The sequence below is a fragment of the Trematomus bernacchii genome, unplaced genomic scaffold, assembly GCF_902827165.1.
Source record: "Trematomus bernacchii unplaced genomic scaffold, fTreBer1.1, whole genome shotgun sequence".
In the NCBI taxonomy this organism is placed as follows: Eukaryota; Metazoa; Chordata; class Actinopteri; order Perciformes; family Nototheniidae; genus Trematomus; species Trematomus bernacchii.
The window spans coordinates 1-72,089 of NW_022987572.1; the positions used below are offsets into that span (position 1 = coordinate 1).

Genomic DNA, 72,089 nt, shown 5'->3' on the forward strand with positions numbered 1-72,089 from the left:
AGTTGTCCACCAGAGGACGATATAATTTAAAATAAAATGTTTTAATATGGTATTCTAATCCAGGGTTATTGTGCATACATTACACATTAGTATTTTTAGAGCTAAGGATTATTCATTATTATGGTATTTATGTTCAAATGTGCAATTTTATATTGTATAATTGTTTATTTTCTATTCTTTTTATTTCTATGTGAAATACTTTGTTTTAAATGCTACTGCAAGAATATATGATCTTAGAAGGGCTAAAATAATAACCGGGTTAAAATGTCTCTGTTTTTCAGTTTATTTGTTGTAAATGTTGATTTGTTTGTTTGGTTCAGAAAGTCGCCCTCAGGTTGTTTCTGGTGTTTCTGATGTCTAGCTCCAGCTGAGAGATCCTCACCTGTACAGGTACAACAAAACATAACTATGTTAAAATCAACTCTGAGATGTCGCTCATAGTGCTCGACAAATAATGCAAAAACAAGTGAATTAAAGAATGGGAAACAGACAACAATAGATGCTCAAAAGAGGAAATGAAGAACTTGGACCATGAAAGATGATAATTTGAGGATGAATTAGACTCAAAAACCAACCTTACGTTTCTGTACGATAACTTTTTGGGCCTTTTTGATGCTTATCATTTCACTGAAAATAACCTATTTTGTCCCCAAGGCTCCAAACACTTCAATAAGACAATTTTTTAAATTATTTTAGAGAATAACACATACTTTTTAGCCTCCTTCTGTGTCCTTACTCACATCTTTCTCGTTCAGTTTGTCCCTCAGGCCTCTGATCTCGTCCTGCTGTCTGTAGAAAGCTTGCAGGAGCTGAAAGAATGAAACACTTTTCTTAGCAGGAAGATGAAACATTTTGCACGCCGGATATTCTCCTGTTTTCTGATGTGTTCCCACCTCGTTCTCGGTGTTTGGCGGCGGTTTCTCTGCAGGCTCGCAGCAGTGCGGCGTGAAGAAGTTCGTCAACAGCGTCTCGTCTGGTTGCCAACCCGACAAATCGCTCACTTTTCGGGGATATTTGGCGTCCTGATAGGAGAGCTGCTCCTCCAGGAAGGCCTCAAAGAAGAGATCAGGACAAACGCTGACTTAGTGACAGAATAACGGCCATTTTCCTTCATATTCAAGCTCAAATCGGCTGTAAATATATATGACATTTTAAAGGAATTGTCAGGTTTCGTTAACACAGCTTCTAAAGTTGATCACAGCCCAATATTGCTAAAAGTGAACTACCTGTGCTGCATGATCAATCATTATAAAACATATCATATTGTTCTGAAATGCAGCAATCTGCACAATGAATACTTTTACTGACGGTACTTTAACTATATTTTGATGATAATACTTTTCTACTTTTACTTGAGGAACATTTTGAATGCAGAGTATTCCTACACTCTGGTACTTCTACTTGTTTTACACTTACACACACACACACACACACACACACACACTGCACTTTGATCATGTTCATAACACACCATTATGAAAGGTTTCATAACCACAGGGAGCGTCTGAAGTCAGGTGTTTGTGTTGCAGCAAATATAAATATATTTTGACCTCTCTGTGAGCTCGGAAAAATGCAAATATGTTTTTAGCTTTTAGATTTAGTCAGGGGGGGCAAAACATATTTATTTAAAAATATCGAACAACGCAAGGCTGTAGTTATGCTCAACAAAAAACAAAACTGGAGGTCAATCTGAGAGCAACGACCTCCATCAAGGCCGTCTACAAGGTTTAAAACATGTGTTGTGTAATGCAGAGGTGAAGTAACTAAGTACTTTACTGTACTGTACTCTGACCAATCTGCACAATGACTACTTTTACTTTTGGTACTTTACGTATATTTTGATGATAATACTTTTATACTTTTACTTTAGTAACATTTTGAATGCAGGACTTTTACTGAAACAGAGTATTCCTACACTCTGGTACTTCTACTTTTAAGTACAAGATCTGAGTACTTCTACTTTTAAGTACAAGATCTGAGTACTTCTACTTTTAAGTACAAGATCTGAGTACTTCTACTTTTACTCAAGAACAAGATCTGAGTACTTCTACTTTTACTCAAGTACAAGATCTGAGTACTTCTACTTTTACTCAAGTACAAGATCTGAGTACTTCTACTTTTACTCAAGTACAAGATCTGAGTACTTCTACTTTTACTCAAGTACAAGATCAGAGTACTTATTTTTTTACTACAAGACCTGAGTACTTCTACTTTTACTCAAGTACAAGATCTGAGTACTTCTACTTTTACTCAAGTCCAAGATCTGAGTACTTATCTTTTTACTACAAGACCTGAGTACTTCTACTTTTACTCAAGTACAAGATCAGAGTACTTCTCCCACTTCTGGGGTTTTGTCTACTTCTACTACGAATGATATCTTCCATGTCAGTCAAATGATGCCATTTTGCCCCAAAAACACTTATTTTTAGATAATTCAACGCTAAACCCTTCTCTAAACTATTGTTTCATTGATTGATTTCGACTACCTCTTCCATAAAGTCCAGGTTATTCTCAGTTCTCTCTGGAGCCATCTTCTCTGCAGGGGTTTCTGGGTAAGGGTTGGACACTCCTATCCCCGGTTTCAGGGACATCAGCACTGGACCTAAAGCGAGAGAAACAAGAGGTGAGTGATCATGTATGTCAGCCATTTTGGCTCCAAAGGGATGAGTTACTGACTTCTGTTGATCCCCGACAGCCACTCCTGAGCCGTCATGGAAGCCTGGTTTCCTGCCGTCATCGGGTACAGATCCGCTTGGAAAATACCAGACTGGAACAGAGGTGGGAAGGAGTGGAGTACAAATACTTCGTTACTGTACTTAAGTACATGTTTCTGGTATCAGTACTTTACTCTACTATTTCCTGACTACTTTTTACTTTGACTTCTTACATGTTGAATACAAATACCTGTACTTTCTACTTCTTACATGTTGAACCCAAATACCTGAACTTTCTACTTCTTACATGTTGAACACAAATACCTGAACTTTCTACTTCTTACATGTTGAACACAAATACCTGTACTTTCTACTTCTTACATGTTGAACACAAATACCTGTACTTTCTACTTCTCACATTTTGAACACAAATACCTGTACTTTCTACTTCTTACATGTTGAACCCAAATACCTGTACTTTCTACTTCTTACATGTTGAACACAAATACCTGTACTTTCTACTTCTTACATGTTGAACACAAATACCTGTACTTTCTACTTCTTACATGTTGAACTCAAATACCTGTACTTTCTACTTCTTACATGATGAACCCAAATACCTGTACTTTCTACTTCTTACATGTTGAACCCAAATACCTGTACTTTCTACTTCTTACATGTTGAACACAAATACCTGTACTTTCTACTTCTTACATGTTGAACTCAAATACCTGTACTTTCTACTTCTTACATGATGAACCCAAATACCTGTACTTTCTACTTCTTACATGTTGAACACAAATACCTGTACTTTCTACTTCTTACATGTTGAACACAAATACCTGTACTTTCTACTTCTTACATGTTGAACACAAATACCTGTACTTTCTACTTCTTACATGATGAACCCAAATACCTGTACTTTCTACTTCTTACATGTTGAACCCAAATACCTGTACTTTCTACTTCTTACATGATGAACACAAATACCTGTACTTTCTACTTCTTACATGTTGAACACAAATACCTGTACTTTCTACTTCTTACATGATGAACCCAAATACCTGTACTTTCTACTTCTTACATGATGAACCCAAATACCTGTACTTTCTACTTCTTACATGTTGAACCCAAATACCTGTACTTTCTACTTCTTACATGATGAACCCAAATACCTGTACTTTCTACTTCTTACATGTTGAACACAAATACCTGTACTTTCTACTTCTTACATGATGAACCCAAATACCTGTACTTTCTACTTCTTACATGTTGAACCCAAATACCTGTACTTTCTACTTCTTACATGATGAACACAAATACCTGTACTTTCTACTTCTTACATGTTGAACACAAATACCTGTACTTTCTACTTCTTACATGTTGAACACAAATACCTGTACTTTCTACTTCTTACATGTTGAACACAAATACCTGTACTTTCTACTTCTTACATGATGAACCCAAATACCTGTACTTTCTACTTCTTACATGATGAACCCAAATACCTGTACTTTCTACTTCTTACATGTTGAACACAAATACCTGTACTTTCTACTTCTTACATGATGAACCCAAATACCTGTACTTTCTACTTCTTACATGTTGAACACAAATACCTGTACTTTCTACTTCTTACATGATGAACCCAAATACCTGTACTTTCTACTTCTTACATGTTGAACCCAAATACCTGTACTTTCTACTTCTTACATGTTGAACACAAATACCTGTACTTTCTACTCTTACATGTTGAACACAAATACCTGTACTTTCTACTTCTTACATGATGAACCCAAATACCTGTACTTTCTACTTCTTACATGTTTGAACCCAAATACCTGTACTTTCTACTTCTTACATGTTGAACACAAAGACCTGTACTTTCTACTTCTTATATGTTGAACTCAAATACCTGTACTTTCTACTTCTTACATGTTGAACACAAATACCTGAACTTTCTACTTCTTACATGTTGAACACAAATACCTGAACTTTCTACTTCTTACATGTTGAACACAAATACCTGTACTTTCTACTTCTTACATGTTGAACACAAATACCTGAACTTTCTACTTCTTACATGTTGAACCCAAATACCTGAACTTTCTACTTCTTACATGTTGAACACAAATACCTGTACTTTCTACTTCTTACATGTTGAACACAAATACCTGTACTTTCTACTTCTTACATGTTGAACACAAATACCTGTACTTTCTACTTCTTACATGATGAACCCAAATACCTGTACTTTCTACTTCTTACATGATGAACCCAAATACCTGTACTTTCTACTTCTTACATGTTGAACACAAATACCTGTACTTTCTACTTCTTACATGTTGAACACAAATACCTGAACTTTCTACTTCTTACATGTTGAACACAAATACCTGTACTTTCTACTTCTTACATGTTGAACACAAAGACCTGTACTTTCTACTTCTTACATTTTGAACCCAAATACCTGTACTTTCTACTTCTTACATGTTGAACACAAATACCTGTACTTTCTACTTCTCCATTTCCCAAACAGGCTGGTTCCTTTAGTTTGAATGTGTGTTTGGTGGCGTGATCATTATTCTTTAGAGTCATTGCGTGCCTATTGATTTGAACACGATCCGTGTATCCATCATTTCCTGGTCTTCTCTAAAGAAGAGGGACCAATGAAAACGTTGTCATGTTGCCGTTGTTCAGCATGGAAACATTCATTAGCTAACAATGACATTATTGTTCTATTAATATAAAGGGAGGTCAGGTACTCTTTAAAACAGCTGCTAGTTATGGGTACTTTTTACTGAAGTACATTTCAAAGCCTCTTTACTTTGACTTGAGTAAAGAAGTTTAGTCAGTACTTCTACTTTGACCAGAGTACTTTTAAACACGAGTATCTGTACTTCTACTTGAGTAAAGGATGTGTGTACTCTTGCCCTCTCTGGACTGGAAGGATAGACGGAAATAAAAAACCAAGTAGCTTCTTTGTCTAAATGGTCAGTAAATACCTAGTAAACGTTTGATGCTAACCTCTTTCCTCGGTACGATCATGGAAAGTGGCTCCACCAAGTCTTTGATGGAGATCAGACGGTAAAATCTGAAAACTTCGCAGGCGCTAACGTCCAGTCCGCGCTTTGGCATCACGCCTATAGTGACAGTTGATCGTTAAACATCGGGAAACAGCTAGCATACGAAAGCTAGCTAAAGGTATTTATTGTATAAGTAACAAGTTGAACATGGTGATCTTGATAACATTCAGTGTTGGTATAGATAACTAAGTTAGACTGCCCAAAATGTGTGTCTTCGTTAACCGTTTAGGTTCGTTTTAAATGCACGTTTCAGCTATCTTTATTGCTAATTTTCTTAGAAATGGGTTTGTACAGTTGGCTTTTTCTACAGAATAAGTCCAGGGAAACTCGCTAAGTTGGTTAATTTCCAAACTAAGTGTTTGTGCTGCTGCTTTACTTGGTATTTTATTCTGAATACCATATTCTACAGCTAGCTAATGTCGTGTTTTGGAAAAATATATCTTGTAAAGCTAACTATATTGGTCTTTTCCTCAAATAAGTTTGGCCAAAAGTAAAGTTGTAAAGCTAGCTAAGACATGGTGGAGAGTGTTTTTACAAAATAAGAGTGTATGTTTTTCCTGCATTATCATGTACGATTGGGCGCTAACTGGTAGGGTAAGGTTTAAGTTTTAGGCTGCAAATATATGTTAAAAAGCAACAAAACACTACACTTTTGAATGGGTTTGTTGACCTCACCGAGTCCTTTCTGTGGCAGCAGAGACCGATACTCTGTCAGGAAGCTGATGTAAGGTTTCTCCGTGCTCAGCTCGTAGTACCGGATGTTCCCGTCACCCTGAATAAAGGTATTTAAATTCCCTTTAGGTTCAATTTCCTAACAACCAGACTGGAACACCATCAATATGCAAGGAGTTCTGGGTAATCTGTGTGTTTTGTAAGACCTTTCCAGCCAGGTAGAGCATGTGTGTGTCCGGATCGTAGAACGGGAAGAGGACTCCTGCAGATCCGTCCAGAACTTCTTCGTACAGCGGCTCAGATAAGTCGTCCTAGAAACAAATAAACCTTAATTTAAAGGTCTCCTATCATACAAAATGCACTTTTTTATGTCTTTTTTACATAAATATGTGTCTCCGGTGTGTCCGGAGACTCACAAAGTGTCAGAAAACCTCTCCGTACCCACATCTCTAAAAACGGGGGTACAACGGAGCTGATCCAGATTTGTGTCCGATATGACGTAATATCTGAAATGTAGGCGGGCTTTACACCCACGGGCCTATCAGAAACGTTGCTGTATCAGAAACAATGCCTGACGTGTTCTGGAAGTAATATGGTCTTTGTTTACATTAGCAAGCATCGCTAACACTCAGAGCTAACCTGTAGTGGAGAGAGAGAAGGCAAGAGAAAGCATTTGAGCTATAATATATGTCTAAAAATAGTATAATTGGAGACCTTTAACTAATGAAGCATTGAATTAGAAGGTAAAGTGTGTGTTTGAGTCTCACGGGGTCCCAGAGGACGATCTGTCGGTGGTTCCAGATCGAACTGCCGGTGGAGAGAAGCATCTTCAGTCCTCCGATGAACAACACCTTACTCGCTCTGTGGGAAATACTCCGGGACACCTAAAGGTTGGAGAAAAGTTATCAATATAACCCAGAGGTGGGAAGTAACTAAGTACATTTACTCATGTACTTAAGTACAATTGTGAGGTACTTTTCTTGTGTATTTTCATTTTATGCTACTTTATACGTCTACTCCAGTACATTTAAAAGATAAATTATGTAATATTAACTCGTGGACTTTAGTCAGAAAAGAGCAAAACTATTGAAATATTTGACAAAAAGTCAACCAGGACTTTGTTTGTCTACAGCAGTAAAATGTGATAAAACAATATTAGAAATGTCACATAATGTAATGATATACACATAAAGGCAATTTTATGCACAATGAGTACTTTGTGGAACTGTTGTTCTACATAGTTTATCGTATAAATAATCACCCAAATCTGTTTTACATCTTTTAAGTCAACTTTATTCTGACTTATTACAACACATTTGACTCTTTATGGTCAATAGACTTCATTTACACAAAATTAAACCTAATTTCTGAGTTAGAAAAGGCATAAATGTTGACTATATTGGTACTTTTACTCAAGTAAAGCATCTGAATACTTCTACCACTGGTATTACCACACAATGAGCATTTCTAAAACACACCTGAGCAGAGATGGCAACACATCCTTTACTCAACCAGAAGTACAGATACTCGTGTTTAAAAATACTCTGGTAAAAGTAGAAGTACTGACTAAACTTCTTTACTCAAGTAAAAGTAAAGAGGCTTTGAAATGTACTTAAAGGGGACCTATCATGCAAAATGCACTTGTGTACGTCTTTTATACATGAATATGTGTCCCCGGTGTTCCAGGGAACTCACCAAGTGTCAGAAAACACAACCCTCTCTATTTTCCTCCATACCCAAATCTCTAAAAAAGGGGCTGCAACGGATCTGATAAAAACTGATCCAGATTTGAACACTGTCCTGACATCAGGAAAGTGGCGCTACGGCTATTGGGCCAACTCCACCAATCAGGACGAGACAGCCACGGCCATTGCCGTTCGAAAGCGCTGGAGACGATGTAGTACATATGCCAGGCCTGTAGGTGGTGCTGTTCTCACTGAATCAGCCCTTGCAAAAACAGAGCTAAAACATTTCAAATTGAGCAAAATGAGGCATGGCTAAAATGCATGATCTGTTTGATATTTTGAAAAAAAAAAGTATAAATATGCCTACACTATATTATTATAATATAGCATGATACGTCCACTTGAAGTAAAAAGTACCCATAACTAGCAGCTGTTTTAAAGAGTACCTGACCTCCCTTTATATTAATAGAACAATAATGTCATTGTTAGCTAATGAATGTTTCCATGCTGAACAACGGCAACATGACAACGTTTTCATTGGTCCCTCTTCTTTAGAGAAGACCAGAAAATGATGGATACACGGATCGTGTTCAAATCAATAGGCACGCAATGACTCTAAATAATAATGATCACGCCACCAAACACACATTCAAACTAAAGGAACCAGCCCTGTTTGGAAAATGTAAGAAGTAGAAAGTTCAGGTATTTGTGTTCAACATGTAAGAAGTAGAAAGTACAGGTATTTGTGTTCAAAATGTAAGAAGTAGAAAGTACAGGTATTTGTGTTCAAAATGTAAGAAGTAGAAAGTACAGGTATTTGTGTTCAACATGTAAGAAGTAGAAAGTACAGGTATTTGTGTTCAACATGTAAGAAGTAGAAAGTACAGGTATTTGTGTTCAACATGTAAGAAGTAGAAAGTACAGGTATTTGTGTTCAACATGTAAGAAGTAGAAAGTACAGGTATTTGTGTTCAACATGTAAGAAGTAGAAAGTACAGGTATTTGGGTTCAACATGTAAGAAGTAGAAAGTACAGGTATTTGTGTTCAACATGTAAGAAGTCAAAGTAAAAAGTCTGAGTAAAGTACTGATACCAGAAAAATGTACTTAAGTACAGTAACGAAGTATTTGCACTCCACTACTTCCCACCATGCGTACCTGTAAGATCTTTCCTGTTCGAGGGTCCAGGACTCTAACCCGTCGGTCTTTGGATGTGACGGCCAGCCGGCTGCCGTCAGAGTTGAAGCTGACGGACAGCAGCAGAGCGTCAGACGGGTATCGATGGTGAACCGGAGACAGAACCACCCGGACCGGACACCTGAGGACCGAACCCGCCTGGGAAACATCCCAGAGGAGGACCTGGGGAAACAGAGGCAAAATCAGGGCTGTTTGGTCCTAAAAATACCCAATTTGTAAGTGTTTAAAGGTTTCATATCATGCAAAATGCACTTTTTGATGTATGTTATACATTATGTGTCCCCGGTGTGTCAGGGAACTCACAAAGTGTCAGAAAATAAAACCCTCTCTCTTTTCCTCCGTACCCACATCTCTAAAAACGGGGGAACAACGGAGCTGATCCAGATCTGCATCCGATATGACATAATATCTGAAATGTGGGCGGGCTTTACACCCACGGCCCAATCAGAAACGTTGCTATCAGAAACAATGCGCAAAGTTTTGGACGTAATATGGGCTTTGTTTACATTAGCAAGCATCGCTAACACTTAGTGCTAACCTGTACTGGAGAGAGCATGTGTAAAGAAGCAGGAAATAAAAAGGAACTCACCTTGTGGTAAACCTGAGAGACAAAAAGAGTTTGAGCTCCATACTGTTTCAGAAATAATCCTTGATGTGGTTTGGAACATAATATGGCGGTTAATCATGGCAGCATTTAGTTGAGTTTCTGCTGGCAGCTTTTTTTTAAAGCTTTAGACCCAGAATCATGACTTTAGTAACAGGGCTGAAATAGAGGGGTTTGAGGCTAGAATTATCTGTTTGGTATTTTGAGCAAAACACTTCATAGACATGTTATTTATATATCTAAGACCTATAATATATGCCTACAAATAGTATAATAGGAGACCTTTTATATTTTCTAATTTGTAAGATTAACCTTGGTTTATAATTCGGCAAATCCGGATCCTGACCTTGTAGTCGTAGGCGGAGCTTAGCAGCAGGTTCTCAGCTATTGGATGCCACTCGATAAGCCCCACCCTCCTGGAGTGACCAATCAGAGTCTTCCTGGCCGTGGTGAGGTTCTGCTGGACGCCGCACACCGGGACGTCCCAGATCTTCACCTGAACACACAGTACTCTTGCTAAAGTTGTTGGGAAAATACTGAATGTCCTCTTCCAGTATCAGAGTAACATGATAACAAGTGATATTTTTCAAACAAAAGTACTGCATAAAAGTACAGTTTTGAGGTACTTGTATGTCTGTAAACACATGCATGTAAACACACAGGTGCTTACGGTGCCGTCCTCCGAACACGAGGCGATGCAGTGATCGTTGAACGGGTTCCACTTCACGTCCAGAACCCGTCCTCTGTGGCCACAGACCCTCGGGTGCTGAGGGTCCACCCGGCCCGTCTGAGAGCAGGGAAACAAAAGAGTAACGCCGGAATGTATAATAATAATAATAATTCATTACATTTTTTATTAGAGCGCCTTTTCAAGTGCTCAAAGCGCTTTACATGACATATTTCACATATTGGACATGTAACAGTCAATACTGTGGACAATACCATGTTCATGATGTTCTGTGTGTGTTCTGGTTTGTATCAACAAATATTTGTACTTCTTTTTGTCTAATATTTTATATTTTCAACAGAATTCTCACGTGGTGGAGGGGCAGCACCAGGAAAGCCCCGCCCCCTTCGCACTCCGTCACCACGGCGATGAAGCAGGGATGGCTTGCTGAGCAGTAGTGGTTGTCATGGACACCGCGTGTGATTGGCACCCCGTCGTAGCTGTGCTCCTTATTGGACGGCTTCCCGAAAACGTGACGAAACTTTGAGCATCGGAAAGACGAGCGCCACGACATCTGGAGGGGGAGAGGTTTGGAAAACTTTAGAGTGTGTGTGTGTGTGTGTGTGTGTGTGGTGTGGTGGTGGGTGTGTTGTGTGTGTGTGTGTGTGTGTGTGTGTGTGTGTGTGTGTGTGTGTGTGTGTGTGTGTGTGTGTGTGTGTGTGTGTGTGTAACTTGGACAGTTTTATTATCTGGTCTCATGGATAATCCAATCAGCTGTCTTTCATAACCTTATCAATAATGAATCAATTTCTTCAATAACTTCTTAATCATTCGCGCACACACACGCACACACACACACACACACACACACACACACACACACACACACACTGTTAAATCCTGCGTTGAGAACAGTTTGTCCGTGTTATTAAATATTTATCCGTACATACACACTTTACTGTCGTTACAAAGTCCTCCTGACTTTTGACCTTTACAAGAGATCAGCTTACTGCGGTGGAAAAAAACACACATTTCCACTTTGAAAACCCTCCGAAATGATGAAATATAACACAGAAAACCACTAAATACCTGCTTTGATGTCCACAGTTAGTTCAGCATCAAATTCACGGACTTGTTTAAAGTATGTTATGTTTTATTTCCCTGCCTTTAACACCGGATCTTATGGCGCTTTTCCACTGCAGGACCTAGCACGGCTTAGCACAGTATGGTTAGGCCTTGAGACATGTCCCAGTAGAGACACTAAATACAAAATACATCATAAAATCCCCTCAGAAACTTTAAAGCTACATGGAAATGTCATTTTGTTGATTTGAATTATTTTATCATTTCAAAAACGCAGCTGTTTGTATGTGTTAGAATAAAGTTCAAATGTCAAAAATTAAGTTGAATTTAAAATGTAAAATGTGGGGAATAAAGTACAAATATTGAGTAAAAGTCAAGAATCAATGTGAATTGCGGAGAATAGAGTCAGAGACATTTTGAGAATAAATGGAGTAGAAATGTTAAAGATGAATGTGAGAATTGTTCACAGGGAATGACTTAGAAATCTACCATAAAGTTGAAGTGTTGAGATAACATTTTCACTGCAAAACTTTGCTAACTGTCAACATGTAAACATCGTTTTTTCCGACCTTCTTATATAAATAAATAAAATACAGATGAATATAAATAACAGAATGTCGACTTACCTCAGATACAGTCATGTAGGACTCACTGACTTCTCCTCCTGCAGACAAACCGCTAATATATTTTCAAGATGGTAGTGAAAGAGCGACGGCTGAGTCCTGACTTCTGACAGCAGTAAGTGTGTGTGTGTGTGTGTGTGTGTGTGTGTGTGTGTGTGGTGTGTGTGGTGTGTGTGTGTGTGTGTGTGTGTGTGGTGTGTGTGTGTGTGTGTGTGTGGTGTGTGTGTTTGGTGTGTGTGTGTGTGTGTGTGGTTTGTGTGTGTGTGTGTGTGTGTGGTTTGTTTGTGTGTGTGTGTGTGTGTGTGTGTGAGATCCTTGACATCTCGCCTCAACTTCCAAATTAGCTGAGCTGTTTATGCACGGCTGCACGCGCACAAACAAAACTTTACATCCGATACTGCTGCACACACACACACACACACACACACACACACACACACACACACACACACACACACACCACACACACACACACACACACACACACACACACACACACACAGTATTCCACTTCAAATTACCATCACAATTCCTTTACAATACTAACTTGATTTTTGTCCTCAATACAGATAAAAAGTAGTTCTTAATGAACAGAACTCTTTGATTTTTATGCATTTAATTGTAAGATTTGCCATTTTCTGCCACTAGGGGGCTCTCAATCCAACATTAACAAAAGACAGAGATTGCTGTGTGGTGAGGTAGCGTTGGATCATGGGAGTTGTAGTCTTTAGCTTCTTGCCTCTGATTAAAGGTAACATCAGGAAATAAAGCAGTCTCAAGTTAAATATATTTCGATGACTAAGACGTCCTGTAGAGTGTGATGGGCCGGTTGATCAACATAAAGAGCCTTGGTAGCGGTGATCTATAATATTTCTATTTTTTGCAGTTTTGTGCCATTGATTTGACTAAAATGACTAAATAATTAGACATTCTCCATCTCCCTCTTAATATATGCAAAGCACACCTTTTCTTTAAAGCTATGATTAGCAAAATTGAATTGACCAAATAAATCTAAAACAATTCGGATTTGTATTGATTTTATTTTTCCACTAGATGTCGGAAGTAGAGATTTTAACCTGTTATGCCCTGAGCCTGTTTTTCAGGTCTCAGGCCTGAAAATGACATTCCCAGAACAAATGACCATATCTTCCCTTCTAAAAGGGTTAAATGAATAATCTTTGTTCTCAAAGTAATGATAAACCTGTGAGTTGGATGTACAAAAGTCATAACAATATAGACATTTTTTATTTTAAAGAAAATTCAGATTGAACATTGTAAATTATAGTGTCCGTCCAAAAATTCTTTTTTACTTATAGTGAAAACTACCCTTGGATGATGGTAAGGTAGACTAAAAGCTTTAGGGATCCAAAGTACAACATATAATAACCCTGTATCAAGATTGATGCAAAACAAGTGACATTTGACCTTTTTAGAGAGGGTTAGCCAAAAACACTCCACCTTTGAGGTGATTTGGGTGGAAATGTTTTTTTTTTCATATCTCTGGAACCCTTTGGTCGATTTTGATGGTTGACACCTCTTTCTGACCGTTAGAGCCAATAGAATGGAAAGGGGAGTCCCCCACACACACTCATTGTGAAACAAAAAGGTGGGGGCTTTGCACATGTAATGTTGCATTAGAGTGAAGCTACACTCTAGCTCTGACATCTAGAAACGGAAAAGCATGGATTATCCGTTTTATTTCTCATGGATTATCAGAAATTATTTCAAAGGGACACATACACATTGGATTAACCTATGGATTAACTTCAGCAGCGTTTTTTTTTCGTTTTAATGCCATTGAAGACCACTTTGGAGAGACTACAGAGCCAAGGTAAGAATGTTACAATTTTTAGCTAACTAGCGTCACCTCTTTTGATGTCTGTTTTTGTTTATAACGTCGCAAATTCGTATAATTCAGTGATAATGAGGGTACCCATCGATTCTGTGTGACCTCACGATGTGAATCGATGTCATGGATGTGGGAGAAAAGATAAATTATAAGGTTTTGTGAGTGATTTTCGGTGCAGTAATCTGTTAGCATTTTTCGCTCGTTGCTAATTCAGAGGCTCAGTGTTAGCATTGTGGGTTTTCTTTTGAAAAATAAATAAAAATGATCAGTTAGATCTCTCGGGCTTAACAGGTTAAAGCTCTCTGAGATGCATTTGAAAAAGAAAGGAGATTTTTACATGATTTCATTCATATTGTCGGGTTACAATTCTTTCAAACATTACATTTAATTACAACATATTAGATGGCTAGATTTTCAAATACATATTTAATGTGATTTCAACATGTGGCATCCAATTGATTTAACCATGGTCGGGTTAAGGCATGGCCCCCACCCCTACGTCCACCTCCACCACCAACTGACCAGCAGGGTCTGGTACTTGTAGGATAGGAGCTGACGTAAACCGGCCCTTGAGGTCCTGAAAAGACCGTCTGTAAAAGTTAGCGAATCCAAGGAAATGCTGCAGCTCCTTCCGGGAATCAGGAACCCGCCTCGAGCTAACCGCTGAAACTTTGGAGGGATCCATCTCCACACTTCCTTGACCCACGATGTAGCCTAGAAAGGCGACCGAAGAAGTGTGAAACTTGCACTTCTCCGTCTTGACGAACAGCGAGTTCTCCAGAAGTCTCTGAAGAACTGTCTGGACGTGGTGGATGTGTTCCTTGAGATTCTTTGAAAAAATCTAAATATCGTCCAGATAAACAAAAACATAACGATCCAACATGTCCCGGAGTACGTCGCTCACCAACGCTTGGAAAACCGCAGGGGCGTTGGTAAGTCCAAATGGCATCACCAGGTACTCATAATGTCCCGAAGAGGTGTTGAAGGTGGTCTTCCACTCGTCCCCCTCTCGGATTCGTACCAGGTGATAAGCGTTCCGTAAATCCAGTTTAGTGAAGATTGTAGCCCCTTGTAGTAACTCGAACGCTGACGAGATGAGTGGCAAAGGATATCAATTATTCATAGTGACGTCGTTCAGGCCCCGATAGTCAATGCAGGGCCTCAGGCTCAGCTGAGAACCAAAATGCAACACACGGGAAACCAGGGATAGTCGGTAACCAGCTTTATTATAGGCAAAGGGCTGGTCGGGGACAAACCGGCAGACAGTAGGCAAAGGGCTGGTCGGGGACAGGCGAGGGTTCCAGGAGTAAGCAAGACGGGAGACGCAGGTACAGGCAGGGTCAGGGAGCAGACAAGGCAGAATAATCCAGGGGCAGACAGGGTCGAAACCGGGTCAGCAATATGGAAGGTAATGCGGGAAAGACTGGCATGCGGCAAAGTACGATCTGGCACTGAGGTGAGAGTGAAGTGGGCCTATATACTAATGGAGCTGATGGGTGTAACAGAGTGAGAGAGAGAAACAGGGTGTGACTACCAGGTGACTAAGGAATGTTAATGCAGAAAATAGGTGAGTGAGGGAGCAGACTGTGACACAGGCAGCCCTAAATAATAACAAGTAACCATCATGTGTGGTGCTATCTGTAGTTGTCTGTCTTATTTTTGTTGATTTCATATTGTTTTCACAGTGTTGTGAAAATGAATTTCCCCCTGGGGACAATAAATCTAATCTAAACTAATTTAATATTCAATCCCACACTTGGCGAATGAGAACATAAATTCGTAATTTACCTCGTTTAAAGCACTTTTGTTGTAATACTATGGATTTAGTTGACACTACTAGCCGAGTTTCTTTTATCCAATATTTCGTGGGCAGGTACATGGAATTAGAAGAAGACGAAGAAGAGAGGTAGAAGAAGAAGTAGAAGAAGAAGAAATATGCTAACGCTACAAACAGGCACAACACTGTTACTCTGTTTTTACTGACATGTAACATTTTATTTCACCTTGCTCTATGTTTTTTAACGCACATTCAAAAATGGGAACATTTTCGGGAGTTTCAACAACTCAGCATTGGCCGATTGGCCATTTTGCAAGTTTCTAATAAGTAAAATGGGGCTAAACTAAGATCAAAGTCACAAATCCCCCATTCTTTAACAACTTTAGTAATCAAAACTAAATGAAAAATAGTCAAAATGATTCCAATCAGGATCTCTTGTATTGACTGGGATGAAGCATTCTCAGAGGTAAAGCTCTGTCTCTCCATTACGTACTGTCACTGTCTCAGGTCCAGAGAGTAGTGAGAGTATGTAAAGGCGGGGGTGCTGATCTCTAACTCGGAGCTGCATGTCAAACCACATCAACATCCGGTGCTTAGCCTGCAGCAAGGAGGAGAGGCAAAAGAGGAGAAATCTCCCTCTCAGCAGTTTTGAACATTTTCTTTATAATTGTTTTCTTAAGCAGCTTTTATGGATAAAGGCTTTTAGCAAAGTTGGGAGAGTAGAAATCATGTTGATCCCCCTGAACAACAGGACTCTCCCTCCCTAAATGTCTTCGTTTGTTTAACTCCCTTGTTTTGTTAACCCATGACCCAAAAAGAAACATGTACATTTTAAGATTAGCCTTAGCAGTTTAATGGCCAGCCAAATCATCTTAAAGGTGAATTTTATCAGGAACACAAATAATGTTGTCATGTACAGTAGTGCTTGTTGAAGCAGTCCAAATCTGAACAAAACACCTGAAACTATTGCGACAGCTAGAATAATAAGAAAAGCCAAAAGTCTCCACTTAGCTTTATTGAAAGCATCGACAATTTTTAGCCGTAAATCATTCACAAATGTCTTCTTCATTTCCCCCCAAAACAGAATGCATTGGATCCTATATTGAACTAGCAGACAAAACTGCTCTGAACAGAAAAAGTCCCAGATGGGACTCGCAGGTCCTTCATTTCTCCCCATCTTACGTGCAATGACAGCTAGATATGCTGCCTGAGGTGGCCAATGGCCATCTATCAGCCTCGGCTGATGCTCCAAAGAGCAGTCTCTGCACAGTAACACTTTGCCTCCCTCTCTTTCCGAGACGAGGCAATCCAGTGGAGGATTCAAAGACGGCCCATTAGGGAGCCGTGCCATCTTACCATGGCAGTAACAACTCTACCAATTACACATTCACCGGGAACATAAGGTCCCCACTCCAAAGGCTCCAGTCTCTCTTCAAGAAGGTATCCTTGCTTGGCCATATTGGCACCCAGTAGGGCTTTCCCCACTAGATGAGAACACACACCCCGTCCCTGGACCAGGTTACCAGCCCCCCGAATGTATTCGCTAGTGCAGTCTGTGGCAGGGCCATTATTTGACTTTCTTATCTGTGTGCAGTGTACTTAAGCAAAATGTGTCAAGCTCAACATTATTATTTTTTAGCCCTACGGGGTCTTCTCCCTCAGTTTTAATATGAATAATAATACATTTAATTTCTTAGCGCTTTTTAAGCAACACCATTAGTTTCAGGTTTATAAGAGACGGACTAGATTTGTGTGACACCGCGTGATTCTAACAAATCTTGAACATTAAAGTTCTTTAAATGTTTTCCATTATCTATTCTTAATGATTCAATATCTGGAAAATTGATGAACAGTTCTGCCAATCTTGTAGAAATAGTCTTCCCTGTTGCAACTCTCAGGAGATAAACTCTCTTAGCACTTGAGCCATTGTCCCTCTTAGGTGCCTTACAAACAATGGACGTCCGCTCTCGGGAGCGTCGGAGTGGTGCGGTCACCCTAAGTGACAGACCTAAAGTATCCGGGATTCAGGCATCTTCCCTGGCTTGTACATTTTTGGTGATGCGCCCTGGAGGTATCAGACTATTTTAAACAACTTTTCCCCGCCTTTCAAACACTTATTCCGGGGTTTTAGCCAGTCATTTTGCACGAAATCATTTAACATTCACGGTCTCCTGAAAAAGCACATATTCTGTGCATTTTCAGGAAAGCGTCAATGTTAAATGATTTCGTGCAAAATGACTGTCTAAAACTCTCTTCCAGACATTTAAAAATACTTTCCCCGACCATTTAAACATTATTTCTGGCTTGTAAAGTGCAGTTATGCGCCCTGGAGATATTATACTATTTCAAACAACTTTTCCCCGCGTTTCAAAGACTTATTCTGGGTACAAGTGTTATATTTCTTCCCCCTGGGTGTGTGTGAGACAAGTGAAGTGAGTCAGCCTGCCAACAAGCAGCAGTGTGCTGTCATTTGAAACATGTTACCCCACTGTTTGACACATCTTTACCCACGTTTCGAGGACTTTTCCTGGGTCAATGTGTGCTCCAATGTGCCCTTTTCCCCCTGGGTGTGTGTGAGACAAGTGAAGTGAGTCAGCCTGCCAACAAGCAGCAGTGTGCTGTCATTTGAAACATGTTACCCCACTGTTTGACACAGCTTTACCCACGTTTTGAGGACTCTTTCCTGGGTCAATGTGTCCTCTTTCCCCCCCTGGGTGTGTGGAGACAAGTGAACTGAGCCAGCCTGCTAACAACCACCAGTCTGCTGTCATTTGAAACATGTTCCCCGACCTTTTAACACACTTTTTACCCATGTTATGCGTCCTGGAGGTATCAGCCTATTTTAAACAACTTTTCCCCGCTTTCAAACACTTATTCCGGGGTTTTAGTCAGTCATTTTGCGCGATATCATTTAACATTGACAGTCTCCTGAAAAAGCACATATTCTGTGCATTTTCAGGAAAGCGTCAATGTTAAATGATTTCGTGCAAAATGACTGTCTAAAACTCTCTTCCAGACATTTCAAAATACTTTCCCAGACCATTTAAACATTATTTCTGGCTTGTAAAGTGCAGTTATGCGCCCTGGAGATATTATACTATTTCAAACAACTTTTCCCCGCCTTTCAAACACTTATTCCTGGGTACAAGTGTTATCTTTCCCCCCCTGGGTGTGTGTGAGACAAGTGAACTGAGTCAGCCTGCCAACAAGCAGCACCGTGCTGTCATTTGAAACATGTTACCCCACAGTTTAACACACCTTTACCCACGTTTCAAGCACTTACTGCTGGGTCAATGTGTGCTCCAATGTGTCCTCTTTCACCCCCCTGGGTGTGTGTGAGACAAGTGAAGTGAGTGCAAGGTTATGGAAGTCCCACTGTTGGGGACTGCTGCTGGAGGTCTCTAGTCCGTCCTTGGGGGCTCTGTGAGCGGGCAGAGAGAGGTGATTTCCCCCTGGTCTCTGCTGGAGGTGCAGAGTCCCACTGTTAGGGAGTGCTGCTGGAGGTCTCTAGTCCGTCCTTGGGGGCTCTGTGAGCGGGCTAGAAAGGTGACCTCTCTGGGTGATTTAGTCAGTTTATGGAGCTTAGCCCACAAATCCTGGATGATCCAGGCCGAATTTGGGTGCTCATAGGCGGACATCGAAGCACCATAAAAACCACCCCCCTTGTAGAGTCACCCGGGGCACGAGAATACCCTCCACAGAAGGGGTGGTGGTGGCGTCAAGAAGGCCGAATATGGATGGATGGGCGGACATCGAAGCACCATAAAAACCACCCCCCTTGTAGAGTCACCAGGGGCACGAGAATACCCTCCACAGAAGGGGTGGTGGTGCCGTCAAGAAGGCCGAATATGGATGCTGATGGGCGGACATCGAAGCACCATAAAAACCACCCCCCTTGTAGAGTCACCAGGGGCACGAGAATACCCTCCACAGAAGGGGTCGTGGTTCCGTGAAGAAGGCCGAATTTGGGTGCTCATAGGCAGCCTGCTGCAGAGTCATTTTCAGGCTCCTCTCCACAATTGTCCCCCTAAAATGATTTAAAATCATTATTTTTTGCATTTAAATGCATTTATTCTATCATTTATATGGTTCCCCAACACAATGCACATAGTCTGGAGCTCACTGGGGTCCTGCATATAATTTAATCAGGCGTTTTAACACTTTTTCCCATGAAAATGATTTTTAATCACTATCATGGGGCTATGAAAATAAAATTCCGGGTAATGCAGAGCACAAGTGCACCTTTTACTATTTAAATGTATTTGTATTATATATATTTGGGCTAGAAAGGTGACCTCTCTGGGTGATTTAGTCAGTTTATGGAGCTTAGCCCACAAATCCTGGATGATCCAGGCCGAATTTGGGTGCTCATAGGCGGCCTGCCAGGCGCCCCCACCCGTGGAAAGCAAAAAAAAATTGAAGAAAACGCTTAATTATAACTTAAAATAATCAAAAATTAAGTTTTGAAAAATTGTCAAAAAAATGACAGAGTGCCAACGGGAGAAGGGGCCAGACTATTGGCGCTTCGGGCCGATTTTTTCCCCTTCTCCGATGGTTGGTACAACGGAGAAGGGGAAAAAGTCCCTGGGCTTCATTTCCACTTCTCTGTCAAAAAGATTCATCCATACTTTTCAAACTACCGTCTGCACGAATTCGGAAACCCAGTTTTTGGGTGCACTCAGAAAAAAAAACGGCTGTTGCAAATCATGGAAGAATGTATCCGCTCACCAAGCACTTTGAGTGGGCCTAATTTTGTGGCGCAAGGACCCCCCCAGCCTGGTTCTCTCAATACTTAAAGTTTGACATGGAGGAATGCGAGGGCACTTTGCAGGTGACTCTACCCGATGAGACACTATTTTGGGGCGTATTTTTTACATTTCTCTGGTTCTCCAAATAGTTTAAGTTCGACATTTTGAGCCATGGAGGAATGCGAGGGCACTTTGCAGGTGACTCTACCCGATTTTGAGGCACTATTTTGGGGCGTATTTTTTACATTTCTCTGGTTCTCCAAATAGTTTAAGTTCGACATTTTGAGCCATGGAGGAATGCGAGGGCACTTTGCAGATGACTCTACCCGATTTTGAGGCACTATTTTGGGGTATAATTTTTACATTTTGACCCCTTTGCCCGGTTATCACCAAAGTTGAGTTGGATGATTTCGACCATGGAAGAATGTCAGGGGAGTCCGCGGGGGACTCCTGCGGGGTCATGAGGCACTATTTTGGGGTACAATTTTTACATTTTGACCCCTTTTCCCGGTTCTCACCAAAGTTGAGTTGGATGATTTCGACCATGGAGGAATGTCAGGGGAGTCCGCGGGGGACTCCTGCGGGGTCATGAGGCACTATTTTCGGACACTTTTTTCCCATTTTCCCCCCCTTTTGCCTGGTTCTTTTTATTTTTATTTTTTTTCCTGTTTTGGCCCGTTTGACCCGGTTCCTTCTGCCGGGGGCACTGCCCGGTCCCGGGTGCCCCCCCAGGGCTCGCGTACAGCCGTTTCACCCCCCACATTGACGGATTTTGACCCCTTTGCCCGGTTCTCACCAAAGTTGAGTGTGATGATTGCTGAGTCATGATGCACTATTTTGGGGTACATTTCCCCCATTATCAACACGGACTAGAGATGTCTCGGAGATGGCTCGGAGCCCACACCCTGGTTCTATGTAACCCTGGAGGAATGTCACATGAGTCGACAGGGGACTGCTGCTGGCTAATGAAGGACTATTTTGGGGTACATTTCCCCCATTATCAACACGGACTAGAGATGTCTCGGAGATGGCTTGGAGCCCACACCCTGGTTCTATGTAACCCTGGAGGAATGTCACATGAGTCGACAGGGGACTGCTGCTGGCTAATGAAGGACTATTTTGGGGTACATTTCCCCCATTATCAACACGGACTAGAGATGTCTCGGAGATGGCTCGGAGCCCACACCCTGGTTCTATGTAACCCTGGAGGAATGTCACATGAGTCGACAGGGGACTGCTGCTGGCTAATGAAGGACTATTTTGGGGTACATTTCCCCCATTATCAACACGGACTAGAGATGTCTCGGAGATGGCTTGGAGCCCACACCCTGGTTCTATGTAACCCTGGAGGAATGTCACATGAGTCGACAGGGGACTGCTGCTGGCTAATGAAGGACTATTTTGGGGTACATTTCCCCCATTATCAACACGGACTAGAGATGTCTCGGAGATGGCTCGGAGCCCACACCCTGGTTCTATGTAACCCTGGAGGAATGTCACATGAGTCGACAGGGGACTGCTGCTGGCTAATGAAGGACTATTTTGGGGTACATTTCCCCCATTATCAACACGGACTAGAGATGTCTCGGAGCCCACACCCTGGTTCTATGTAACCCTGTAGGAATGTCACATGAGTCGACAGGGGACTGCTGCTGGCTAATGAAGCACTATTTCCGGGTACTTTTTTTTCATTTTCACCCAAATTTCCCTGGATGAAATATTTTTTTAGTTTTTTTAGTTTTTAGCCCAGTTTTGGCCACAGCGTTGCCTGGAGGATAGGACCGAGATATGACAGACTCTCTGGCCGCCTCACAAGTCACTATTGTCGGACACTTTCTTTGCTTTACCCCGGTTCTATCACTCTTTCCTCCTTTGACCATACAACCCGTTTCCTGCTGGGGTGGTGCCTGGTTCCGGGGTACCCCAAACCCTCTCATGGTCGGGGCACCATGTATTGATGCATCGGACCCAATGTTGCCATCACCAGCCCCGCGTTGGTGCGGAAGTGGGACCATCTGACCCGGTGGTAACCCAATACTTCCCTTCGTCCATGCACCATGAATTGATGCATCGGACCCAGTGTCGCAACCACCGCTCACGCTAACGCATATAAACGGAGAACTATAACATAATTTTGATCAAATTCATTATGTGTGTTTCAGGAAGGATGTCATCTGAATGCCCGGTGTGCAGACTCTTCTATCTGGCATTGAACAAACACCTTAAGCACAAGCATGCAGTGCGGAACTTGGAGGAGAGGGGAATCCTCCTGAAAATAGCCAGTGGAAGGATAAATGTTCGGACCAAACCCTGTCCCATCGCTGGGTGTTCGTACGCTGGGAAGAGACTGGACCGTCATGTAAAACATGACCACCCTGAGTTGTCCCGACATGAGGCACATCAGGTCATTCAGCAAGGCTGAAGCATAGTGTGGCACTGCAGTTGCTCCATGACCTCCGTGAGACTAACCCCATCATTGGATATAGACAATGAGGAGGAATACCCCGGGCACCCTCCACCCTTCTCCCCACATACCGAGTGTGACAACGAGGACTGCAGGCAGGTGATGCTGGAAAATGTGGCATTGAGGGCTCAGAAGGATGCCCTCAATGATGAGGTGAAGACCCTGCGCTCCAGGCTGAAAAAGGAGCTAAAACCCAGGAAGCAGAGTGCTGCTGTTCTTGAGGAAGAGGACGAATGTATACGATTTAAGGGCCTGGCAATCCCAAATACCTCCGGCATAAACACAGTAGCCTCAGGCAGCAATACCCCTGTGAAGAGCCCGGTGAAGACTGTCATGCAGTCCCCAGTAACCTCCGGTAGCGAGACCCCTGTGAGGAGCCCGGTGAAGACTGTCATGCTTGCAGTAGCCTCCGGTGGGAAGAGACCGGTCAAGAACCCTGTGAAGAGCCCAATGAAGACTGTCATGCTTGCAGTAGCCTCCGGTGGAAAGAGACCGGTCAAGAACCCTGTGAAGAGCCCAGTGAAGACTGTCATATTACCAGTTTCCTCCGGTAGCGAGACCCCTGAGAAGAGCCCGGTGAAGACTGTCATGTTTGCAGTAGCCTCCAGTAGCGAGACCCCTGTGAAGACCCCGGTGAAGACTGTCATGTTTGCAGTAGCCTCCGGTAGCGAGACCCCTGTGAAGACCCCGGTGGAAACTGTCATGTTTGCAGTAGCCTCCGGTAGCGAGACCCCTGTGAAGACCCCGGTGGAAACTGTCATGTTTGCAGTAGCCTCCGGTAGCGAGACCCCTGTGAAGACCCCGGTGGAAACTGTCATGTTTGCAGTAGCCTCCGGTAGCGAGACCCCTGTGAAGACCCCGGTGGAAACTGTCATGTTTGCAGTAGCCTCCGGTAGCGAGACCCCTGTGAAGACCCCGGTGGAAACTGTCATGTTTGCAGTAGCCTCCGGTAGCGAGACCCCTGTATGCCGGAAGACCCGTGCCTCTAAGCTGGCTAATGACTTGCCCTCTCCCTCAAATTACTGGTCCACTGGGTGTGGACGGGGGAATACCATGCGTGAAATCACGTTGCCTAGAAGCATGGAGGCGTACCTTCAGACATACTTGGATCACTGTTTGGGTGTCGCTCCGACAGTAAAACAGAAAGACAATGTTGTGTCGAAGATCAGCCGGATAAAGAACTTCATAGTATACATGGCCCATGGTGTTAACCGCCTGTCAGACTGGCTGTTCCTAAGAAACATGAAGATGATCCGTGGCTGGAGCGAGTATATTGTAAAGCCGGACCGGGCAGTCACAACATCAGAGTTCTTCCTGAAGAATGTGCACCAGTTCATGGGGTACATGTCTGAGTCAAAGCCCCGGGGGTGCAAGCTCACCCAGTCTGATATGACCCACATAATGAGAGAGGTGAAAGCCAACATGAAACACTTGAATAAGGCAGTCACTCTACATCAGTTTAAGGTGAAGAGGAACAAACTGGATCGTCTGCCGAGCCAGGCGGAGCTTCTCGCCGCCATGGCGGCCGCTGAGAAGCGCATCCCGGAGCTCCTCGACCTGATGGCCGGCACGCCGACCTCAACCACCCAGAAGCTTCTCTATGGCTATCTCACCCTCCATTGGAGCCTCCTGTATGGCCACCGTACGGGCGTGTACGCAAACATGAAAAACAGTGAGGTCTTAGAGGCAGCCATAAGGGGAACTGCTGAGGGCTACATCATCCATGTGCAGGATCACAAGACGGCCAAGACATATGGCGAAGCACAGCTGGCGCTTACAGTAGAGGAGTTTAGCTGGGTCATGCGGTGGATGGGGATTAAAGAGGCATTGCTGGGTCCTCAGAATGAATTCTTCCTTTTCACAAGGGGGAATCGGGCCTCCAAGAACCTGAACGCTCACTTGAAGAGGGCATGGGCTGATGCTGGGCTAGAAACAGCCGTCACCTTCACAATCCTGCGCACTGCCCTGGCTGACAATATCAAGCATCACCAAGATCCAGAAAGCCGGTCGATTCTCGCCAGGTTTATGTGTCACGACGTAACCACGGCGGACCGGTTCTACGCGAATGCGCCAGGTATAAAGGAGGCATTGAGAATCCGCTCCATGTTCAGGGCGTCATCAGATGCGGCAGCAGCTGCATCATCATCAGAAGGATGTCTACCGCTGTCAGATGGGGAGACCTCCGAAGAGGGCTGCTATAACAGTACAGCTCTATCATCTTCACCTGATGGGTCATTGGAGCGGCAGCAGCAGCGGAAGCGGAAGCGGGAGGGAAAGAGGCCAATGAAGTCGGGACCGGGGCTGGTTGACACTCCTGATGATGGGGCAGGGGCCGTGGACTCAACCTGTTTGCCCTGGTGCACCGTAAGAATTAGACGCCTAATTTGGTCCCCTGAATCCCGCTAAACATTGTGAATATGTATACCGTGTATATAATTATTATTATAATCCTGTGTATACATTTTGTAAATAGTACAATATCTCCAGGGCGCATAACTGCACTTTACAAGCCAGGAAAGGTGCCAGAATCCTGGGCATACATTTTGTTAATAGTGCAACACCTCCAGGGCGCATAACTGCACTTTAAAACGTAGGTTAAGAAATTTAGTAGTACTGTTATAGTAGCAGTAGTACGTGTAAATAGTTTATGTTTTAGCCTCTCTGTACTGTCAACTGTGTTTTTTGTTCAAATAAAATAAAAAAAAAAAAAAAAAACAATAACCTTGATGGTTACCAGGGGCAGAAAAAGTGCCACTTTCCATCAGCACCGGGGAGGCACTCTCCTTGGTGCTGAACCCTGTGATGAGCGCTCAAGTGTTGGCGGAGGAGGTGTAAGCCAGAGGAGGGTGAACAAAAGTTAAAGTGTTTGAACCTCCAGCCCAGAAGGGGGGGTGATGCCGTGAAGAAAGCCGAATATGGATGCTGATGGGCGGACACAGAAGCACCATAAAACCACCCCCTTGTAAGGTCACCAGGGGCACGAGAATACCCTCCAGCCCAGAAGGGGGGGTGATGCCGTGAAGAAGGCCGAATATGGATGCTGATGGGCGGACACAGAAGCACCATAAAACCACCCCCTTGTAAGGTCACCAGGGGCACGAGAATACCCTCCACAGAAGGGGGGGTGATGCCGTGAAGAAGGCCCAATATGGATGCTGATGGGCGGACACAGAAGCACCATAAAACCACCCCCTTGTAAGGTCACCAGGGGCACGAGGTTCTGGTGGGTGTGAATACCTGTGTTTAGTCCGTGGGGGAGTGCTTAACTGTGGGGGCCCGGGGACTCAGGGTGTGCAAGGTTATGGAGGTCCCACTGTTAGGGGCCCATGCTGGAGGTAATTAGTCCGTCCTTGGGGCTCTGTGAGCGGGCAAAAAGAGGTGATTTCCCCCTGGTCTCTGCTGGAGGTGCAGAGTCCCACTGTTAGGGGCCCATGCTGGAGGTAATTAGTCCGTCCTTCGGGGCTCTGTGAGCGGGCAATGAGAGGTGATTTTCCCGGTCTCCGCCCTGGAGGTGTGAAATAAACAGAGTCCCCCTGTTAGGGACTGGTGCTGGAGGTCTCTAGTCCGTCCTTCGGTGCTCTGTGAGCGGGCAAAAAGAGGTGATTTCCCCCTGGTCTCTGCTGGAGGTGCAGAGTCCCACTGTTAGGGGCCCATGCTGGAGGTAATTAGTCCGTCCTTGGGGCTCTGTGAGCGGGCAGAGAGAGGTGATTTCCCCCTGGTCTCTGCTGGAGCTGTGAAAGAAACAGAGTCCCACTGTTATGGGGACATGCTGGAGGTAATTAGTCCGTCCTTGGGGCTCTGTGAGGGGGCAGAGAGAGGTGATTTTCCCCTGGTCTCTGCTGGAGCTGTGAAAGAAACAGAGTCCCACTGTTATGGGGACATGCTGGAGGTAATTAGTCCGTCCTTGGGGCTCTGTGAGGGGGCAGAGAGAGGTGATTTCCCCCTGGTCTCTGCTGGAGGTGCAGAGTCCCACTGTTAGGGGCCCATGCTGGAGGTAATTAGTCCGTCCTTGGGGCTCTGTGAGCGGGCAGAGAGAGGTGATTTTCCCGGTCTCCGCCCTGGAGGTGTGAAATAAACAGAGTCCCCCTGTTAGGGACTGGTGCTGGAGGTCTCTAGTCCGTCCTTCGGTGCTCTGTGAGCGGGCAAAAAGAGGTGATTTCCCCCTGGTCTCTGCTGGAGGTGCAGAGTCCCACTGTTAGGGGCCCATGCTGGAGGTAATTAGTCCGTCCTTGGGGCTCTGTGAGCGGGCAGAGAGAGGTGATTTCCCCCTGGTCTCTGCTGGAGCTGTGAAAGAAACAGAGTCCCACTGTTATGGGGACATGCTGGAGGTAATTAGTCCGTCCTTGGGGCTCTGTGAGGGGGCAGAGAGAGGTGATTTCCCCCTGGTCTCTCCTGGAGGTGTGAAATAAACAGAGTGCTACATTTTGTAAATAGTGCAATATCTCCAGGGCGCATAACTGCACTTTACAAGCCAGAAATAATGTTTAAATGGTCGGGGAAAGTATTTTTAAATGTCTGGAAGAGAGTTTTAGACAGTCATTTTGCACGAAATCATTTAACATAGACGCTCTCCTGAAAATGCACAGAATATGTGCTTTTTCAGGAGACCGTCAATGTTAAATGATTTCGTGCAAAATGACTGGCTAAAACCTCGGAATAAGTGTTTGAAAAGCGGGGAAAAGTTGTTTAAAATAGTCTGATACCTCCAGGGCGCATCACCAAAAATGTACAAGCCAGGGAAGATGCCTGAATCCCGGATACTTTAGGTCTGTCACTTAGGGTGACCGCACCACTCCGACGCTCCCGAGAGTGGACGTCCATTGTTTGTAAGGCACCTAAGAGGGAGAAGGGTCCAGCTCAAGCCCCCAGGAAGTGCGCCAGACTCAGATGAAAATATTCGTGCTGGCCAAACGGCGGTACTACACTTCCTTTTGGTTGCCAGGCCTGGAAACACTTTTTCCCATTGACTTACATGGGGAAAGAGTGGTCTGTAAATCGTTGGATAATTTTTTTTAAACTAAATAAACTACCCAGTATGAACACTTGTATAGCCCTTATTAAAAACATTCAGTCCTTAAGTTGTAAAATGTGCTAATAACGTTATTCTGTGAGTTATTTCCCTCTGCATTATGAACGCGCATCTAACCCACGGGACCGCGCCGCCCGGCACGTTCATGTTACGTGTTCAGCACTACATGCGTTTATCTTTACCCATGGATGCACAATAAGAACGGACCCATATCGCCTTACTGCCAGCCCACGGAGCTGTAATAATGGATATATTGCACATGTTTGCTGTAATTCATCATTTGTAAAATATTATACTACATGGGCTGTATGATTAAATCTTGTACCGTAAATGTTGTATTAAATAAAGTTAATATTACCGACGTAGATTAACGTCCCTGTAGCTTCTTATTGCACTAAGAAGCTTATTGCACTGTGTATATATATATATATATATATATATATATATATATATATATATATATATATATATATACAGTGCAATAATTCTTTCATGCTAAATGAAGCTCTGTTGCTTGGATATCACTAGATCCTGTTACAGCGTAATGTAAATTAGCATAATTACTAGCTAACCGCTAGCTGCCGCCTCGTTAATATCAAATCTATCATAATAACAAACCATTACCATGCTGTCATGAACATGCGGTGCTGTTACGTGTACGCAAATTGACGTGCTTGATGTGAACGAGCATTTTGGGGGGCATGGTTAAAGTTGCGCACATACGGGTACTTCTCAGGCATGCCGGGTAATCTGTGACGTTTCGCTGTCTCAAAAGTTGGGCCATTTTATCATCATGCGCGAATGAGCAACTCTCATAGGAATGAATGAGGCCCCGCCTCCCACGCTGTATCCAGTTCTTATTATACATCCATGGTCCGGCTGCGGCAAGTACACGACACTACACGACACGCCCACCTGACACGACACTACGGTGGCTGAGAGACATTACCGTACATGGCCGATTAAAAACGAATTGCAAATGTTATTGTAGCATTTTAAGCAACTATTAGGCAAATAAATTAATAACCTAGTCTATCCGTTTGAGAAACAACAGTATAACTTTCAACCCAAATCATTTTGTTAACAAACGGTGGTTTAGTAAACTTTTTTTTAATATATAAAATAGGTATTAATGAGATAATCTATTAATTATGTTTGTCTAACTGCTACACATGTATTTATACATAAATGTAGACATTTGTGAACATCTAAATATAGTTGTTAAAGGTTTTAAGTAGGGCTGTCAGTCGATTAAAATATTTAATCGCATGATTGTCCATAGTTAATCGCGATTAATCGCAAATTAATCGCACATTTTTTATCTGTTCTAAATGTACCTTAGAGGGATATCTTTCAAGTTTTTAATACTCTTATCAACATATGAGTGGACAAATATGCTTTATATGTTTGTTTATTATCATTTGAACAATGACAAATATTCTCATGAATATTAAACACAACAACCTGAACATTACAAATATTCGCCTCAATTCAACCTGGAACCTCTCTCATACTGTGTGTGTGTGTGTGTGTGTGTGTGTGTGTGTGTGTGTGTGTGTGTGTGTGTGTGTGTGTGTGTGTGTGTGTGTGTGTGTGTGTGTGTGTGTGTGTGTGTGTGTGTGTGTGTGTGTGTGTGTGTGTGTGTGTGTGTGTGTGTGTGTGTGTGTACTGTGATGGATCGTTGAGCTATGTGCAGCTCAAGGCATATATGCTCGAATGGGAGCTGCCTGGACGCTGCAATAATGTTGCGCGTACTATCCGTGCTGAGTGTGCTGACTTTTCGTACAATGTCCCACTGTCTGGCTACCTGCATAAAGTCAAGTGCTCGGCGCAGTTGTCGGCGAAATGTCATTGAAACAGCTCCTTATATCCGTTAGCGCAGCTAGCTAGCACCAGATGCTAACAACAACAACACGTAAGGTGTGCCTCGCTCGCGGTCCTCCCGATGGCCAGTCCGGGCCTGCCAGTGAGCGTGGAAGTGTGGTCTGCCACAAGCGGGCGGCAGGAGCGAGGCTGTCAGCATCAGCTTGTCGATGGTATTTTACACTCGATGCGCTCTGAAACTACGGCGGCCGAGGACAAAAAATACACATGCGTTAATCGCGTTAAAATAATTAGTGGCGTTAATTTTTTTTTGCGTTAACGCGTTATTAACGCGTTAACTTGACAGCCCTAGTTTTAAGATATACATAATCACATCATGGGGTCATTAAGGACCAAATTAGGAGGGCCAGTCAGGCCACTAATGAGCTCAATCATTCACATGTATTATTATTACTTTATAAATTAAAAGTACTAGGGGTCTATTACAAAACCTTTGAAGGAATCGTCATGCATTCTGAATGTTTCTGTACTTTAACCTGTTAAGCCCCGAGCCTGTTTTTCAGGTTTCAGGCTCGAAAATGACATGCCCAAAACAAATGACTACAACTTCACTTCTAAAAGGCTTATATGAATAATTTCTTTTATCAAAGCAAGGTTACATCTGTGAGTTGGATGTAGAAGTGTCAGAATCAATATAGATTTTTCTCAGTCAGAGTAAATTCAGATGGAACATAGTAAAAAAAGGTAAATTCTTACCTCCGCCTAAAGAAAAAACATTACTTATAGTGAAAACCACCCTTGAATGATGGGATGGTAGACTAAAAGCTTTAGGAATCCAAACTATAACATATAATAAGTACCCTGTATCAAGATTGAGGCAAAACAAGTTAAATTTGACCTTTTTAGAGAGGTTTAGCAAAAACGGTTCCAGGCGGAATAAGCTTTGGGCACATTTGGGTACATCTGGTTCCATCAGTGCCATTTGACCTTTTTTAGGTACCAGACTATAAAAATGATGTATTACATTGAATTATCACCATAGGTATTCATTCCATTCAAAGAAAAAAAAATTAAATAAAAAAAATTAATAAAAAATTAAAAGATTAAAATGTTATTTGTGGAAAAAAAAAAGACCCGCCAACGGGGGCTTTGGGGCTTAACAGGTTAAAAACATCATGGCTCAAGATCCTGTTCTTGTTCAAGATTATTCATAATCATTTGTGAATTTAACATCCATATTCACTCAAAACTGAAACACAAAAAAAAAATTTGAAAGCATTGCAGGCCTAAAGCTCCACGTCAGTGACCTATATTTAATTTCTTCCATCAAACTTTAAAAATGGCAAACAGCATGTTTTTAAAGATTTTATCTTTTAAGAAACAAAATATCAACTTTGAACAGAAGGGTTTAAAAACACGTTTTTAATGCAAATAAACTTGAAACATAAACCTATTTGTCATTTCAAAATTCACTTGTATTGTCTACGTGAAAGGCACAGTAGACTATGAGCGAATACATATCAACATTACAAAAATGACAAAGTTGTACAATCTATACCATGTGCTACTGTCTAGGATTAAGTATGATGAGACTTTTCAGCCCGTGACCCCCAAAATAACAGTGCCAGAGACCCCCGACGGTCGCCAGTGATCTCCAGTGTGCTGGGCAGTGTGGCGGCGGAGGGAGCCGAGGGCACCACCGGAGGAGAGGCGAGCGATGACAGCAGCATCACCGTGGTGCAGCTCCCCGCACAGACTGAGGGGACTTGTTACACGGAGCCCATCACCGGGGAAGCCTGCGGCGGGAGAAGGCGGTCTGCTCGGCCTGCCCTTGGCTCTGGGGTCCCTCCTTAAACAAATAAATAAAAACCTTTTAAATGAAACATTCATCTTAATAGATAAGATTTGATCATTTATTTTAAACGTCAGGCCTACAGCATGGCCAGAAACCCCATCTAAAAACAGAGGCTCTGTCCTAATTACCTGATTGCATCCACCTGGGTTACTTGGCTCAACCCAATAACTTTATATAAATTTACTTTAAACCACACTTAAAATAATAATATAATTATACATATGTAGGCCTACATGTCTACAGTATAGCAACCAATACATGTTTTAAATACATAAACATTCAAATGTGAAAGACACCTTCAATGAATATTTAAAACTTACACAAAATCAGATTCTTGTAAAAATTAGAGTACATGCATTGTTCCATCTGTCAAGCTAAGATACATATTTAGCTCTTAGCTTGACATGCTCGCTCAGTTAGCATACACATATATATATATATATATATATTATTTATGTATTCCATTCCTTTAAATTGAATATTTAAAATACAAATTAGCTAACTAAAGACAATTACACTGCGCTAAACAGCCAAATCGACAAACAACCGAGAACCTAAATAGTATGTAATTATATCTAAAACCACAAGACGTTAATTACCTGTACTCGGTGCGCCATATTGTCTGTTGTCTGTTCTCTGTAAACCTCCCGTCTCATTAAATATCCTTGCGTCAGCGTTTCACGTGTTGGGCGCGCTCTCGTGTAGTGTCGTCAATTCGCTTTTAATCTGCCATGTACGGTAATGTCTCTCAGCCACCGTAGTGTCGTGTCAGGTGGGCGTGTCGTGTAGGGGGCGTGTCGTGTAGTATCATGTACTTGCCGCGGCCGCAGCTAGACCATATTACTTCCCGGGGTGTTTCTCAATGTCGAGTAAAGCTGCTTCCGAGCCACTATTTCAAGCATACTACGTCATCGAGTGCCGCCGAAGTACTGTTCCAATCTCCAGTATACTTGGAAATCTACCGAGCCCGGCGTACTCCGTTTGGAGAAATATCGAGTGTGCACATGAGTAGACTTCGCGGCCTTAAAATCCCCACAATGCTTTGCTCACGGACCAATTTCCAAAATCTGTGGCGGAAATGGCTGAAGTGAAGCAGTACACATTTAAATGTAAGTATGTAAAGTGGGGTAAAAAATGTGTTGGTAAATACGTTACTTTGATAAATTTGTTATCACCAAAAATGTGTTCTGTGAAAGTAAAGCTAGTTAATAATTAGATAGGTACATCGTGAGGTATTTATTTTCGGTACAGTTTATGTTGAAACCGTTAGAGAGAGTGGGACAATTGTTTGTTGCCGGACTGCAGTTAAGCTCAGTTTCTGTAATAAACTGGCAACAGAGTTTTTGGCCTGGTATTCATTAATTACACACGGCATTATACTGTTGTTTCTGGTGTTTGCTCAAGGGACTAAGGAACAGACGGAGGCCTTTATACGCCACCGTGTTGAGCTCCAGCACCTGTTCACGGGCGGTCGGGACACGGCCGCCAGTGGTTATCGGTGAGAAGCAAGTGACATTGTTTAGGTAGTAAATATTGTTCAAGATGTAATTTAATCGCTGCTTTCTCCTTCTTATAATTGACATAGGACAATTGTGGCAAAGATGGGGATTGAGGGAAGGGTAACCCACGTCCAAGCCAAAAAAAAGTGGGACAACCTCAAAATGAAGTACAAGGTGTGAGAGGTTATAGACATGATCATGTTTGTTTTTGCTGTTGTTTTATATGTTCAAATGTATTCATGTGGAACCTACTTGCAGCAGGTCATCCTTGAAAAAGAGATCAATGATCTCAATGGGATTCACCTGTAATAAAGGTTTGAAATTAAAATGTATTATGTTTTCAAAGATTAATGCGTGTATGTGTTTGGTCTTCACTGCTCAGGAATGCAAGTGTCCCGCCTCAGGGCAGGGCACCGAGGACGGGAAACCCACGGCAGCGACTTGGGCCTGGTTTGTCCTAATGGATGAGGCATTAGGGCAGTCTGCGGCGGTCTCGCCCCCCTGCCTGATTTCCTCCATCCAAGACGCAAATCCGGGGCCAAGCACTGCCCAGGTAGGTCAGAAAGGGCGAGAGGATGAGGAGGGAAAAGACAAGGGCGACACGGAGAGGAGAGGAGGAAGGAAAAAGAGGGAGAGAGAGGATCCCTACCTTGATCTCTTAAGGGAGGACATCCTCTACCAGAGAGAGGCAGATGAGAAGAGAGCAGCAGAGGCCCGAGAAAGGTCCGAAAAGTTTTTGGCTGTCTTGGAGCGTTTTGCCCCCAAATAAAAAATGTGACTGAATGAAAAAGAACCTTGTTTTGACTTTGCCTCTTGTTGATATTTGTGTTTTATGCTACAATGTCCACCAATATGTGTAAAAAAGGTTTGCAGACATCAAGTATGATATATGAATACACATTTTATTATTCTGAATCATAAAGGGCTTTATTGGCAGGTATACTCACAAGTACAAGGAATTTGACTTGATGTCATGGCGCATACATTAAATATAAAACAAAAAAACACAAGTACACAGATAGCGAACTATATTAACAACACTGTAAACAAATATAGATAGATAGCAATAAAGTCAAGCAAATAAAGTCAAGCAGTCATTTACAGCTTAATAGAATGCAGTGAATTATAGAATATAACATATGAAATATGTCCAGTAAGCAATATTTGAACATTGTGTGCATTAATGTAATGCATAGAGTCTGCGTTGTGGCTGAGGTAAAGTGTCAGTGGGGGGGCCAGGCCTTATTTAAGAGGCCGGTAGCGGAGGTGAAGAAACTGTTCAGGTGGAGAGAGGTTCTGGTCCTGATGGAGCGCAGTCTCCTGCCAGAGGGTCCATCTCCCACATGTAGGCAGAATTGGTGATTTGATGATGTTTTGGCTGTTTATCCGCCAGGACTTTTTCAAGGCTGCAAACAGAAGGAGAAAGTGTTATGTTAGTTTAGTGGTTCTGTCCTGGAGAGATGATCATTTTACAAAATACAGTTACTGCAGTATAAGCAGATTGTGACATGGGCTTTGAGCCATGATGTTCACCTGTGCACAATAGTCATGGTCCTGTGGAGCACCAGCAAGTGCGGACACCTCGTTGGCAAGGGCCACACGCCATGCTGCTCCACTCTCACTTTCCCCACATGCACCTTCATCCGCAGCAGGTGGCTGGTTGTCCTCCAGAGCGGTGTCGTCTGGAGGTAGGTCGTCTCCAACCCCGACACAGATGTTGTGTAAGATTACACATGCCGTTACAACCTGTGCACAAGGCAGAGCAAAAAAAGGACAAAACAAAGTGTGATGCATATTGTATGTGACTATGCAATTGTTAGGCATTAAGACAGTGTTAGTATAGCAGAATAAGGATATTAGGATTGTAATGAACTAATTTGCTACAGAAACATTAGAATGATTCATTACCTTGGGGACAAACTCATGATGTACTGAAGCGGGTTTTCATCACCCCAAAGGCCCGCTCAATGATTGCGCGACCCCTGGAGTGATGGCAATTAAACCGTTGTTCTGCCATGCCTCTCACTGGCCTCTTATATGGTGTGATAAGGGCCAGGGGTTCCTGTAGACATGGGTAGCCACCATCAGCTAGGATGAAATACCCTGGTGGAGGGTAAGTCCCCCTAGCGTAGATGGGGCTGTTCTTCAGAATCCGTGCATCATGCACGGATCCTGGGTAACCCACAAAGATGTCCACAAAGCGTCCCTGATGGTCACAGACTCCCTGCAACACAACTGAATGGAACAGCTTCCTGTTGCAGTAGTCTGGACCATCAGGGCCACTGGGGCATTTGATGCGGATGTGGCAGCCGTCAATTGCCCCAGCTGCCTTGCGAAAGGCTTTGTGGTGAGCCAACAGGGCAAAACCCTCACCAACCACCGCCAAGTCCTCCGCACGTGGGAGATGGACAAACTGGGGCAAGACGGCCACCACCTCATCCACCATCCTGTGGACAATCCGGTGGACGGACGGCAGAGGCACACCGAAGACACAGGAGACCACTCTGTAAGCGGAGCCACTGGCAATCCAAAAGAGAAACACCAGGGCCTCCAGAGTGGCCCCCCATCCGTGGTGCCTCTCCGTCTTGAGCGCCTCCAAGAGCTGCTGGATGGCCTCCCTGCCCAGCCGAAAGTCATGGCGGGTGTCCTCGTCAGCAAAAAATCGCTGGAGGACTGGCACGGTGGCATTAATACTGCAGTAATGATGGACCTGCACAACATAAAGAATAGAGGGCAGTTTCAGTTTACTTGACATTTGTTTCTTGTTAATGGTTCATTTGTTTGTAATCTGCAATGTGTGTGTGTGTGTGTGTGTGTGTGTGTGTGTGTGTGTGTGTGTGTGTGTGTGTGTGTGTGTGTGTGTGTGTGTGTGTGTGTGTGTGTGTGTGTGTGTGTGTGTGTGTGTGTGTGTGTGTGTGTGTGTGTGTGTGTGTGTGTGTGTGTGTGTGTGTGTGTGTGTGTGTGTGTGTTTACATGATTAAACAAACAATTTCAATGTGATTACACATTGTCTCCGCATCGAAAACTGTTAGAACGACTATAAACATGCACAAACTATATATGCAAAATTGACACGGGACAAAAGTGTTGTTTGATTATTGTGCGGGAAGCATGGCAATAGAAAGGGGTGTCTACCAAGGGTGATTTAAACCATCATGACAACTCACAAACTAACTATGCAGTAATTAGGGATAGTTCATTTACTTGATTCACATTAGAGAATAAAACTCGCACGGAAGGCAAGCGGCAACACTTATTTAACTAGCTTGCCCATTCTCCCAACATTGAATAAAACAATACATTATTTATCCTACCCGAGCACCACGTCCTCCGCACAGGTGCCGACAGAACATCCTCCTCCTCCGAGCAGACAGACGCCGCCGACACTCCCGCTCTATCTCTTCCTCCTTCTCATTAAACGCATGCATCGAACACGAAACCAACACAAACGTTTCCATGTTGTAAATCAGTTTTGAGTTTTCAAACAAATCGCGCTCCATTTAAGGCGGGGCCTCGCAGATGACGCATATGACGCACACCTGCACACCTGTTAGCCTGTTCCATTCTTCGTTTTCCGAGGCTAGGAGGTATTCTTGACTCGCTTCTGAAGCAAGATGCTCGGCAGACATGTGCTACCAAGCAAGCGTACTCGCGATTGAGAAACACCCCCTGCTTCTCATGGTTTCCTTGCGTCTCTCCATGCTTCCCTGGTGGGAGGGACTAAACGCAGGGAAATGACGCAAGTGAGGGACGCAAGGATTTCATTTAATCGACCTGAGAAGCAGCCCCTGTATCGAGATTGATGCAAAACAAGTGACATTTGACCTTTTTAGCCAGGTTTAGAAAAAAAAACCCACCTCTGGGGTGATTTGGGTGTAAATGGGCGTTTTTACAGTTTCTCTGGAACCCATTGGTCGATTTTGGTGATTGTAATCTCTTCCTGACCGTTAGAGCCAATAGAATCGAAGGGGGGTTTTCACATAGACACCAACATTAACACAAAAAGGTGGGGGCTTTGCGCATGCAGGCTTGCATCAGAGTGAAGCGATCTCTCGCTCTGACATCTGGAAACGGAAAAGCAGTTTTATGGATTATCAGAAATCATTTCAAAGAGGACACAGACACATTGGATTAACCTATGGATTAACTGCAGCATCGTTTTTTATCGTTTGAATGCCAGTGAAGACCCCCAGATTCTGTGTCTCCAGGAGATGCTAATCGAGGGGTTGGCTGTGCATCTAGGATAAGTAATAAGGGAGTTATGAGTGAGTTTAGGTGCAGTGATAGGTTAGAATTTTTTCGCTCGTGGCTAATTCAGAGGCTGAGTGCTAGCATTGTGGGTTTTTTTTAATTTTCTTTTTAAAAAGATCAGTTAGCTGAGTTTCTTCCCGTTACATGGATATAAAACATTCATAGTTTATTAAATATTAAGATTCCTTAGACGTTGTTTCCTGCAAATTACGCGTTTATCCGCCCGGTACCGGGGGGGCGGTGCGTAAGAGGTTAACACTTTACTTGTGTAATATCTAGGGATGGGTATCGTTAAGGTTTTCTACGATACTACTAGTCTTATCGATCCGGTATTCTTGTATTTACTTTTTGTTATTTTTTAAAGGGAAAAAATAACATTGTTAACCGAATTAATTGCTTTATTTAAATGTGAAATATATATAATTATGTTAAAATATTGTACTGTACTTGAGTAAAATGTTGAGGTACTTGTACTTTACTGGAGTATTTAAATGTTTTGCTACTGTGTACTTTTCCTCCACTACATGTATTTAATACCTTTAGTTACTTTACAGATCTGGATGAATGATGTGAAATATAATCAAGTGTTAAATCAGACTTTAGTTCCACCTGGAGTAAATCCACAAGCTACCCCAACTAGGGGTGGGCGATACCACAAAATCTGGATTCGATCCGATACCAAGTATTTCAGGTCCAGTATCGCCGATACCGATACCGATACTTTTTCAAATGAAAAGCTTCTTATGTACTTTCATATAGGGGAGAGCTGCATGACATGATTTTTGAGCTGAATGCATCATAAATAGACTAAATCTGAATTCATTTTCATGATTAAAGACAGGACAGTTTTTATAGACAAATAAACGTTTTACTTTTGCAAATTTAAAGTGCAAACATGAAAAATAACAATACAAAGTGGCCACAGTAGCGAACTGCCTTCTTGCACACATCACAGTTCGCTAAGTTTTCATTGTCAGTTGTGAAATAGCTCCACACAACGCTCCTCTTTCTCTCAGCCATCATGCGTGTGTGTGTCGCACTCGCGAGTCGCTGGCTGCTGTCTGTCAGCTTGATAATCGGCGTTCAGGCAGGGAGCGCGCTGCGCGTGCGCGAGCCTCGAGGAGAGGAGGACAGCCGTGGAGAGAGAAGAAAAGAGCGTATATACTTGTGTTCGTCTGCACATAGTTTTTGATGAAATTGACGAGTAGAGGGGAGGGGGAAAAAAGTATAAAAGTATCGATCCTATTGGCTCTAGTATCGATATTTTGAAACGTAACGTAATATCGGAAGTATCGATATTTTGGGATCGATCCGCCCACCCCTAACCCCAACCCAGTCTCACATCTAAACGTGTAATAACTACGTTGGTCCACAACTTGGGACGTAGTATTTCTACAAAAACGCCTCTGAAATTGTAGGATCCCTAAAAAATGTTTCACCATTCATTTCCAATGGCTGGCGTCTATGTCACGTGATCTTCAACTTTCTCTCCGCAGAAATAAAAAAACATGGCCGACCTTCGTTTTATTCTCGGTAGAAAATGCCTATTTTAAGGTTAGTTTGGCCATTAAAATGCGTTTTGATGTCATTTGATGCGAGAAATATGAGTTGTTATTTCAGATTATGTGTGCAGTGGATGCTCTCCTGACAGCCTGTCAGTATCTCCTGCAGCTCACTGATCCAGTAATGAGTGACCCGACAGTGAAGAATAAATATATTTGTAACTAGTTTAGCTTGTTCCAGAGGTAGATAAAATAGCTAAGTGTGTTAGGTCTAACTCTTAATGTGTGTTCTGCTCCGCTCACCGGTCCGTCACAGCGGGTGGAGCTGCAGGATTTCTGCTTCACACACGTTGCATACCGCTATTTTATTGTCATTTTCGGACACTTAAAATACTGCCAGACTAGTGAAGCCATTTTGGCGAGCTTGTTTTGCCGCGCACAGAGAAAAGTGTCATGTATTTTACATGCAACGTTAGCCTAATCTAAAATGCTCTACTACGGCGTATTTTTCGTGTGGTGTGTGGCTCGTCAGCGCAGACTCTCGCATCGTTATTGTTGCACACTTTGCAGGAGGCTACTCGTGGGCTTCGCTGGACCCTCGTCTTAGCCATGGCTTGTATTTGTCTTCTGCTAGCCAACGCTCGTTGAAACGGCAACCTCCTGGCATACTGTCATCTATCACTCTCATCAGAATGCCCAGGTCACACACGTAACAAAAACACTTGCCGCCGGTCACGCGCATAGCGCGGGAAGGCCGGAGCGGAGCTGTTTTATGTAAAAGCGAAGCAATTAAGCGCACTCCGACTTCTTTATTTTCTTTTAATCTAAAAAGCGAAGTAAAGCATTTACAATTTCAAGCACTTTATCCCAAATTCAAGCACCATTCCCAAAATGCAAGCACTTTTCAAACCTTGAAAACACCTCGTACAATTTCAAGGATTTCCAGCACCCGTACAAACCCTGTTAATTGCTTATATATATTTAAGATCCACGTCAAGTTTTCAGTTTTGGCGGCAGTTCCTGTTTGTCTAGAAGTCTTGTCATCAGGGCTCTATAAATAGAGTTAACTACGGCAGATATGTCATATTTAATGCAGCCGAAACGTGTATTACAATGCCGTTATGTGATGACTTTCAAAGAGAAAAGCAAGCACACTCGGAATAATGTATCATTTAATTTTTTTATACAGTCTATGGTTGCTACAGAGGATTGTGGGTAATGTCCGTCAAACTTCCGGGTTCCTCCATGGGATCTTATTTCGGAAAAATTATGTATTGAAGTCAATGGAGAGAGAAAGATTATCTTTCGATCCCGTTTGAATTGTGCCACGAATTACACATATGATGTTTGTCAATCTTAAATAATAATTTCCATGTCAAAAAAAGTCACAGTTTGTCGTAAAACTGTTGAAATATCAGACTATGAAATGTGTATGTATGTACAGCTCTCAACATGCCCAGACTTGTAGTGATTTTCACCTCTTTTAATACTTTTAATACCACATTACGTCACACTTTTGATGCGCGCCCGTGATTGAAAATCTCTTTATTTAAAAAATACGGGGAATACGGATCTCGGGGTCTCCCTCCCTGCTCCCTGTGCGCAGATGCGACGCGTCATATGACGTCACATGTTTGGCATGTCTCGATTGAATATGCTTTATTTAAAACAAAAACAAGGACAATAAACAAAGCAGTCTTCACAACGGCCGGACAAAATACTTTGAGCCGCCCTATAGCCAAAGCCCGAGACATTGTTTAAAGCATAATAAAGACAATATATAGAGAGCATAATGGAAAATAACGTATCTATGCCACAATTTTAGATGCGGATTTTGTTACGTTTGCGCTGTGGACCAACACTATAAATTGACGGGGAAGGGGGTAGCAATAAAGATAACACCATTAAACAGTTACACAACATAACAGACATAATATCGATAGCAGCGTCCCTAGCAACCACCTTGGTAACAATGAAAACGTTGTATTTACACAATTTCCTGAAGTATTCTTCGTAATGACTAGCAAACTAAAGATCATGTACATCCACTGCACACATAATCTGAAATAACAACTCATATTTCTCGCATCAAAACGCATTTTAATGGCCAAACTAACCTTAAAATAGGCATTTTCTACCGAGAATAAAACGAAGGTCGGCCATGTTTTTTTATTTCTGCGGAGAGAAAGTTGAAGATCACGTGACAGAGACGCCAACCATTGGAAATGAATGGTGAAAAAAAACGTAGGGATCCTACAATTTCAGAGGCGTTTTTGTAGAAATACTACGTCCCAAGTTGTGGACCAACGTAGTTATTACACGTTTAGATGTGAGACTGGGTTGGCTACCCTGCAGTATACAAAGTCATTCAAACTAGCTGCACCTTTACCAGCTTTGAGAACACTTTAATGATCAATCATTATAAAACATATCATATATAATTATTAGGGATGCTCCGATCGCCAATTTTGGGGCCGATCGCCGGAATCAGTATCGGCCGATACCGATCGCCGATCCGATCGAGTGGGCGGGGATCTTCCAAACTCAGTTAATGGGGCTCATTCACTGGCGCTTCCACAAACAACAACCAACATAATTATTACATTCAAATGAACTACATTATTCAAGTTTACATTAACTTGGGATAATAACACGGGAGAAATGAGCGGAAGCGCTCTCTTTTCCCCTCTCTCTCTCTCTCCTGACAGCCCGTCAGTATCTCCTGCAGCTCACTGATCCAGTAATGAGTGACCCGACAGTGAAGAATAAATATATTTATAACTAGTTTAGCTTGTTCCAGAGGTAGATAAAATAGCTAAGTGTGTTAGGTCTAACTCTTAATGTGTGTTCTGCTCCGCTCACCGGTCCGTCACAGCGGGTGGAGCTGCAGGATTTCTGCTTCACACACACGTTGCATACCGCTATTTTATTGTCTTTTTCGGACACTTAAAATACTGCCAGACTAGTGAAGCCATTTTGGCGAGCTTGTTTTGCCGCGCACAGAGAAAAGTGTCATGTATTTTACATGCAACGATAGCCTAATCTAAAATGCTCTACTACGGCGTACCTTTTTCACACTTTGCAGGAGGCTACTCGTGGGCTTCGCTTGACCCTCGTCTTAGCCATGGCTTGTATTTGTCTTCTGCTAGCCAACGCTCGTTGAAACGGCAACCTCCTGGCATACTGTCATCTATCACTCTCATCAGAATGCCCAGGTCACACACGTAACAAAATCACTTGCCGGTCACGCGCATTGCGCGGGAAGGCCGGAGCGGAGCTGTTTTATGTAAAAGCGAAGCAATTAAGCGCGCTCCGACTTCTTTCTTTTCTTTTAATCTAAAAAGCGAAGTAAAGCATTTACAATTTCAAGCACTTTATCCCAAATTCAAGCACCATTCCCAAAATTCAAGCACTTTTCAAACCTTGAAAACACCTCGTACAATTTCAAGCATTTTCAAGGATTTCCAGCACCCGTACGAACCCTGCATACAGTGCGACGAGTCGGTGGATGCGAGCGACACAGCCCAGCTGGCTGTGTTCATCCGGATGGTTTTTGAGGCGAAAGAGGAATTTCTTCACTGCTTCCACTCAAAACAACAACAAGAGGTGTGGACGTGTATAATTCTATTAAGAATTATTTCATAAATAAAAGGCGTGCAAATGGAGAAGCTTGTATCCATAACAACTGATGGAGCCCCGGCTATGAGAGGTTGCCACAACGGTTTTTATCAGATTTCCCACGTTTCCTGAGTTACCATTGCATCATTCACCAAGAAGCACTGTGTGCCAAAGTTATGGACTTCAATCACGTCATGAAACCTGTGGTAAAAATAATAAACTCTATCCGAGTGAAGGCAAAACAACACAGGAGCTTCAAAGTTTTTCTTGAGGAACTATCAGCTGAATATGGAGATCTCCTTCTCCATGCTGAGGTGAGGTGGTTGAGTAGAGGGAAAATCCTACAGCGCTTCCTCTCCTTGCTGAATGAGGTAAAGCTCTTCAGTAACTTTCGAGAGAGGAAAATGAAATATTTATTGGACTATATTGAGCTGATGGAGTTGGCATTTTCTTCAAGGAAAGGGACATTACTATTATTAGAAGAAGGGACATAATTCCAGGAAGGCTGCTTATGGTGGATTGTTTTTATAAAAATGAAAAATATCGACTTATTAATATTTATACTGCCCCTGACGCAACAAATAAGTTACAAATATTTAGAAAACTTAGAGAAATTTTAACAGTGGGTTATAAAATTATATTAGGTGGAGATTTTAATACAGTAACGGAAGATATAGATAGGTGTAGTACAGCTGTTTTTAAACTGAGGGCGGAAGGAAAACTGCTGAAAGAAATCTGCAGCGATGCAGGCCTCATCGATGTCTGTCGCTCACTTAACCTCCCAGGAATAGATTTTACGAGATACGATAAAACGACAAAAACCCGTATAGACAGGATGTATGTATCGAATCACTTCTCTGTTACAACCTATAAAACCATTTTTAGTGACTTTTCGGATCATCTTTTGGTCCAAACGTCGTTGTCCTCCGGAGCCCCTTCCACTAGAGGCTTCTGGAAGCTGAACACACAGTGCCTAAAAGATACTTGTGTTTCAACAGAATTAAAACTGGAAATACAAAAAAGTATACAATTGAGATGCTTAACAAACTCTGACATCAAATTATGGGAAACATTAAAAAGTTTTTTCAAATTTAAATGTAGGGAACTCAATAAAGCAAAAAATATTAAATATGAATCATTAATCAAACAATACATTCATTTAAAGCAGATGAAAGTTAAAACGGTAAAAGAAAATATATCTAAATTAAAAACTGAAATTGATCAATTAAACCAGGAATCATATAATATACATACATCTGAAATAGATCAAAGAGGCAACTTGGCTCAAGCCATTAAAACCAACCAAAAGAAAATCCAAAGTAAATTCATCAAATGTATAAAAAATCAAGAAGGTTGTATTGTGTATAATGAAAAACAGAAACGGGAAGTGATAAGAGATTTATGTTCTGAAGCATATAAAAAAATAGACATTGAAACGGACTGTGTTGAAATTCTGTTGGGAATAATCCCTCCGTACAACATCCAAGAATTTGATTTCCTTCTCGGTGAAATTAGAAAAGACGAGGTGATCCATGCGGTGAAAGAGCTGAATGTCGGTAAGAGCCCCGGTCCTGATGGCCTGCCCACTGACTTTTATCAATTATTATCTGATGATGTTTTAAACTTACTGACCTCTATGTTTAATGAAGGTCTCAGCAGTGGTTGTATGGGTGACTCATTTTATGAAGGTGTCTTGTCTCTACTATATAAAAAAAACGATGAAACTGATATAGATAATTACAGACATTTAACTATTATGAATCCTGATTATAAGATACTAGCAAAAATAATAATGAATAGACTAATAAATATATTAGATAAAATAATAGATAAAGAGCAAACATGTGCTATAAAAGGTCGCCTTATGTGGGACAACTTATCAATTAAAAAAGTAAAGCTCTTCATGGAAGAGAGAGGGGAGGACACCTCCATCTTACCTGATGCTGGTTGGGTACTTGACCTGGCCTCTTTGACTGATCTGACATGTTAATGTTAATGTTTTTCTGCTCTTGAGTCATGAATGTGATATGTGCACTGAAATCTATATAAAATAACATGAGTAGCTCTTGGCCACTTTCTTTTTTCAAATGTAGCTCCCGGTTATAAAAAGGTTGGAGACCCCTGCTCTAGAGGAAGCCATGAAGGGGATGCAAGTTGGTCTACTGATAGGCTACGAAGGTGAACGGGATGCCTTTCCTCAGCAGATCTTCAATGTGGCAGTTGTGGTCGAGGAGACAATTGTGCTCCACAACTTGAAAGATGTGGCTTGCAGCTTTGCGATGCTTCTTGGAATAATCTATTGCTTAAATCTTCAGTATCCTCTGGAAAGGAAATATTCATTCGAGTTTCTCCAGAGGGTGGTTATGAAGATACAGCCAGACCAAGCCTCTGCCAAAGTACATGGACTAAAAAATAAATTAGGTAGGAGGTAGATCATCAAAGTTGTAACTGACTTTCTAATGCTGTGTAGAAAGTGAGTTCAATTTGGTGTTGGAGGGAAGCGCAGTGGGTTCAAACCCCACTGCAGTCAGCATGTCGTTGTGTCCCTGAGACACTTCACCCCAAAGTGCTCCTGTGGGGATTGTCCACAGTATTGAGTATGTAAGTCGCTTTGGATAAAAGCGTCTAACAATTAACATCTAATGTAATGTTGTGCATTTGTATGTGTATCCAAAGCTCATTTTCAGATTATAATAAGTATTCTGTGCCTCGACAGTGACATGTTTAAAAACAACAACAAAGGTTTTAGGTTAGTGACAGTTTTAGAGTATATACCTTAACTGAAATGTTTTAAGTTCAAGTATAATCTTATCAATTGAGTTCTATTTAGTAGTAATTTTCAAGGGACACAAACATATTGTTTGTAAGTTAAAGAAACATTATATATTAAGTTTCTTTTAACTAATAATTTGTGTTAACACTGTACGTATAAAGATCAAGTATTGTTGACTTAAAAATGTTCATATCTTTTCAACTAGCTATTTTGTTAGCACAGTACATATGAAAATCAAATATATTTAACTTGAATATTTTTATTATCTCTAAATAAAAAACTTTTCGCTGTATAAAACGCGATATGAATTAAAAACGTCAATTGATTAGTACTCAAAACTGACTGAATGTAGAGTACTTAAAACATTTTTTGAAACCGATTACATAAATATTTTCAGATAACTGTAACTCAAAATCCCTAAGTTAACATTGAGTAAACATTCAAAAGCACTTTAACACTGACAATTTAAATGCAAATCACTGTTTTATTAAGTGACAATATAGAAAACTCAAAATATATATAGTATAGCAAATAACTCTTTTAAATAAAAAAAATACCTTAAAAACAGTGCTCGGGCCTTGAGAAATATCTGTGTGTATTTTAACCATCACTTATGAGTAGGGCTGTGCAATTAATCGTTTTTTTAATCGCAATTACGATTTTGGCCTGCCACAATTACAAAAACATAATCGAAAAAAACGATTATTTTGCTTTGCTAGGTTGTGACAGTGCACTGCAACATATTTGATCTAATTTATATATGTTTAGTAGCTTGTTGAAGTGCGCTCCAAAATATTTGTTGATTTTTTTTATTGGTATTTATTATTTTGATATTATTTATTTAAATGTAGATATAAATGTATAATTTATTTAATTTATTGGTTTTTCAGTTGAATTATACGTTCAGGGTAATCAACAGTTAAACAGATACTGTTCAAATTATTATTTGTATTTGTTTTAAAGTTCAATAAATGGACGTTTTCAAAGTCAAATAATCGTATTTAATAATCGTGATATCAATTATTGACCCAAATAATCGTGATTATGATTTTTGCCATAATCGCACAGCCCTACTTATGAGTGAACACAATTTTCAGGAACAGTTCTGCGTATTAATTTAACACATGGACCATAAAGACCCAATACATATAAAAGTATAAAACAACATCTACAAACAGTCCTTCAACTTGAAGCTGAACAGTAACAAATCTGTAACAAATCTGTCAATGCAATACAGAACACAGATGTAAAGCAGCAGGATGTAAACAGAGGAGAACAGTGTGTGTGTGATTGTTAAAGTGCAACTTTGTTGGGAGGATTACACTGCCAAAAGCTCATTTTTCAGGCTCGACACCCTGGGCTTCAAGTTCCCCTCATCAAGGCCCATCATCACTTTCTGGGTGAAGTCGAAAGTGTTGGCCAAGTCTTTTGGGTAGCTCAGATGCAGGGCAAAGGTCAGTGCAAAAAGCAGGATGAATGCGTCAGCCAGTGTGGGGAGTTCGATAACTCTGATCCTCTCTGGGCAGAAGAGCGTGGTATCTGTTGACCTGGCACTGATCATGAGAAGTCCGACCGCGATGTCCTCTATGTCTGGATCATCAGACTGCTCCACCTGATGACAAGAACAGATAAACGTTACCCATTACCCCAAATTGCCTTGGCTATCTCAGAAATCTGTTTTCTAAAAAATACATCAGTGACATATCACATCAAATAACCTAATGTTTTGTGCATAATGTGGCTTTAACCCTTTAACTGCCAGACCAAGAAAAAAGCTATGGAAAAATTATTTGTTTGCATTTTTTTTTATCAAATGGGCCACAAATTTCAAAAAAAATGTTTTGACTGACCCCACAGTTTTGTTTTTATGAGCCTCTACCAACTGGTCGAGCTGGCCTTTTATGGTAAAAGTGCATTTTCAAGAATCATCATATACAGTACAGTATTTGTACGCATCAAACTCAAATAAAACACAAACTGAAATACATTTGTTTCTTTTATGGAAAATGAGCAATATATACAACCAGATATATTCATAAAAGATAATACATTATAATTGTAAAAAAAAGAAAATGGAAAAAAGTAATGTAAAGTGTTTTTAATAATAAAAAAAAATACTTGCTCATCTTACTGTATATGCTGAATTGGCCTAACAAGAAACCACTGGCCTAACAGCAAATGTCTACATCCTGTGTTGGCCTAACTTGCTCATCTGTGTGCAACTTTGGGCTGAATGCCATGCATGAAAGGTGCTATATAAATTATTATCACTCTTTCACTCAGACTCATAAGGCAGTACTAGATTTAGTAATATTACCATGAATCTAGCTATTTATTTACCATATTTTATTGGAAAACATCTCTGAAACGCTGAAAAAGTAATATTGCTAGTTTACCATAAAAAGCCAATTCCACCGATTGGTTGAGCATATTTTCCAAAGAATAATTACACCCTTGTTAAAACTTTTTTTGTGCATCAAGTTATCTAAATATGTTCACTCAGTGCTCTGACACTAAAATGTGTCAAAATTGATATGGTTACCTTACAGAAGTTGACCAAAAATAGTGATTTCTTCAGCAGTGATTTTTAGCATTGCCAACTTTCTCAGTGGAAGCTAGCTGAAGGGCTTTCTATTCGAACCAGTGACATCTCGAGGTTGTTTTGTGCATAACACGTCAACCAGATGGAAGAGCTGGCTGAATCAGATGGAGTTCAACTTCTTTTTAACAAGATACAAAATGTGCTTAAAGGGTTAAGGAAACACCTATCAGCATTGCACAACATAATGTTACAGCCCCAGAAACTTCAGCCTCCAAAATAACCAATCAGTTAACATAAATGCTTTCTACAAAAAACCCATTTATAACCTTCATAAGGGTAGGATTTATTTTATCACTGTATTAGACTGTGTTACTATTAGCTAGTTGTACCTAATAAACTGGTAACTGAATATATATTTACAGTATAATCTCTCCCTACTACACATACAAAAATATGGGGAACACTAGATATTCTTTTGTATTGAACACTGATGCTGCAGGAAAGAAAGCCCTCTCTTAATTGTATATTTTATTAAATCACGTGAGCCCATTTTTAACACTGAAACCTAAAGAGCTTTCAAATAAATCCTAAAGTAGTTAAGTAAAGGGAGATTATATTCAACATATCCATTGTGTACCTTACAATAATTACAATTCGTATGGCAATATTCAAATCTTGGAACTAGAACCTGAATGGGATGTGAGCAACACAAGAGATAATGTTTGAGTAATATAACCTCAGTGACAGAATCAAGCTTTGATGACACCAGGACAGTTCATACTTTTTCAAACTAAATCTATCATTTATTATAATTTTTTCACTATAAAAATTCAAATAATTGTCTTCCTGCGATAGAGCTCCTGAAACAATGTAACAAGATAAACTATATTTTTTGATGATCTGTCACATACATTCAAAACAGTTATTATGCTGACTTACATGCCACAGCCTCAGAAACGTGGAGTCATCTTCATGCAGATATGCAGGCAGAGCACGGAGGACAGCAGCACGTCGGACATGGACGTCACCTTGCTCCTTGAGTGTGAGAACATATCTTTGTATTACTTTGGATGCTAAACAGTATAGCCACACAACAATTGATATCACAAGAAAGGGCTCTTCCATGACTGAAGAGATGACCATTTTGACAAAGATAATCCACTCTAGTATGAGAATAAAACACCAAGAGGCATAACCGACTCACCTGGAGGTCATAGGAGACGAATAGCTGATTCAGAACTTCAGCTACCTTCCCTTTGCTTGCCGCCTTCTTCCTGAACAGGCTCTGAAGACGGGGGGCATGTCTATCCAACTCCGCATAGAAGTGGTTCTTCAGGTTGAGGTTTGTTATCCTGTGAAACTCTGCACAAATCTGCCAAAATATAAAATGACTATTTAATTCACAGTACAATGTACATGTGGACTGAAGGCAGCAGAGATAAACACAAACATAACATGCTAAAACTGAGTAAACATGTCAAAGTTATCAGTGACAAAGGCACACAAAATAATTATATAGTGGTAATAAATACAATATTTTCACCTGTGACTCCATTTTCAAGGCAGGCCAGCGTTCCAGGATCTCTCCAACAGGTAGCTCATCATTGATGATCTCATTGCGCCGCAGGGCAAAGGTAGTCCGCATTAACTTTTCAATCAAGGGAAGGTTTTTATCACTCCTCGTAACTTCATCTACGATTTGGAGTCTCAATCGCTCAAGGCTTGTACCATCTTCACCCAGTGGGAAATTAGGCAAGAAATTCACCTCTGCCCTCTTTGGTCTTTTGATGTTAGAGTCAGATTGAAGAAGCCATATATCTGCCAGTTGCTTCAGTTTCCTAAAGAGAAAAAACATTGAAGGTTAGCTGGGTTGCAAAGTTTTCACAAAATGATCTGAGAAACACTATTTTCGAACCTAAAATGGCAACACAGTCTCACGGCATTTCGTGTTATAGTCACGAAATTAATCTATTGATTCGTGTTCACCAACACGATTTTGCCATTTTTTTTGTGTCACACAGAACGATTTTAAAAGTAATGTAAATAATAACAAATTAGAAGAAAAAAGACATTTAAAAAAAATACAGATTTAAGTATTCTGACACAGAACGATTTTAGAAGCAATGTATTTATATTGGTAGTATGTTTCGTGCCTGCACCAAATAATAACAAATTAGAAGGAAAAAAAGATGACATAAAATACAGATGTCAGTATTCTGAGGCTCTGAGCCATTTCTTTTCCTCACTGACGGCAACAAAACTCAGACATTATACAATTTAAAATAAAAGGGATAGGGTTAGGCTTAGGGTAAGATATTGAGTAAGAACATGTTTTTATGAACCACACAGCTTCCGGTCTTCCAAGACCCGACCGGACAAAAAGACGTGTTGCAGGCACGAAACATACTACCAATAGAAATACACTGCATTTAAAATCGTGTTGGTGAACACGAATCAATAGATTAAATTAATTTCGTGACTAATAACACGAAATGCCGTGAGACTGGGTTGAAAATGGCGGCAGGAGGCTCGCTTTTCTTCTTTTTTGTTACCGCATGCATGTCTGTGCATGTTTTATTAGCTTGGAGGCATAGAGGATTTACGTTAATTTTATCCACTAACGTTTTAACATAACCGTGCGTTCTTGGTCTCCGTGTTTGTAAAAGCAAGCTAACTTGAAACACTAGACTATTAATCTGTTAAACCGGGCAGCCACCGGTACCGAGGGCTTTTTGTTCACAAACTTTGTCTCAGGGCTTCTTAACATTTAAAAACCTATTAATGTGTCATACCCACTTAACGAAACTCACCTAACTGACGATACAACCATTTTTTACCGAAACAAAACACAAGTCTCACAAGAAGCGTCTAAATTAGCCCTGAGCGAAAAAGTTCCTAACTCACGGTAGAAATACTTTATTACTTATCAGATTAAAGCTGAGATTCCACAGATTCTAGAAGTATTAGTATCATCACTGTGCGATCATTACCTTTGCTAAGTTACATGTAATTGAAAACGCTGGGGGGTATAAATTACCTTGTAAAATGAATAGTCTAGTGTTTCAAGTTAGCTTGCTTTTACAAACATGCAGAACGCACGGTTATGGTACATTGTAGTGGATCAAATGAACGTAAATCCTCTATGCCTCTAAGTTAATAAAACACACGCCGCCTGCCGCCATTTTAGGTTCGATTTTTCCAGAGAACTTTTGCAACACAAACGTTCCACTTTGAGATATAACTTAAAACAATATAGAAATACTGTCTTACACGTAAGTTAAATCATTTTTCAAGTGAGGCAGATATTAAATGTAGGCTAGCTAACAAGAGCTCAAATCAAACTAACACACCATGCGACACAAAGTGCATTAGATGCAGAAATTAATAAAACATCATTTAAATACTGTGCAAAGGCAAGACGTAACTCACCAGAGTAGTGCGGCCAAAAAAAGGATCAAGATTCCGGCAGTGAGTGCAATCAGCAAAGTGGGGAAAGTATTCTTAAAAGTATGAGCGATTTCAACCGAGGCGAGGAGCTAATGGCGGACTCTGGTGAAGGCATGGTGAAGGCCGCGGCAAAGGTGCGTTCTGAACGACCCGACTCATCAAGACTTGAGAATGAGTGGAAATGTCAGGAAGAGACAATAAGTCTCGAAGAACAATAACATAGCAAATGTCTGGTCGCGGAAAAGGTGCAGGTGCTGGAAAATGCCCGTAACTATAGTTGACCGTTTTGAAGTTTCGTTCTGAACGACCCGTCCCAACAGACTCAAAATGACTAGAAGAGGAAAGGAAGGAGGTGAAAAAGGGTGAAAAAAATACAAAAACAACAAAATATATATACAAAAAAAAAAAAAAAAAAAAAAAAAGAATTTCTCTTCCTGGAAGCGTGCCATCTTTTGCTTCAAAATTTGGACAGTTTTGGGTTCGCCTGAACTTCACAGGCTCAGGAGAACCCCCTAGTCGTGAATATGTTGGAGAATCACTGTTATTTGACACCTGCTGGATCAACACAAATGATGTATATTCTTTCATAGCACTGCCAAACAGAAAGGAGTTTGAACTCTGCTTTTTGCTAGAAACTCCACTGAGACGTTTCCTTGACGTTCTCACAACTAAATCCTCAGATCCCAAGTGGAAAGACTGGACTTTCAAATCTTCCATTCAAATGGACATCTCAAACATCATTGTTAAATTCTGGACTGGCCGTATTCCAGACCATGATGTTGAGACCTATTTGAAGAGATATGGAAATATAATCAGCAAATACAAACCAGTAGATAAATTCGGGATATGGTATGGAGTGAGAAAATACAAAATTAAGATGAATCAAAACAGTGATGGTGAGATCCAAAATCTCCCAAATTCGATATCTCTCGGCCCCTATAATGGCAGAATAATTTATCCAGGGCAATCCGTCACCTGTTTCATCTGCAACTCAGCTGACCATCAGGTCAGAAAATGCACCACAGTGAAATGTTGGAGATGCAATGAACTGGGCCACAAGGCTAAAGATTGCGATTCAGACAGTCTCTGCAACCTGTGTGGAAAGATTGGACACAACTTCTTCAACTGCCCATCTTCTTATGTAAACAAGGCAAAAACCCAGCAGCAGCCTCGTCCTGCAGCCCAAAAGCAGCCTGGCCCTCCTTCAGTTACCCAGCATCAGCCTGGTCCTCCTTCAGTCACCCAGCAGCAGCCCCGCCCTGCAGCCCAGCAGCAGCCCGGTCCTGGTCCTTCAGCCCAGCAGCCCGGACCCGGTCCTCGTCCTGCAACCCAGCAGCAGCCCGGTCCCGGTCCTTCAGCCCATCAGCCCGGTCCCGGCCCTCGACCTGCAGCCCAGCAGCAGCCCGGTCCTGGTCCTTCAGCCCAGCAGCCCGGACCCGGTCCTCGACCTGCAACCCAGCAGCTGCCCGGTCCCGGTTTCTCAGCCCATCAGCCCGGTCCCGGCCCTCGACCTGCAGCCCAGCAGCAGCCTGGTCCTCGTCCTTCAGCCCAGCAGCCCGGTCCCGGTCCTGGTCCTTCAGCCCAGCAGCAGCCCGGTCCCGGTCCTAGACCTGCAACCCAGCAGCAGCCTGGTCCTCGTCCTTCAGCCCAGCAGCCCGGTCCCGGTCCTGGTCCTTCAGCCCAGCAGCAGCCTGGTCCCTGTCCTGACCCTTCAGTCCAGCAGCAGCCTGGTCCTGGTCCTCGTACTTCAGCCCAGCAGCCCGGTCCCGGTCCTTCAGCCCAGCATCAGCCTGGTCCTGGTCCTCGTCCTTCAGCCCAGCAGCAGCCTGGTCCTGGTCCTCGTCCTTCAGCCCAGCAGCAGCCTGGTCCTGGTCCTCGTCCTTCAGCCCAGCAACAGCCTGATCGTCGTCCTGCCAGCAAGGATGTCCCTCTCCCTGATGATCAACAGCCTTCATCTCCTGAAGACGACTCTCCGCCCCTGTCAGGTGAGGGCAGACTGACCATTGACAGTGATGTTGAGAGTGAGTGCAGCTCTGACAGTGAGATTGATGATGATAAATACTATGAGAGTGTTAGCGAAAGCCCAGGATCTGACTCTAGCCCTGACAGCCTTACAGCTGGTCAGCGAGTCAGCATGCCCCTCTACTCGCCCCCTGAGAGTCACTCGGGGTCTTTTTCTCCGACTCCGGATTATCCAGACCCCGCGAGTGAGGCTCAGAGGGAGGCCCCGTTTGAGGTCTCTAAAAAAAAGAGACCTGCAAGCAGAAACTTGAACGATTTAGAAAAACGGGCTAATTTAGAGATGTAGAGTGTAAAATGTGGCACGGAGGAGAATGTGTTGTCTCCGTCTGAGATGGCGGAGCTGATGAAGTTGGCATTTGTGGCTTGTGATGGATTGTTTTTGTGGAAATGAAAAATGTCTACTTGTTGGTATTTATACTGCCCCTGACGCAACAAGTGGGTTACAGGTATTTAGAAAACTTGGAGAGGTTTTAACGGTGGGTTATAGAATTGTATTGGGTGGAGATTTTAATGCAGTAACGGAAGACATAGATAAGAATGTGATATAGATAATTACAGATGTTTAACTATGAATACTGATTATAATAAAAATGAATAGATTAACAGATATACTAGATAAAATAATAGATAGAGCAAACATGTGCTGTAAAAGGTCGCCTCATGTGGGACAACTTATCAACGAACTAAAAAGAAAAACTCTGGACAAATGTTGAGTCTCTGACCGAACTCGCTGGAATATGGACGTGCTCTCTGTTTATGTTATTTATATATGTATGCATTGTGAGTTATGTGTATTATTAATGTAACTTGTGTATATCATGTACTGCCAAATAATTTAAAATAAAGTTTTATAAAAAAAAAAAAAGTGAAGGCATGGGTGAGAGAACGTCTACGCACGTCGGGGGCGGAGCACATACGTGATGACGTCAGACCAGCGTCAGACAGATTCAGTAAAAATGTTTGAGTACAATCACCAATATGACCCAAAGTGGTTGAACACTGTATACACAATATTAAAAATCAGTTCATAGTCATCAAAACATTAGCGGTGAATAAACTTTTTTAAATGTTTGAGTTAAAACAACCCATTTTCTTTCAGAAGCTTGTAATGTTCGGTCTTACAGTGGAATTCCCTTAATTTTGGAAGTGTGTCAAAAAGAAACTTGCACTATAAGAGGACATTTAATGTTCATATCAGTATGTAGTGTCTCTACTTTAAAGAGTCCTCTCCTGCTGATGTTCAGAAAGATCTTAACCTGTTAAGCCCTGAGCCTGTTTTTCAGGTCTCAGGCTCGAAAATGACCTTCCCAGAACAAATGACCATATCTTCCCTTCTAAAAGGGTTAAATTAATAAACCTGTGAGTTGGATGTATAAAAGTCAGAATCAATATAGATGTTTTTTATTTTAAAGAAAATTCAGATTGAATATAGTAAAAAACTGTAAATTAAAAATGATGGTGGACCTACCCCGTCTCAAATGGTCCACAGTATTGCTGTTGTTTTGGAAGAGACAATTGTACTCTCGGATCTACCAGACATCCCAACTGCATTTTTGGTCTACTCTATGCCCTGAACATTGAGTTTCCAAAAGAACACGAGTACACTTTTGAGACTGCACCAATTGCTCACAGCGGGTCAGGAGTTTGAAAACAAAGCTCTTAATCTAAGTGAGCATTGGCAAATTGTCCTAACGGATTTACAAGATATCCCCATTTAATTTTCCTGCCTTCACCGCTGTTTGTGACTTGAACATTGAGTTCCCAAAACCAAACTAACCCAACTAACCCAAATAACCCAAATTCTTTATCTTTACAGTTAAAATGTTATCTAGTGACATGAACATCTTGCAACATTTTCAAAGACATGTTCTCACTCTTAGGGCACAAGCACATTTTTTCTCTAACATTTTTGCACATTTTTCTTAAGCTGGCTTGCCTACTAGTTGTTGTAAGATTTCAAGGACTAGTTACTGCCACAATTGTCTTGCAGCTTTTTTAAAGATGGAGCTGTTTTTCTTGTATAAAGAGCCATATGAGCTTTTACTAAGTAGTGGAAGAGTTGGAAATGGTGTGATCCCTCACAGAGTTGTGTTGGGAGAAATCACTGGCTGTTTACATGCCTTTTGTCTTGCAAGATCTTTGGAAGGTTCTGTGATATGTACAAACTTTTAAAAAGATACGTTTTACAGATTGTTCCTTTTACAATATCGTCGTTGTTGTTGTTTGGTAACTGTTAGTGATGATGGTTTTATAACTTGGATAACTTTGCCATTTGTTATTCCATAGCTGCTATTGTTTTGACAGCAGGCTTATTCAAAGGGTCGTTTGCACATTTATGGATTTCATCCACATTTGTATTAACTTCAATTTGATTTCTTTCTCGGTGAGGACTAGGCTGCAGAAACACACATGAACACACATAAACACACACATATACACAATTAAACACACACAGTCATACGGGTTGATTTCAGTCGTTTAATTAACTGCAAATGGTGCGTTCAGGTGTCTTTTTTGCATTAAATGGCTTATCGATCAACAGTTAGAACTTATTTAATCAAAATGTTGCAGCTGATTTGTTGTTATTTACCTGTCCTTTATGAACTATGACTAAATGTGTGTATGATACGAATACCACCAGCTCTACACAGTATGATCATTAAAACCAAAGTTTTTAAAGTAACAAGAAGTCTGACTTCAATGTGTATTTGTTCTCAGAGCCAAACAATGAAACCCCCTGACATAAATCTTTCCTTCTGAGTTTAAACTGTCGTTATTGAATCATAACGTCAGATATTAAGGATTCACCTGAGGGCCGAGCTGTCGTTCAGAAGCCAGAGCGCTGAGTGAGATCTCAGGTTGCACCATGTGTCAGACAGGACGTGTTTTAACAGACAGGACATGTTTTACCAGCTATCAGATATCACATGGAGCTTTATCGCTGTCAGTGGCTGATAGCAGAGCTAAAAGGTGACACACTACACGTTGCGTCCATGGCATGTTTTATTTCAGACTAATGGAACAGAAACATTTAAATCCACTTTCAGGAGTTTATTTTAATAACTTTGTCTATTTGTTGATCTCTCCTAAATTCACTCAAAGTTAGAAAAACATAATGCCTCATTTATAAACTTTTACCTGTATTAACACACACATGTAATGATGATTTTACTGCTTTTTACACACACATGTAATGATGATTTTACTTGTTTAAACACACACCTGTAGTGAGGATTTTACCCACATTAACACACCTGTAGTTATCTGTATTAACACACACCTGTATTGATATATTTACCTGCATTAACACACACCTGTAGTGAAGATATTACCTGTATAAACACACACCTGTAGTGATGATTTTACCCACATTAACACACCTGTAGTTAACTATTTACCTGTATTAACACACACCAGTAGTGGTTTATTTACCTATATTAACACACATGTAGTGATATATTTACCTGTATTTACACCCACCCGTAGTGAATATATTACCTGTATAAACACACACCTGTAGTGGTTTATTTACACACATATGTTGTGACGTATTTACCTGTATTAACACACCTGTAGTGATATATTTACCTGTATTAACACATCTGTACTGATGTTTTAACACACACCAGTAGTGATGATTTTATCGGTATTTACACACACCTTAAGTGATGATTTTACCTGTATTAACACACCTGTAGTTAACTATCTGTTACGGTTTTGTATTTATGTTTTCATTTTCCACCTTTTGTTTTGAAATGTTTTCCTCCTTGTGTCTTCTCTGTTCTATTTCGTATATGGCTTCGCCCTCTAAGGCTATCGCTATTGGGTAATCCCCCTGCGCACCCGCGCAGCACTGAAAACACTTGTAGTCCACGCCCGCCCGCAAGGTGGGCCCCACCCACGGGCTCCCTTCCAGTATAAATAGGAAGGGGACCCGACAATCTGCTCCCTCTTTTTCTTCAGCACCCCGAGTTACTGAAGCACTGAGACGTATATCCGAGAAACCATGAGCAACGGTTGTGTAAGAGATTGTCCCTCATGTGGAAACGGATATATATTTAGTTATGATCGGCACACTGAATGCGAATTCTGTCTGGGGCCAGAGCACGCGTACGCGGCTCTCAGCCAGCAGATCGCATGCCATCACTGTGCCTATCTCCCCTCGGCCGACAGGAAGCGTAGAGCGGACGCTCTCGCTGCTGCGACCGAGGAGGACGATTCGTCCTCCTGGAGCCGAAACGTGCCCCTGGAGCCGAGTGCCGGGCAGGAGTCGGACGACTCCGACCCCATCTCCCTCCACGGTTCACCGTATGGTTCTCCCCTCCCTCCTCTCCCCCGGACGGGGGAGACAGAGTCGGAGCAGGGTGTCGACTTGGCCGTTCCCCCAGCTCAGGAGAGGAGTGCTCCGGACGACATGGCCGGAGTTTTTTCGCGGGTGCAGACGGTCAGGAGTGACCCGATCTGGCCACGCTTTCCCGCCATCAGGAGGTACCAGGAGGGGGCGGCGGCGAACCCGAGGACTCTCAAGGCCCCGGTGTCCACGTTTGTTCCCCTCACCAAGGTGGAGGGTTTTACAGACGAGGGATTCCCAGCCACCCCTTCGCTGGAGCCGGGCCTGACGGCGTTTTTTGGGGTAAGGCAGGCCAACATGATCGCCGGACGGCGCCCTACGTTGGCCTCCCCCAGGGACCAGTATGTTGCCCGCCAGGCCGACCCGGGTGCACCAGTGTGCCTTTCAGGCGTCGGCGGCGGCAAACAACATCGCGCTGCTGTCCAATTCGGTGGTGACGCTGGTGGAGCGGTCCACCACCTTGGCCGCTGACGAAGCGGAAGAGATCGCCAAGGCTGCCAGCACGGCGCTCACACTGTGTGCGTCTGTTGCTGTCTCCCAGGCCAGAATCGCCGCGTGGGTGACGCAAATCCAGCGCCACCTCTGGCTGCAGCAGGCGTCCGTTACGGAAACGGCCAGAAAAGTGCTGCTGGATGCTCCAATCAGCCCGGACGGGCTGTTCGGACCCCAGTTCCACGCCATGGTGGAATCCATGAAGGCGGCTGCGGAACAGGCGGACGACATCCGCCAGCACATCAGCTGGCTCCAGCCTGCTGGGCGGCACCAACACCCGCAGCAGCCGCAGCGGCCGCAGCGCCCAACCCGGCCACGGCGGCAGGCGGAGAGATACCAACCGCAACCGCGGCGTCAGCGCCCGTCGGCGGCGGCAGGGGCTCCGCCCCGCGTCTCCGCTCCACCGCCACCCCAGAGACGGAGGGGTCTCTCGGCGGTGAGCCAACGGGGAGGGGGGCACTCCCGCTCTGTATCCGCTCCACGTGAGCCTCCAAAAAAACAGAGCCGCCGTTGACGTGTTGGGGGGGATAGTGAGACTAATAAAATGGGTTCATTTTTCAACTTTTTGTCTGAGTCATCAGTATCATCAAGTGTTTCTCACATATCCTCCACTCTGTGTTGTCTATAACCTATCGGTTAGTAGCCAGCAGGGTTCGTTGCAAAAACCTGCACTTTTTTAATCTATCGATTAATAAACTGCAGAATTCGCCAACTAAGCCAGCTGCCACCAATCTGTTGATTAGTAGGCAGCAGGGCTCGCTGCAGAAACCTGCTGGTTTTAACCTATCGGTTAATAAACCGCAGAGTTCGCGGCATTTCTCTGTCCGAGATACGTCTCCTACACACGGTCATAATAAACCCATGAGCGCCATTATAACGCCTCATGTGGTTAACACTGTCTCCATTCATCCCCTGAGCGTGTACACGCCTCATGATGAGAGCCAGAGTGAAACGCAGCGTGTGGAGGCTCCCTCACAGCCCTTTCGCTTCAGACCCACCTTGGGTTGCCTCACAGGCAGCGGCGGCAAGGGCTCTGACGTGGCTCGTCGCCAAGACGACCACAACACATCTCGACCATGTGCGCCCGCTCTCAGAGAATTTCTCAGAGCGACAGCGCGTGTGTCTGATGGACAGATAGATGAGCAGGCTGATCAGCAGAGGGTACACCCTGCAGTTCGCCTCCCCCCCCCACAGTTCAAGGGGATACAGGAAACACTCCTGTCATCCCAAGAACAGTGTCTTGCGCTCCAAGCAGAGCTGCGGGAACTCCTGTTGAAAGAGGCTATTTCCAGGGTTCCTCAAGGGGAAGAAAATCAGGGGTATTACTCCCGCTATTTTTTTGTCCCGAAAAAGACAGAGGGGATGAGATCCATCCTTGATCTGTCAGTATTCCCATGCTGACGATCAAACAGGTGCTGGAATGTGTTCACCAGGACGACTGGTTCACTTCCACCTGAAGGATGATGCATACTTCCATACCCACCATCCCGAAACACAGGGAATTCCTGCGTTTCTCTTTCAGGGAATATCAGACCAGACAATCGTCTGCTGTTTGGATGTTCCCTGGCTCCTCGCATTTTGTGTAGAGAAGGCTGGAGCCACTACACAGAGAGGAGGGATGAGAATGAGGTTTTTTCTCTGGACGACCTGCTATTTGCTATAGGTTCGATCCAGCTTGAGGAAGTCGCTTTACAGACGTTACATCTCGTATCGCATCTGTCAAAGCCTGGGTTTCATAATTAATTTGGAGAAAAGCTGCCCTCTTCCCTCTCAGACATTCATTTATCTGGGTGTGGAATTAAACTCAGCCACCAGAGCGCGCTCTTGCGGCAGCGAGTGGAGGAACTGCAGCGAGATCTCCTCCGGCGTGTCTAAAACCCGCACAGCCCTCTCCGTGACGCAGCTGCTTGGCATTTGCATCAGCTGGTCACGCGGTGATCCCCATGGGTCTCCCCCACAGGAGGAGATTCCAGAGGTGGGTCATTCGCTGCAGAAGCCTGCTGTTTTAACCTATTGGGTTATAAACTGCATAGCTCGCGGCATTCCTCTGTCTCAGATATGCCTCCTACAGAGCACGGTCATGACGACCATTACAGCATATCACAGAGAAGCCTCTCCAATGGGGGAGTGAGACCCATCCTTGATCTATCAGTATTCCCATGCTGACGATCAAACAGGTGCTGGAATGTGTTCACCAGGACGACTGGTTCACCTCCACCTGAAGGATGATGTATATACTTCCATACCCACCATCCCGAAACACAGGAAATTCCTGCGTTTCTCTTTTTAGGAAATATCAGACCAGACAATCGTCTGCTGTTTGGATGTTCCCTGGCTCCTCGCATTTTGTGTAGAGTAGGCTGGATCCACTACACAGAGAGGAGGGATGAGAATGAGGTTTTTTCTCTGGACGACCTGCTGTTTGAGGTTCGATCCAGCATGAGGAAGTCGCTTTACAGACGTTACATCTCGTATCGCATCTGTCAAAGCTCAAAGATCCCCATGGGTCTCCCCCACAGGAGGAGACTCCAGAGGTGGGTCATTCGCTGCAGAAAGCCTGCTGTTTTAACCTATTGGGTTATAAACTGCATAGCTTGCTCGAGTTGTTCTCTTCCCCCCCAGAAATTCATTTATCTGCGAGTGGAATAAAACTCAGCAACAGAGTGCGGCTCTCGCTGCAGCGAGTGGAGGAACTGACAGCTCCCTATCCAGCGTGTCACATCCCACAGCGTGGTGACAGCCCTCTCCGTGATACAGCTGCTCAGCATGACGTCAGCTGATCACGTGGGGATTCCCCGGGGTCTCCCCCACAGGAGGGGTCTCCAGAGGTGGTTCATTCGCCCACGCACCGACCCCGTGCGTCAGGGGTAAATGTGCTGGAGCTGTTCTCCGGGTTGGGAAGTATGCCAACACTTCGCCCCGTTGCTGTACAATCAAACATGTATTGATTCGCCCAGCCAACAGGCCATGGCAGCCTACCTCAATCGCCAGGGAAGACAGCCGTTTATGCTAAACCGGCTTCACAAGGTCATCACAAACTTTTTTAGGTTAAGAGTGATCACCCTGGCTGGCTTCTTTCCCCCTCCTCAAGCCAGAGGAATGTTCCTCCTCCACGGCTTGCACGGAGGAATGTCAGTGGAAGACATTTGCACAGTTGCATATTGGTCTTCTCCCTGTTCATTATTCAATTTTATTTGAGGGATGTCTCCCATTCCTCTCTGACACACCCTGTGCTGAGTGTCCTGTCAGAGTGAGTGACGTCAGGGATCCAGCTGTGCGCCTCTCTCCTGCCTCGGCACACGGAGAGTGGCCTGTATTTCCCTTTTATGAGAGGGACATCCCCCTTTTTTTTCCCCTGACACATTTCGTACGGAATGTCTTGTCAGAGTGTGTGATGTTGGGGACCCAGCTGTGCGCTCTCCTGCCTGTCTGCACGCAGAGAGCTGCTATTCCCCTCCTTCTGTCACTGGGCAAAGTGTGACTTTCGTCTCTACTTTCTCACAGCGGACGGGTATGTATTATTCCCAGCCTTCGTCCTCTCATGGTAAATATTCATGTTATGATATATTCCAGGGACTGTGATGCGCCATTCGCATGGCGCAATAGGCTTGGGTTATTATCTGAGCAGGTGTGTTTGTGCTTCTTGTACCGGGGCAACCCAGTGGGGCGCAGACTACATCTTGCTTCGCCCTTAACCCAATAGCGATAGCCTTAGAGGGCGAAGCCATATACGAAATAGAACTGAGGTTACCTACTGTAACCCCAGCTTCTATGAGTATTGGCGTAGCCCTCTAAGTTCTGGGCCCCACTGGCTCCACGAATAGCTGAAGAAAAAGTTTTTGTGTGGGAGCAGATTGTCGGGTCCCCTTCCTATTTATACCGGAAGGGAGCCCGTGGGTGGGGCCCACCTTGCGGGCGGGCGTGGACTACAAGTGTTTTCAGTGCTGCGCGGGTGCGCAGGGGGATTACCCAATAGCGATAGCCTTAGAGGGCTACGCCAATACTCATAGAAGCTGGGGTTACAGTAGGTAACCTCAGTTCCTTCTTCCTGTGTTTGCCTTCCTGTCATTAGTTTCCCTGGTGTGTCTGATTGTCTGATTGTGTTCACCTGTTGCCCTTGTGTTTCTGCCTCTCTTACCCCAGCTGTGTCTTGTCTTGTGATTACCCCTCCCTGTATTTAGTCTTGTCTCTTCCTGTGTTCCCCTGTCGGTTCATTGTTGGTTTTTCCTGTCTTCCTCCATGTCAGTCACGGTTGTCTCTCCTGTCTCCCTCCATGTGGGTCACGGTCAGTTTTTTGTACAACCCATTTGTTTCATGCCTTGTTTTTGATCAGCTTTTAAAATAAAGCTCGCTTTTTGTTACGAGACCTGTTACCTTTTTTGATAGTCTGCATTTGGGTACTACCCTTCCACGCATTCCTAACACTATCTACCTGTATTAACACACCTGTAGTTAACTATCTACCTGTATTAACACACCTGTAGTTAACTATCTACCTGTATTAACACACCTGTCTCTCTCTCTCTCAGGTGAAGGTCTGGTTTCAGAACCGCAGGGCGAAGGACAAGCGTTAGAAGTTGGTAGAAGAGTCCTCTCCTGCTGATGTTCAGGTGTATATCAGTATGTAGTGTCTCTACTTTAAAGAGTCCTCTCCTGCTGATGTTCAGGTGTATATCAGTATGTAGTGTCTCTACTTTAAAGAGTCCTCTCCTGCTGATGTTCAGGTGTATATCAGTATGTAGCGTCTCTACTTTAAAGAGTCCTCTCCTGCTGATGTTCAGGTGTATATCAGTATGTAGCGTCTCTACTTTAAAGAGTCCTCTCCTGCTGATGTTCAGGTGTATATCAGTATGTAGCGTCTCTACTTTAAAGAGTCCTCTCCTGCTGATGTTCAGGTGTATATCAGTATGTAGCGTCTCTACTTTAACCTGTTTCACGCCTTCCCCCCGGTACCGGGCGGATAAACGCGTCATTTGCAGGAAACAACGTCTAAGGAATCTTAATATTGAATAAAACTATGAATGTGTTATATCCATGTAACGGGAAGAAACTCAGCTAACTGATCTTTTTAATTTTTTTTTTCAAAAAAAACCCACAATGCTAGCACTCAGCCTCTGAATTAGCCTCGATCGAAAAAACGGGACCGACAAAGGCACATAAACTCACTCAGAACTCCCTTATTACTTATCCTAGATGCACAACCAAACACTATTTTTTGGTGTCCTGGAGACACTGAATCTAACGGTGCCCACCTCAACACTCAGTGATAAACATTCGCGACGCTATCAACGAAAGCGTACATCATCACATGTGGAGCCAAGAAGCTAAACATGTAAATATAGCTCACCTTGGTCAAAAGTGGTCTTCAATGGCATTAAAACGATAAAAAAACGATGCTGCAGTTAATCCATAGGTTCATCCTATGTGTCTGTGCCTTCTTTGAAATTATTTCTGATAATCCATAAGCAATACAACTGCGTTTTAGTTTCCAAACTCCAGAAGGAGACATTCCTCCAGTTTAGTTTCGCTTTCCACACGCGAAGCGGCAACATTTTTTCTTTACAACGTGTCTGGGTGGGAGCCTCCTCCTTCGATTCTATTGGCTCTAACGGTCACAAGGGTATGTCAACCAACCAGATCGAGCAAGGGGGGGCCAGAGATAGGTCAAATCCACCCAAATGACCCCAGATGGCCCAGTTTTTGGCTAAATCTCTCTAAAAAGGTCAAATTTCACTTGTTTTGCATCAATCTTGATACAGGGTACTTATTATATGTTGTACTTTGGATTCCTAAAGCTTTTAGTCTACTAACCCATCATCCAAGGGTAGTTTTCACTATCTGTAAAAAATAATTTTTGGACGGACACTATAATTTACAGTTTTTTACTATGTAAAATCTGAATTTTCTTTAAAATAAAAAACATTTATATTGATTCTGACACTTCTACATCCAACTCACAGGTTTATCATTACTTTGAGAAAAGATTATTAATTTAACCCTTTTAGAAGGGAAGATATGGTCATTTGTTCTGGGAATGTCATTTTCGAGCCTGAGACCTGAAAAACAGGCTCAGAGTGGAACAGGTTAAAGAGTCCTCTCATGCTGATGTTCAGGTGTATATCAGTATGTAGCGTCTCTACTGATGCCAATATGTTCCAGAAGTAAACAAAGGATTTTAATGGAGGCGTTTCAGGATGTGTGTGGGAGAGATTTCAGCCTCTGTGTGAACGTGAAAATGAATAGAATATCACCTCCCATCTTCAGAGCAATCTGACTATTATAACATTAGCGTTAAGAAAGCTTACTTAAATATCTGCCACGACATAAGTAACCTACAGTCCGCGGCACTGAGTGCAGACGTACCCCATTATCATTCATATCACATGATATCACATCATAATGTATCATATATTTCCTTATCTGAGTCAGCTGAGCCGTATCTGGCCGTGCAACACTCAGTGTCACATACTGTATGCAGAAGTATTATTTTAAGCAACACATTAAGTTGACGAAACACTCGAGTCAAATGGAATTAAAGTCAGATCCACTCGTGTCTTGGACGGGGCAGTGATTTCATAAAACTGTTAATGAACGTATTCAAACACTTTTTCTTTTACCAGCAGTATTCACCTTGCAGGTGCAGCTATGTGGCTTTTATCCTGGATAAAGTGTTTAAGTCATGGATGTTTAAAGTTTAACGTCTTCATATTTGTCTAATATTAGTTGACTTTTCATTCAGGAAATATATGACGCGCTGCGCTGTCAGTACACGGCTTGTCCATGTTTGTGATTGGTCGAATGCTCCAAATACCACCCCTTTTATGTGAACGCGCACCTAACTAGATAGGACACAGTGTGCGGTGTAACTGCAGATCGAAACACACACACACACACACACCCCCACACACCCACACACACACACACACCCATACACACACACAGTGTTTGTTCAGATTAAACAGAAATACCAGAGCAAACAACACACACACACACACACACACACACACACACAAAATAAGGAAAAATATGTAACTTAATAAAAACCATGCAGTTATAGAAATCTATAAAGTTAAGTTTTGTGTTTTAAAGAATAGAAGAATATGGCAAATTATAAGCATCGTCATTTATTCATGTATATATTATTCACTTTTTAAAGTATTTGTTTGTTGTTTCTTTATGTATTTATTTGCTTTAAGTCATTTTATTATTCTTTAATGCGAGGTTTTGAATGCTGTTTCTTCCACTGCTTGATATCTCAGAGTGTTAACCCCCGTGTTGTGTTCAGGGGGGGACGCCAGTCCGGAGAACATGCTTCTGGACCAGGAAAACCCAAGGAAACCGAAACGCATCCGGACGGCGTTCTCTCAGTCTCAGCTGCTGCGTCTGGAGCGAGCCTTCGAGGATTATCACTATGTGGTCGGAGTGGAGAAGCAGCAGCTGGCGAACACACTCCGCCTCACAGAGACTCAGGTGGGTGTCATGGGAAACTGAGGGGGGGGGGGGCATTATGGGCAACTGAGGAGGGCATTATGGGTAACTGAAGATTCAAGGCTTTTATTGTCATTTGTACAAAGCTGCAGTGTAGATATGTCAATGAAAATCTGAAGTCACAGGCTCCTCCAACAGTGCAACATAATATAATAAAACATACAAAATAGCTAACTGAGGAGAGGGAGGAGGGCATCATGGGTAACTTGTACTCTCTGAGACACACACACTATACCTTTACTATCATTAGTTCTAATAGTTATCTTGAGTTCATGGGAGTGCAGTTCCTCTGCCGCTGCCTTGCTCAACAGCTGTCAGTCAGACTCATAGTTTTCCACGTGACGACACAGGCGCCTGGCGGGGCTCCAGCTGACAGGAAGTTGGTTAGTCAGCGCTGATTGGGGTGTTTTTGCTGCGTTGCTTCGGGGACGCAAGTCCGGACGCCAGTGAATCACCTGGGATCTTTATGATCTCCCTGCAGAGACATCATCCATCAATCAGGAGGGATTAGTCACTGCGTCAGCAAACCTCTGCAATCACTGACGAGCTACTTCAGCCAACAACTGTTTCAAAACTTTTATAAACAGACGTCAACTTTATTTTCACGGCAGAGTGGAAGAAAGAGTATTTAGCTTAATCCGCCGCAGAGAGGAATGAGTGCTCATAGAAGATCTATCAATAATCCTTAATGTTTGAATAACTATTTATGTAATGTTATTAATCCATTTAATGACTAGCAATGTTAATACTCATTTATTAATGCTTTACACAGTGTAGAACTAATTAACAAAGCTTTTCATTTCATGATTTTCACCTTTTTTTTAATCTACAAATTAAGCTTTAGTTTTTTTAATGATCCACCACTGGATTTTTTTGTTTAGATGACGTCATATTTAACATTCAAAATACTTTTTACCCCCTGTCAAGCAATTTACAAAGCCACTACAGTAACACAACAATGTACACATTTAAAAAAGAAAATCATAATTATTGATTTAAACCATGTCAAATGCAAATACCACAAGCTTTACACATTATGAGAATTAAAACCAAAGCTTCCAAAGTAACAAGCAGTCTGACTTCAATTTGATTTCTTTCTCGGTGAGGACTAGGCTGCAGAAACACACATGAACACACATAAACACACACATATACACAATTAAACACACACAGTCATACGGGTTGATTTCAGTCGTTTAATTAACTGCAGATGGTGCGTTCAGGTGTCTTTTTTTGCATTAAATGGCTTATCGATCAACAGTTAGAACTTATTTAATCAAAATGTTGCAGCTGATTTGTTGTTATTTACCTGTCCTTTATGAACTATGACTAAATGTGTGTATGATACGAATACCACCAGCTCTACACAGTATGATCATTAAAACCAAAGTTTTTAAAGTAACAAGAAGTCTGACTTCAATGTGTATTTGTTCTCAGAGCCAAACAATGAAACCCCCTGACATAAATCTTTCCTTCTGAGTTTAAACTGTCGTTATTGAATCATAACGTCAGATATTAAGGATTCACCTGAGGGCCGAGCTGTCGTTCAGAAGCCAGAGCGCTGAGTGAGATCTCAGGTTGCACCATGTGTCAGACAGGACGTGTTTTAACAGACAGGACATGTTTTACCAGCTATCAGATATCACATGGAGCTTTATCGCTGTCAGTGGCTGATAGCAGAGCTAAAAGGTGACACACTACACGTTGCGTCCATGGCATGTTTTATTTCAGACTAATGGAACAGAAACATTTAAATCCACTTTCAGGAGTTTATTTTAATAACTTTGTCTATTTGTTGATCTCTCCTAAATTCACTCAAAGTTAGAAAAACATAATGCCTCATTTATAAACTTTTACCTGTATTAACACACACATGTAATGATGATTTTACTGCTTTTTACACACACATGTAATGATGATTTTACCTACAGTATATAAACACGCACCTGTAGCAATGATTTTACCTGTAGGGATGATTTTACCTGCATTACCTTACACACACCTGTATTGATATATTTACCTGCATTAACACACACCTGTAGTGAAGATATTACCTGTATAAACACACACCTGTAGTGATGATTTTACCCACATTAACACACCTGTAGTTAACTATTTACCTGTATTAACACACACCAGTAGTGGTTTATTTACCTGTATTTACACCCACCCGTAGTGAATATATTACCTGTATAAACACACACCTGTAGTGGTTTATTTACACACATGTTGTGACGTATTTACCTGTATTAACACACCTGTAGTGATATATTTACCTGTATTAACACATCTGTACTGATGTTTTAACACACACCAGTAGTGATGATTTTATCGGTATTTACACACACCTTAAGTGATGATTTTACCTGTATTAACACACCTGTAGTTAACTATCTGTTACGGTTTTGTATTTATGTTTTCATTTTCCACCTTTTGTTTTGAAATGTTTTCCTCCTTGTGTCTTCTCTGTTCCTTCTTCCTGTGTTTGCCTTCCTGTCATTAGTTTCCCTGGTGTGTCTGATTGTCTGATTGTGTTCACCTGTTGCCCTTGTGTTTCTGCCTCTCTTACCCCAGCTGTGTCTTGTGATTACCCCTCCCTGTATTTAGTCTTGTCTCTTCCTGTGTTCCCCTGTCGGTTCATTGTTGGTTTTTCCTGTCTTCCTCCATGTCAGTCACGGTTGTCTCTCCTGTCTCCCTCCATGTGGGTCACGGTCAGTTTTTTGTACAACCCATTTGTTTCATGCCTTGTTTTTGATCAGCTTTTAAAATAAAGCTCGCTTTTTGTTACGAGACCTGTTACCTTTTTTGATAGTCTGCATTTGGGTCCTACCCTTCCACGCATTCCTAACACTATCTACCTGTATTAACACACCTGTAGTTAACTATCTACCTGTATTAACACACCTGTCTCTCTCTCTCTCAGGTGAAGGTCTAGTTTCAGAACCGCAGGACGAAGCACAAGCATCAGATGTTGGTGGAAGAGTCTCCTGAAGCGCTGCAGAAGAGTCCTCTCCTGCTGATGTTCAGGTGTATATCAGTATGTAGCGTCTCTACTTTAAAGAGTCCTCTCCTGCTGATGTTCAAGTGTATATCAGTATGTAGTGTCTCTACTTTAAAGAGTCCTCTCCTGCTGACGTTCAGGTGTATATCAGTATGTAGTGTCTCTACTTTAAAGAGTCCTCTCCTGCTGACGTTCAGGTGTATATCAGTATGTAGTGTCTCTACTTTAAAGAGTCCTCTCCTGCTGATGTTCAGGTGTATATCAGTATGTAGTGTCTCTACTTTAAAGAGTCCTCTCCTGCTGACGTTCAGGTGTATATCAGTATGTAGCGTCTCTACTGATGCCAATATGTTCCAGAAGTAAACAAAGGATTTTAATGGAGGCGTTTCAGGATGTGTGTGGGAGAGATTTCAGCCTCTGCAGACCATTAACATGCACAAAAACTTATATAGCACAATACAAAGCGCAATAGGGCCTCTTTAAATGTGCCAAATGGTCCACATTGCACCACTTGGGTTCCCAGAAATACACCCACCACGTGTGAACTGATCAACTGCTCTCAAAGTGTTCATTTCTTTCGAAGTGATTGGTGTCTACATTTGCCTTTCAAACAATGACCACATCTTAAATCTGGTTACATATTCAGGTTGTTTGAGTGGCAAGTGCGTACCATATATAAAAGCTCTTCTGCTGCATGGGATTTGGGAACCCAGCATGCCGCCTGAGGACTTTTTAGCACATGGATCTCAGAGCTAAAGATAGCACCTGCGTCTCCGTGGGGTTTCTCTCCGTCCTCTAATACTGCAGAAGAAGTCTTCAGTATAAAGTAATGAATGTCTTTGGCACTGAGAACCTTGTCCTTGCAGCTGCTGAGTGTTTAAAATGCCATTTTGGAAATCACCTTATTATACAGATAATCTGTCGGACAAGGAAATCTAATCCATCGTCGTGTCTGGAAAACACCGGAGGCAGCGGAGAAGTGACCTTTGAACCTTTTGTGCACATTTCAGCTCCCTGGTGATTCAAACAGGATCATCATAATCGATTGAAATCGGCACAAAATGTCCAAATAAGGTACGTTGTTTTTCAGAGACGTGCACTGTTAATTTGACATGCTTTTCCACATGTGTATATATTATTACAGTAAACAGTATTTATTTTACAATCCGCTATTTAAGATTCTATTTGTATAAATTTTTCCAACCTGTGGTTAACACACTCTGTTCATCAACATGTTTGTATTATAATAATAAATATCAACTAAATGTATTATTATTTTATTATTAATAATAATATTTAAAACGTACAATCCTGTTGTAATTTAATCAGGGACGTGCACAGACATTTGGAGGGGCTATTGCTCTAAACTGGAAAAAGGGCCTCCCCCCCCCCCCCCCCCCCCTGAAAAAAACCATAAGACCTTTTGAAAATTCTAACTTGTTTTTTATGTAAAAGGTTCATAAAATAAAAACACAACACTGTCATTGCAAGTGACACTCAGTTGACTTTTATGTCCACTGCTAAATTCGTTATTCAGGCACATTTTTTGTTTTGCGGTCCATATCTCATTAAAATATCTAATGTTAGTAAATATTAAAGAAAAAATTGGGACAATCCTGTTTTAATGTAGTTTGACCATTGTAACTGTGCAGACATAGGCTACTGATAAAATAGGGCTTCTAACTAATTACCTTAAATAAAATCACTAATTAATTAAACCAGTTCAATACGCATTATTCTTATTCTTATCATTCTTTATGAGCGCAGTAACGGTAAGGTATCTAATTATTTATTTAGTATTCCATAACTTAATAACAGCAGTGGCGGCTCCAGAGTGTTTTTGTTGGGTAATCTATGGTAGGGCTAACCCATACAGTGGTGGGGCTCAAGTCAGTATTTGCAATGTAATTACATACACGCTATATCGCCCCCCTTGACAGTGAAACGCCACGCGTGAGGTTTCGATTATTTCCCTGTCTCAATCTAAATTGAACTGTATGAAATTATAAAAAGGCACATTTGTCTTGTAGTAAATAAAAAGGGCGACCTGGAGCCAATCCTGCAATTTCCCCACAGGTGAAAGAGTTGACATGCTGAAAACCCAACCCCTGCAGGGGGGTCTGGGGGGATTCTCCCACAGGAGATTTTTTTAAATACTAACATCAAATACACATTCTGGTACTCTCTTGAGAAGAAAAATAAATAAATCTATTACTACACGACATATTTAAAAAGGGCAGAGGGAGGGGAGAGCAGGTGCATGATGCGAACAATTATTGTTACAGTGGATGAAGGGCAGTGGTGTAGTGGTAGGGTGACCAGGTGCCAGAAAGCCACAAGTGGGACAGAGAGTATGTTTGTGTGGGACAATGTGGGACATGTAAATGTAATGTTGACGCATGAACTGTCAACGGGGGGGGGGGGGGGGTTGGGTACACTGTGGACCTCTGTGTCGCCTGTCAGCTCAACATGATGCCGTTTAAACAATATAATAATAAAGGGCGGTGCCGGCAGTCAGCGAACCGATCCGGCCTTTCTGCGCAACTGTCACTCAAATGCGGGACATAGTCTCAATTTGTGGGACGCGGGACAAATAATAAAAATGCTGTGTGTGCAGTCCCGCAAAAAGCGGGACACCTGGTCACCCTACACACACACACACACACACAGTGCTGCCCCTCACACACACACGCTTCAAATCAAGTTGCATAAATGCTTGAGCTATGTTTTTATTATAATTACTGTGAAATCTGCCTATTATGTTTTCGTCATTATTACAACAAATACACACTTGCAACTGATAACACTGGCAATGATTTTATATTATTAGACTGTTAAAAAAAAAAAAAGCATGCTTCAAATAAGTGGGGGTACGGGTACCCCCGCGTCCAATGCCCACTACACCACTGATGAAGGGTGTGGGGGAGGGGTGTCTAAAGTCAAAGATGAATTTTGATTGGACCAAATTTGACCCCGAGTGACCCACAACAATTCTGCTGGGTCTCCCCAGACCCCAACACCAAATTATACACTTTTTTTTATAGAGACCTTCAGACTTGGCTAAAATTGTCAAAATCAGTTTTGTAGTGATTATATATCTGTTGTGGAGGATATTATAAAGCCTCAATCAGATGAATTCAGATGTTACGTTATTTGTAGCTAATGTAGTTAAAGTTTTTCATAATCATAATTATTGTGTGTGTGTGTGTGTGTGTGTGCACAGACATGTTTGACTTCTTAAATTTGAGCAGAAAGCAATCTGCAATCAATTTAATTGGCAATCTAGT

The 72,089-nt window shown here is 42.4% G+C and overlaps 2 protein-coding genes across 2 annotated transcripts; both read right to left on the reverse strand.

Moving 5' to 3' along the window:
• Positions 1–267: 267 nt before the first annotated feature.
• Positions 268–12,319, reverse strand: LOC117479354 (coronin-2B-like). Its single transcript, XM_034126283.1, has 14 exons — positions 12,274–12,319; positions 10,935–11,138; positions 10,568–10,684; positions 10,244–10,393; positions 9,255–9,455; positions 7,180–7,296; positions 6,619–6,723; positions 6,416–6,512; positions 5,682–5,797; positions 2,677–2,767; positions 2,487–2,602; positions 894–1,052; positions 741–809; positions 268–382 (listed from the first exon to the last, which is right to left on the reverse strand). The coding sequence occupies exons 1-14, from the start codon at positions 12,286–12,288 to the stop codon at positions 317–319; spliced, it is 1,623 nt and encodes a 540-aa protein (XP_033982174.1). The 5' UTR covers positions 12,289–12,319; the 3' UTR covers positions 268–316.
• Positions 12,320–46,777: 34,458 nt separating this feature from the next.
• Positions 46,778–51,480, reverse strand: LOC117479353. Its single transcript, XM_034126282.1, has 5 exons — positions 51,431–51,480; positions 49,545–49,839; positions 49,206–49,373; positions 48,941–49,036; positions 46,778–47,071 (listed from the first exon to the last, which is right to left on the reverse strand). Exons 2-5 carry the CDS (start codon positions 49,644–49,646, stop codon positions 46,778–46,780), a joined length of 660 nt encoding a protein of 219 aa, XP_033982173.1. The 5' UTR covers positions 49,647–49,839; positions 51,431–51,480.
• Positions 51,481–72,089: the final 20,609 nt, after the last annotated feature.

What these genes read in the sequence shown, in the direction of transcription:
- LOC117479354 (XM_034126283.1), bottom strand. An exon ending in AGATCGTCCTCTGGGACCCC is followed by an intron (nt 6,724 to 7,179) that starts GTGAGACTCAAA and finishes ATTTGTTTCTAG; the next exon opens with GACGACTTATCTGAGCCGCT. An exon ending in TGATCGTACCGAGGAAAGAG is followed by an intron (nt 2,768 to 5,681) that starts GTTAGCATCAAA and finishes CCTCTGTTCCAG; the next exon opens with TCTGGTATTTTCCAAGCGGA.
- LOC117479353 (XM_034126282.1), bottom strand. Translation starts at nt 49,646, where the DNA reads ATGCGGACTACCTTTGCCCTGCGGCGCAATGAGATCATCAATGATGAG. An exon ending in CCTTGAAAATGGAGTCACAG is followed by an intron (nt 49,374 to 49,544) that starts GTGAAAATATTG and finishes ATATTTTGGCAG; the next exon opens with ATTTGTGCAGAGTTTCACAG. An exon ending in TCGTCTCCTATGACCTCCAG is followed by an intron (nt 49,037 to 49,205) that starts GTGAGTCGGTTA and finishes CTCACACTCAAG; the next exon opens with GAGCAAGGTGACGTCCATGT.